This window comes from Emydura macquarii, unplaced genomic scaffold (genome assembly GCF_026122565.2).
Source record: "Emydura macquarii macquarii isolate MOO-44397 ecotype Brisbane River unplaced genomic scaffold, CSIRO-AGI_Emac_v2 contig_3692, whole genome shotgun sequence".
NCBI classification, from domain to species: Eukaryota; Metazoa; Chordata; order Testudines; family Chelidae; genus Emydura; species Emydura macquarii.
The window spans coordinates 11,860,621-11,928,593 of NW_027133829.1; the positions used below are offsets into that span (position 1 = coordinate 11,860,621).

Sequence of the window (67,973 nt, forward strand, 5' to 3'; positions counted from 1 at the left end):
GTGCGCTGGCGCGGAGATCCCAGCACGACACTGACTAATGCCTGGCTCCCGCGGCCCAGCTACAGCCACCGGAGAGCAAAAGAAATGCCAAGGAGTGAGGACAGCAGCCGTTCTCAGGCATGACGGAGGGACAGACGGTGGTTTCAGCTGGGGTGCCAGAGAGACCTGAGGGTGGTTTGATGAAGGTGTATTTGGGCCAGGGAGGGAGGGGCTAGTCTGGAGTCCAGGCTGGGGGTATGGGGCAGAGGGGCCCACGGCAGGAGAGTGAGCATCTGGGGAGCCCCTTGTGACCACAAGGCCCATTATCCAGGAGAGGCAGCGCCACCCGCCCTCCATGCGTTAGTGGTGCTGGAAGTAGCACGGGGCTGGGTCCATGTTGCCGGCTGGTCCTTCTGCAGCACAGACGCAGCAGGCCAGGCTCCCGGGGGGCCGCGGCTGTGAGCAGCTCCCAGTCCCAGGCACTGAGGTGCGAGATGCTATTGCACATTCACACCCATGTGTAAGGCCAGCCCCCAGTGCAGCACCTGCAAGGCCGTGAGCCACAGGCACTGCACAGGGGCTGACGGACCCAACACGAGGCATGGCACCAGGCTGAGCTGGGGCAGGCACGAGGGGGTGGGGGAAGGCGCTGAGACACACCAGTGATATGGGCCATGCGTACACATGGAGGGGCAGCCGGCTGGGCAGGAGGGCTTTGCACCCCTGCCTTAGTGACCGCGGCACTGGCTGACAGCGCTGCAGTGGCAGCCATCAGAAGCGACAAAGTGTAATAGTTGGACGAAGCCTAGGCGTGCCTCAGTTTCCCCATGTGCTGCAAGGTGACCCCAGTGGTGGAAAGGCTTGTGTGCTCTCTGCAGAGGCTCAGGGACACGGGCGTGAATAGGGCCGAGCTGTCTGGACCTGAGGGCTCAAACCGATGGAGCAGGAGAAGACACCAGCAAATCCAATCACCAGGACTTAGCTGCCTTAGCAACGGAAGAGCGCGACTGGCCCCACCTCTGGCCAGCAGCCAGGCCGCGTTGGCCCCGCTGGGGAGGTGCCTGCGGAGCCCCCCTTGCAGTGACACCCCACGTCTGGCCAGGCCGCTTGCCCCAGCCTTCCCACGCTGCCTGCCAGGCCTGAGCGCGGGGCTGGGCCCTGCCCGCCCGGCCTTTGCTGCTCCGGCCCGGCAGAGGAGGGCGTTCCCTGGCATGGGGCGGAGGTGTCCAGCCCGGTGCCCCTCGGGCGCTCACGGCCCCATCTCCCTCTGCAGTGGGGCTGGCCCTGCAGGACACGGGGCTGGGCCCAGGGCGGGCGGCTTCCCAGGGCCAGCCACGGGCTTTGGGGCACAGCCTCGGCCACGCCCGGGACACCCCCATACCCAGCGCCAGGCCTGCATGGCGGGCTGTGGGCCAGGCCTGTGGGGCGGAGCCGCGGGGCTGGGCCGAGCCCCTTCCCTGCTGGGCTGGGGGTCGAGGGCGGCCAGAGCCCCCGGGGCTGGGCGCTGGGCACGGACGGGGGGATGCAGCCCCGTGCCCCCCGTGCCAGGGCCCAGGCTCCGGGCGGGCAATGCCCAGGCACCCCGGGCTCTGGTGGCGCCTTCCCGGGGCGCAGGGGCTGCAGGGCCCCGCCGGGCCCGGCTCGGCACCGCTGTGTGCCCCCCCCACCCCCCCGCGGGCGGCGCAGCCCCGCCCCTGGAGACGCCAGTCACCGAGCCCGGCCGCGCGGCGCTGGGCGGGGAGACTCGCTGCGGCCGCGCCGGGGAGCAGCGCCGGGCCCCCCCCGCACCGGGCACCGAGCCCCTCCGTGCACCGAGCCCCCCCTGCACCGGCCCCCCCCCTGCACCGGGCCCCTCCGTGCACCGAGCCCCCCCCTGCACCGGGCCCCCCCCTGCACCGGGCCCCTCCTCCACCGAGCCCCCCCCTTGACCCGGCCCCTCCGTGCACCGAGCCCCCCCCGCACCGGCCCCCCTGCACCGGGCCCCTCCGTGCACCGAGCCCCCCCTGCACCGATCCCCTCCTGCACCGAGCCCCCCCTGCACCGGGCCCCCCCCCCGCACCGAGCCCCCCTGCACCGGGCCCCCCCCTGCACCGGGCTCCTCCCCTCCCCCCCGCGCGGCTCCGGCTCGCAGCGCGGCTCCGGCGCGGAGCAGCGGGTTCAGCACCGGGGACAGCGCGCGCCGCACCCGCCGGGCCGGGCAGGGCCGGGCCCCGGACCCGCCATGGCAACCGAGGTGAGCGGCGCGGGCTCCGGCCGGGGCCGGGTCCGGGTCCGGGGCGCGGCGGCTCCTGCTGCATCCGCCGCCCCGGAGCGAGTCCGGGGGTGCAGGGCCGGGCTGCCCGGAGCAGGGGGGGCGGAGGGGGGGCCAGGCCTGTTCCCTTCTTCGTGCTGAGACAGAGCGGCTCTGGGCCCGGTCCGCAGTGGGGTGCAGCCCGTTGGGGCCGGGGCCGGGGCTGCCCTCCTGCTGCCCTGCGAGCTGGGGGTCCCGAGGGAGGCGGGGTCGGTGCAGCCCCCCTTTGCCCGGGGCCCGGGCCCTGCCCGTCCCTGCGGGGTCCCGGCGCCCCCCCGTGGAATCCGCAGCGAGAGCCAGATCCCGGGGCTGCCCTCCGGCTGTGGGTCAGAGCTCAGCGAGGGGGTGTCAGTGGTGGGGCTGGTGTCAGTGGTGGGGCTGGGCGGGGCCGGGAGCAGGGCGGGGGGCGGCAGAGCTCAGAGTGGAGGGGGTGTCCCGGGAGGGGCAGGGTCGCAGGGGGGTGCTATGCCCCGGCGTTAAGCAGGCTCTGGGAGGACCCTGGCTGTGCCCCCCCCCGTGCCCCCCCAGGACGAGCCCCACGGCTTTACCGCTCCGGAGACTGGCCCTGCCGCACCCCGGAGCCGGCGGGTTTATCAGCCCCCCGGGCGCGGACAGCAGCGCCCACCGCCCCCGTGCCAGGCTCGCCCAGCGCCCCGCCTCTGCCGGCCCCCTGCCCTGCTGGGCCCCAGGCAGGGTGAGCTGAGGACAGGCCCTGGGGCGGGGTGGGGAGAAGGTCCTGGTTCAGGGCCGGGGGCCACGCCCAGCCCCTTCAGTGACCCGCTTGCCCTGAGGGCAAACGCAACCCTCCCCCCCGTACCACTGTGGCAGGGCCAGGGAGCTGGGGTTCTCCTCCCTCCCCGTGACACTGACCCCTTAGCCAGGAGCCCCCCAAATACACCCTGCAAGGTCCCTGAGCTAGGGACAGGGCCGGGCAGCCCAGGGTGCAGGGGAGCTGGGGTGGGCCCAGAGCCCTGCCTGCCGCGTGGTCTCCCTTGCGGCATGGGGGCAGCTGGCAGGCGAGGCGCGCGCACGCCCGTCGCTCTGGCGTGGAGGCCAGGCCCTGCTCCGGGACCAGCCGGGACGGTCCCACACAGCCAGGTGCCCTGGGAACGCGATGAGCACCTGCCGAGCGCCGGGCCGGGGGTGCGGGTGGGTTGGTTTGGTGACAGAGGGGAGCACGTTTGTCACGGAGCCACGGGGTCGGTGCTGCGGCCCCAGCGTTGGAACAGGCTCTGGGAGGAGCCCGTCCGTGTGCCAGGCCCCCGAGGGGGATCCCGCTCTTCCTCCAGGGGAAGCCAGGCAGCTTCACCGCCTCCTTAGGTTGGGAGGGCGCGTGGCCGAGGGGTATGGGGGATGGGTGGGCGCGTGGCCGAGGAGTACAGATGTGGGGGATGGGTGGGCGTGTGGCCGAGGGGTACAGATGTGGAGGATGGGAGGGCGCGTGCCCGGCCTGGCGTGGTTGGCCTGTGGCCTGCAGCATGACGGGGGTTCCTGCCCCACGCTCCGTGCCCCTGCCCAGCCCTTGCTGCCAGTGTTGCCCAGGCTTTGCCCCCCCAGCCTCTGCTGCAGTCCTGAGCTCTGCTCAGTGTCGGCCCCCTGTGTCCTGCCGCAGCCCCCTCTGTAACCCGCGCCCCTCTGTCCTGTCAGGCCCACAATCTGCAGGAGCTGCGGCGGAGCGCCTCCCTGGCCACCAAGGTCTTTGTGCAGCGGGACTACAGCGACGGGACCCTCTGCCAGTTCCAGACCAAGTTCCCCCCCGAGCTGGACAGCCGGGTAGGAGATGCGTGCAGGCGCTGGCTGGGTCAGAGCAGGGACATGCAGGGTCTTGGGGTGAAGCCCCATCCCCCCACCCCAGTAGCTAGTCCTGATAGCGGCCTGGAGCCCCGAGGCTCCGTGGACTTGCTATCCCTGGGCCTGGTGTGACAAAGGGAAGCTATTCATGGGGTTTTTCTGAGCAGTGTGTGTGTGCCTCAGTTTCCCCCATATGTGACTCGTATTTCGGGGGGGTGATCATTGCAGAGGCCACTGGAGGGCGGCTGGGCCTTCCCCAGACACACACACGCCCTCTGCCTTGGGTCAACCAGCTGCAGCAGGTTGCAGGCGAAGACAAGGAGGAGGCTGGGGGGGGCCGGGGGCCGGGTCTGGGGATGAGGGGTCAGAGGCCGGCGCGCCCGAGAGTGGGGCCCGGAAACGCTCCAGCTGGCCACGGCTGTAACTTCTAATTCATCTGCTAACGAAGTGTCTGCGCTGTGACCCTGAGAGATGCCCCTGGCTGGGTCCAGAGCCCTGTCCTGGGGGCGCCGGCACACACGCCAGCTGGCACCGACACTGGCGGCCCTTGGCATGGTGTCCGATGCGGGTCCACAGGCCTGATGCTCCGGAACAGCCCGGGGCAGGCCCAGTTCATGGTGTCAGACTCACTCAGGGTCTGGCTGTCACGGGGGCAAGCCCCTCAGCGCCCCGCCTCCTGGGACCAAACCGCAGAGCTGGCAGCGCCCGTGTCACGCCGGGAGCTCCCTGCAGAGAGGTATCTGAGCTGGGCCCCTGGGGGAGACCTGCACCCCCAAAGGGAGCATTGCATCCCCACCCCCCGTGCAGGGGCTCAGCCGGCGCGGTACCAGCAGGAGGTGCTAGCACAGCGCAGCCAGTCCTGGGTTAGCACCGAGCGCAGAAAGTGACAGCCTGGGCCACCCAGGTTACCCAGAGCCCCCGCCAAGCGCTGTCCACCCCATCCCGCTGTCCCTCTGTCCTGTCCACCCCATCCCGCTGTCCCTCTGTCCTGTGTTCAAATTCCCGGGCCAGGCCCACCTGCCCCTTGTGCAGCTGCTCACACCCGGCTGGCTTCCTGCAGGGGGGGGGGGGGGGGGGGTTTAGGTAGCAAATGTCTGGGGATTGGACTGGCCGTTGTTCTCATGGACCCTCCCTGGATGCCAGGCGCCGTCCCCACCTTGGGTGCAGCCGGCCTGAGACAAACCGCCTTGTCCCACCGCCTGGCTATCCATGCGGCACAGAGGGGAAACTGAGGCACCGCATTCATGCAAACCGCTTACTGAAAATCCCCAGCCCATCACATCCCCGCACGAGAGCTGCCCCCGCCTCCAGCCAGGCCCTGCATTGCCTGGATGACTGTGCACGTCCCGGTGTCTGTGTGTGTGTGTCGAGGGGGGGAGTGACGGGGGGTGCCCTGCGGGGCACTCTGCTGGCCACTCCCTGCGTCCCTGCCGGCTGGAAGGGCGCCCCTCACTCCTCCAGGCTGCACCGGTCTGTCTCATTGGGAGACAGCGAGTGTTTCAGGGCAGCAATGCCACTGGGCAGCTCATGCTCAGGGCTGGATTAACGCACAGGCTTTGGCGGCTGCAGCCCAGGGCCTTGGGATAAGGGGGGGCCCTGCAAAAAGGGTTGGCAACCTTTCGGGTGTGACGCACCAAGTCGTCCGTCCGTCGTCGTGTCCCCCCCCCCTCGGCCCCGTCCTATGTGCTGTGGGCCCAGCGTGAGTGCGAGTGCCGCTCAAACTCATCGCATGTCCCATGTTTGGCACATGCACGCCATAGGGTGCCGACCCCTGCAACGTAACTGTGACCTGTCCGTGCCCAGGGCAGCCACCCGGGAATGCCAAGATCAAAAGCAGAGCAGATTCTCCCCGCGCTGGTGGGTGACACCGAGGCCAGGCTTCCCAACCAGCCACGAACTGCTTCTGAATCCCCACAGAAGCCAGTCCACAAATGCCCACAGCCCCCTTTACTGCATTTCAGCTTCTGGCTCCCAAATCAGCACCAGGTCCAGCAAAGAGACCAGTTGTTTAAACTCTCTGCTCTTTACTAAAAAGGTTCCCTCTGACCCCAAGGGGTCAGCCACAGCACCAGAGCAATGTAAATTTGGATCTTACCTAAAATACCACGCTGCCAGCCAATCCTTCAGTAACTAAAACTAAAGGTTTATTGTAAAAAGACAGAAATAAACCAGGAGAGAAATGTTAAAGGGTTAAAGCAAATCAGATACATACAAATGATTAAGAGTCCATCTACATCAGGTTTCTGGGAGAAATGTGGAGTTGCAGACTTGTACAGTTCCTCTGGTTCACATCCAGTACCTGGATGGGTCTAAGTTCTTTGGTTCAGTTGCAAAGTGAATTGATCCAGAGGTAGGTGTGTGTCTGCAGCTGGACAGGAACAAAGACAAAATGGTTTCTGTGGTTTGATCTCATAAACCCTCTGTCCCGGGCTATGCGGCCTGCGGAAAGTCACAAGAACTAAAATGGAGTCAAGAGTCACATGGGCCAATCCTGGTGACTGTTCAGGTCTGCCTTCAGTTTCTTCCTGGGCCCTTTGCTTCTGTAAAGGTTTTGATGGGCCATTACGCAGGCTATTGTCCTGCCGCCTCCGTCTGGGGTGTGTCCCAGCCAGCCAATTTGACAGACAGGTACAGCAGATGTGTCCCTAGCTGCCAGTACAGACAGAAGACATGCAGAGAAGTGTTGTCACCTGACTTAGCCCATTATAACCGCTCTGACCGCACCTGACACGGCACAGCTCCATGAATTATCGTTCTGACACACTGATGTTAACCAATATGACAAATGCCCCCCCATCTCCCCCGCATGACACCCCCAACGCGGGAGTGGGGTAGGAGGAGTAATCGGCGCTCCTGAACACACCCCAGGGCCCCCCATTCAGACAGCGCGACAGGAACCCCAGCACGGCTTCCTGTTAACGCAGAGGCAGCGTCGCGAGCCTCCATGCCACGCTTGTGAGCGTTGACTCCTGTACGGGGGCGTTAATCCAGGCCGGCCCCTGCTGCCGGGCATGGCTGCGCGTGGCCGGGCGCGGCCCAGGAAGCTCTGGGGTGGCGCCCCGTGTCCTCACCCGGGTTTCTCTGCCCCAGCTGGAGCGGCAGCTCTTCGAGGAGACGGTGAAGACCCTCAACAGCTACTACGCGGAGGCTGAGAAGGTCGGGGGCAGCTCTTACCTGGAGGGGTGCCTGGCCTGCGCCACAGCCTACTTCATCTTCCTCTGCATGGAGACCCACTACGAGAAGGTGGGGCGGGGCCCGGGCAGCAGCCCTGGGGTGCAGGGATCCAGCTCACGTAGCGGCAGCCCGGAGTCTGGGCACGGGCAGAGCCCTCTCCACCGGCTCCCCCCGTCATGCGGGAGCCCAGGATTTCTCCTCCGCATTGCAAAACTCCACTGAACCCCAGCTCCGGCTCCGACCCTGCACTCGGCCCCGCGCCCATCAGGCGGCAGCGGGCCATGGTGCCTGGTCTAGCTAGGTGAGGGGGGGACAGGGCAGGGGCTAGCTGCACCTGGCTGGGGCACTTTTCCCAGCACAGCTCTCTAGCGGGCCTCACGCGGGCAGGGAAAGGGCCCAGCTGCGGGGTGTTGTGGCCGGGTCTCAGGGCCCTGCCTGCACCCTGGGTCTCAGCAGCTCCCCCAGCCAGCCGTGGGGCCGGCTCCAGCCCAGCGTCTCCCCACTCCCAGGGGCAGCACCTCCCGTCCTCTTGGTCCGGCTAGCATTTGACCTCTGCCCCCCCCCCTTCTCTCAGCCGCTGCCCCTCCTCTGAGCAGGGGGGCTGGGAGCCAGGACTGTGCCTGGGGGCCAGTCCTCCCCCCACCCTGTTCCCCCGTTACCCCCTTTCCCAAGGGGACCGTGCCCTGCCCCACAGGCAGCGTGTGTGTCAGGCTGTTGCTGTGGGGTGGGCGCGCTGGAGGCAGGGATTGGGTTAGCCTCAGTGAGAGCAGCACAGCCGAGGGACCCGATCCCCCGCCAGGGGCGCAAGCTGACGGCCTGGCCCCTTTCCCTTCCCAGGTGCTGAGGAAGATCTCCACGTACATCCAGGAGCAGAACGAGAAGGTCTATGCGCCGCGGGGCCTGCTGCTCACCAACCCTGTGGAGCGGGGCATGAGGGTCGTATCCTCCTGGGCTGCCTGCCCCGCCTGGGGGCTGCCAGGGAGGGGCGGGAGCAACGGGGGCAGGGGTGGGGCCCAAGGGATGGGTGTGGAGGAATGGGCACAGGGCAGGGACGGGCACGGGCGAGCAGGGGGCAGGACGGGCACGGGGCCTGGCCACCCCTGCCTGGTGCCCGACGCTCTCCCAGGCGCGCATGCGGCTGCCCCCTCGTGTGCCCTCTCTGCAGTGCTGGCTCTGCCCCACACCCGCGCCAGCCCCACACCCCGGCATGGTGGGGTTGGGGCAGCCTGGGGAGGTGGGGACCCACGGCAGACACGGGGCGCTGGGAGCCGCTGCCTCCCCGCTCCTGCTGTCCGTCAGCCCTGGTCCTGGCGTCTGTCCTTAGCCCGGGCCCAGATCGAGATCTCCATCTACGAGGACCGGTGCAGCAGCGGCAGCTCCAGCAGCTCCAGCGCCAGCAGCAGCAGCGGGGGGGGCGGGGGCGGCGGGGGGGGCCGGTGACTGGCAGGGAGTCCCTGCAGCGGGGACCTGTACTGCCGGGAGGATGGCCGCGGCCTCGCCGAGCTCCGCAGGCTGCGGTACCAGAGCACCCGCTTCTGAGCGCCCGCGGGCAGCCCCCAGGGAGGGCGCAGCAGCCCTGAGCCGAGGGCCCTGGCCCAGGCATTGCCCCCGGGCCCACGTCCTGGGCGGTGCCGCCTGGGACGCCGAGAGCTGACGGGCCTGCAGAGACCGTGCCGGCGCTGGGGGGCGGGGGCAGCGGGACGATGCCCAGGGAGCGTCCCCAGCCCGCGCTGAGCTGCCTCCCTCCGGCCGCACCACCCTGGGCCCAGCCTTGGCACCTGGCGTAGGCACTGGCAAAGCCCACGGCACCGGCCCCTCTGCATGTCGGGCCCCGCTCCAGGCCCCGAGCCTGCCCTGGGCTTGGGATGTGCATGAGCGCCGGCTCCCCGGCCGTGGCTGGTGCCGTGCCAGCACAGCACCGGGCTGCTCCCCATGGGCACCCGGCTGCAGAGCCCCCTCCCAGCGAGCGACTCCCTCCCCCCCGTGCTGGCTGCTTCGTGCCCAAGAACGTGCCTGGCAGGCGGGGCCCTGGGTGCCCAGCCCCTCCGCAGCTTGCCGGTCCTATGGCTGGGCGCGGGCACGCTGAGCCGTGGCGCAGAAAGGAGCCCACGGGGGCTCTGGGGGGCGTGCCGGGGAGAGCTGGGCTGGGCGGGGGGCAGCGACGCATGTCCCGGGGGTCACCAGCCCTGGCCAAACGCCTCCTCAGCCAAAGGGGCTGTGACTGGCCCCACGCCGCCTGCAGCCCCTACGCCCCAGCCTGCTGCCTGCTCCCCACTGCGGGAGGGGGTTTTGCACCCCGGGGAGCTGCATGGCCTGGCCCCCCCCCCACACCCCCTGCCTGTTTCCCCCTCCCCCATCCCTTCCCTGCATGTGCCCATTGCCTTCCCGCAGGGTGACCCGCCCCGGCCCAGGGTGGGCGCTGGGGCCACAGCCTGGGGGTGCTGCCTGCTTGGCTCTGTGCCCCCACCAAAGGTTAAAGTGCTGACCTGACCCAAGGGGGGGGGGGAGTGACCCATCAGCCCAGCCCCCCAGCAGCTTTCCTGCAAGGCCCCCCTCCCCTGCCCCGGTTCTTCTGCCGTCCCAGAAAGGTGCTGCTTCCTTCTGGCTCCTCCGCTCCTGTGCAGACACCCTGCAGGGTGAGCGGAGCCCAGCGGACAGGCAGCCCGCCTTGCCACGCCAGCGCCAGTGGGGGCACGGAGGAGGGTGCAGCGGAGAGAGCCAGGCCCGGCCCACGGGGCCGCGGTGCTGCAGGGAATGGGGCAGAGGTGAGGGGCGAGGCACTCTGGCTGGGCGGCCAGGCCAGATGACCTGGACGGTCCATGGATCTGGTGATACAAGGCTGCCCTATGCAGCGGGGCGGATGGGGGCTGGGCCAGGGGCAGTGCTCTGAGAGGGACCCGGGGGCACAGAACGGTGGGAACGGCCCCTGGCCTGCCCTGTACCTGGCCGGGGCGCCCCGCATGGAATCTTTCCACAATAAACCTTACGCTGCCACCCCAGCGGCCTGTGCCCCGTCCTCCTGCATCGGGAGCTGTGGGGGCACTGCTGGCAGGGAAGGGCCTCTCCTGGCATGGGGGTGCCAGCTGGGCAGTGGGTCTGGGCTGGACGCGAGGCCACAACTGCAGCCTGGGGACCCGCCCTGCTATGGAGCCACTTGTGGAACCAGCCTCTCCTGGCCAGCCGCACACTGGGGCTGCCTGGCGTGTGCCGTGGGGCTGGTACCCGGCCTGCAGGGAGGGGCTGGCTGGCCCACCGCCGCTAACAACAGGGGAGCCAGCCCCCTCCAGGCAGCAGGTGCTGGGGTCCTGCCCCCACCTGCTCCCCTTGGCTCACATGCCTCTGCTGGGGCACCCTCCGTCCTGCTCCTCCCAGGAGCCAGCTGCCCTGGCTGCAGGGACCCGCCCTGCCTGGTGATAAAAGGCGTCCAGAGGGAATAACCCCCTGCCGCGGGGGGGCCTTGGGCCCGCAGGCAGGATGCTCGGCCCAGGCCGGGGCTGGCCTGATGGGCCCGAGCCGGGGGCTGCAGAGACGACCCAGGACAGCGTCAGCCAGGAAACGCTTTATTCACCGAGCCCGGGGCCCTGCCGGTCGCTGGTGGGGAGGTGAGGCTGGCTGGGGGAAAGAGCCAGGGTCGCATGGCCCCTGAGATGGGGGCTCCTGTCTGCGGCAGGGCAGGGGCTGGGCTAGGGGGGCAGGCAGCGCCGCTGGTCCAGGTCCAGGGAGAAGCCGGGGCGGCAGTGGCAGCGGAAGGAGCCCGGCTCGTTGTGGCAGACGTGGTCGCACAGGCCCGGCTGCTCCTGGCACTCGTCCACGTCTGAAAGAGAAGGGGCGGGCATCACCCCGCAGGGACCACGGTGGGCCCTGGGCTCTCCCCACCCGCAGCCCAGCACGTGGGCCCAGAGCCGGGCCGTGGAGGAGCACCGGGCGGGGCCAGCAGACGCCTTGCATGTGGCAGTCTAGGCCAGACGTGGGCTCCCCAGGCACCTCGTCCGCGTGGCAGCCCACGTTAACCCCTGTGCTGCTGCAGCCTCCTGCCTCCAGGCTGGGCCGAAGAGGGGCTGCCTGTCCGCACAGCCGGGGCAGCGCATACAGAGGGCCCAGCTGCCTGCTGAGACCCCCCCCTTGGCCCAGCTCCCCTTCTCTGTGCTGGCGCTCCCCCCTGCCCTGCCCCGCCCCCACACTGTGCACCCCAGGGCCCTGCACCCTGCCCCGGGTACTCACCCAGGCACTGGCTGGCAGCGTGCGTGGCGGGGTGGAAGCCCGGGTGGCAGCGGCAGGCGAAGCCCCCCTGGGTGTTGGTGCAGAGCTGGCTGCAGCCGTGCAGCCCCCGGGCACATTCATCAACGTCTGGGTGGCACAGGGAGAGAGCGGGGGGGGTTACCGGCAGGGCTCCAGCCTGCTGCCAGCCCCAGCCCCTGCACCGCACACTTGCCGCCCCCACTCCCCCCCCGGTTACCCGCTGGCGTCCAGCCCGGCCTTCACAACTGAGCTGCTCCATTGCGGGCACCAAACGCCCATTGGCTGAGGCAGGGTCACAGGACAGAGCCGCGGGAGAGCCGGGGTGGGGGGGCGTTAACCATGCCTTGTACCGGCCCCCTTCATTGCCCTACACCCCAGCCCCCTGACCTCCCATGGCAGGGTGCTGGCTCGCTCACACGCTCCGGTGGGGCAGGAATGCTGGCTGTGCCTGAGCCCTCCCTAGACCTCTGCTCGCCCCCCCCGGTCCCAGAGCCGATGAGCCACGGCCAATGGGTCCCGGATAGCTCCAGCCGCCCCCTAACGGCCCCACTGTTCCATAACTGCCCCCTTGAGGCCGTGGGCCAGGAGGGCCAGTGCTGGCTCCCGCCTATTCCTGCACTGCTGCCTGTCAGCCGGGCGTGCGGCCGAGCGGAGTGGCTTGGGCCGGCCAGCAGAAGCTCCTGGGGGCGTAGCCGGCGTGTGGGCACCTAGCCCACATGCTTGCCCGGCCACAGCCACTGCCTCGGGAATCACGCTGGCCCCTCGTGCGCTGTGCATGGCACAGGTGTGCTCCCCGTGCGTGCACGCTCACGGCTGGCCCGTGCAGGCTGGGGCTGGCACAGCCGGGTCTGACGCCCCCCCGTCCTGAATTCTCGGCCCCTGTGCCCCAGCTGCCCCCTGAGCATGTGCAGATCCAGGGGCCCAGGCCCCAAGCCAGCCGGGTGCAGGACTGCCAGGCGGCAGTGGAGAAAGAGCCAGTCGGCCCCCGGGAGCGGCAATCACGGCCCTGACCTGCGTGAGCAATGCCAGAGCAGCGAGGGCGCCCGCCCCTGCGTGGGTGGGGGTATGAGCTCCTGGCACGAGGGCAGGGCAGGGGGGAGCGCGGGGGCGGCGTTCTCACGCGCTGCCCGGGCCAGCACCCCTGCAGCCCCACGCCACAGCCAGGGTCCCCTTGCCCCGGGCCATGAGCACCAGGCAGCTGGTAGCAGCACTGGGCACCTTCCGGCCATGCTTGGAAGCCCCTGGACACCCGAGTCAGGGCATCGCCCCCACAGCAACTCAGCAGGCAGGTGCTAATAGACAGTAGAGAGTTTATTGGGTCGCTTCTCCGGGGCGGGGCTGGAAGACTGAGCAGGGTCCGACGTCGCATGGTGGGGTCAATGCACCAGAAAACGCACCTGGGGGCGTCCCCCCCCCAGCGATCGGGACATCCTCCAGTGCAGGCCAACCCAGCAGGCACATGAGACGGCAGCGGTTCGAGTGAGCGAGCGAGCGAGGAGTCGCTGGCCTTGCTAAGGGCCAGCTCCCGCGCGGGGCACTGCCAGGGCGCCTCCCTGGCTGTTCTCTCAGAAAACATGCGGGGGACGGACACGCGGCTCTGCGGCTGGCACGCCCGGGCCGCTCCGTGCCCTTCTCCCAGATGGCTGCGGCCAGCCAGCGCTTCCAGGGGCAGCTGCAGGATGGGTGGGGAGAGGGGGCAGAGAGACAGGAGGACAGAGAGGCAGAGAGGACAGAGGGACAGCCCAGTCCCTACCGCAAGGCTGGTCTGGCTCGTCGCGGGCCAAGGCTAAAGTGCATAGAAGTGAAGGCAGAGTCCGAGGCCCAGAGGGAGGAGGGGACCCGGGGGGCGCCAGGCCCAGAGCCGGCTCCCAGCAGAGAAGTAGCCACCGAAAAAAGCCCCTTGAGCTGCACAGAGAATGAGAGGGAGAGAGCGGGTCAGTGGTGGCCAGCGGGGGCCGAGGTGGCAGGCGGGTCAGGGCGAGAGCCGTGGGGCCGGGAGGGGCTGGGAGACAGACCCGGCTCCAGAAGCACAGGCCGGTGCACACGGGCCGGGAACCAGGCCTGGCCTGCGGGGGGCGCCGAACCACCTTTAACGGGCCCAGGCCCACTGGGCTCGCAGGGACGCCCTGCCCCTTGGCCGAGGCGGGGCGCGCGGCCTGGTTCCCCCTGCCCCTCACTCACCCACGCAGGCCGTGCTGTCCTCGCTGGGCTCGAAGCCCCGGCTGCAGCGCCGCTTGCTGCGGCACCGGAACCCGCCGTACGTGTTGATGCAGACGGGCTTCTCCCGGGGGCAGGCGAAGGGGGACTCGGCGCACTCGTCCGTGTCTGGAAGCGGAGAGGGCGCGGCGTGAGCCTGGCGCGGGGACGGGGGCTCTGGCTCCCTGCCCGCTGACACACGACAGCCACCACGGCTGGGGTGCCCCCCCCGGCAAGTCACCAGCCCGGGAATGCCATAGCACGGCCCCTGCCCCCAGAATGCTGCAGCCAGCCTGCCATACCCCCACCCCCTAGCCAGGCGCCGCCTCGCACCCACGGCATAGCCGGAGCCAGCCCGCAGCCGCCCCACAGGCTCCCCCCCGGCCCTGCCCTCCCGGGCAGCAACTCACCCACGCAGCGTCCGTTCTCGTGCTGGGAGAATCCCTGGCCGCACTGCATCCAGGGGAGAAGCAGAGACCCCGGGGGGCTGGCATTAGTCTGGGGAGGGGCTGCCCCAGGCACCCCAGCACCCCCCACCGGGCACAGGGCCTCCGGCCGGGCACAGTCAGTGAGGTGCAGTCTCAGAGCACCCCATGCCCCGGCACTCAGGGGCATCGAACAGCCACCGTGCGGGCTGGGCACCGACTCTCCAGTGCTCTGGGGCCCGCACACCACGCCAGGGACGGCACCACGGGGCAGGGGAGCTGGCAGGGTGGCCAGGCCTTGACGCCTGGGTGAGGCCAGAGGCACCATATCCCACGACGCGTGGGGAATAGCCTTGGCCTGTCCCGTCCAAGCGGGGGGTGTCTGCAGGCTGCTTCCAAACTGCTAGGTCCCCCTCCCCGCCCGCTGGGAGCGTCCCCGGACCCAGCCCCGCTGCATGGCGCTCACCTCCAGCGAGGCGAGCGGGAGCTGCCCCCCAGCATCCTGGGGGTAGGGGATCTCCAGCACCGAGTTGGTCTCGCTGCTTGCCACGGCGCGGGCCACGACCCTGCCATCCGGCCACGTCACCTCCAGGCTGCTGGCGTGGTCCCGACCTGCAGGGGAGCAGCCCGTCAGACGGGGGGTAGGACTAGAGGGGCAAATCAAGCCCCCTCCCCCATCTCAGCCCAGTGGGCCGCTGTCTCCCCCCCAGGGATGCAGGCTGCGCCGGGGACCCTCTCCCTGCTGAGAGCAGCAGCTTGGGGGGCCGAGGGGAAGGGGGCAGGGAGAGGGCCCAGGGCAAGACGCTATTTGTGCTGGTTCCCGAGGGCTCGGCTGCCCTGCTCCCAGGCACAGCTTCACCCCGCAGGCCCGGCCGGCTGGGCTGCACCGGGACTGGGGGCTGGGGGGTTAATGGAAACGCCAGCCTCTCGCTGCAGAGGGGCAGCAGATCGCTCAGCTCCCGCTCCCGGCCCAGGCAGCAGCCGCCTAATTGCAGCCACCGTTTTGAACCCCAGAGGATGAGACCCCACCCAGCCCCCCATCTCCCTCAGCCACCAACGCCCAGGGCTCTGAGCACCCGGGCCAGCGAACAGCCCCTCCATGGGGCTGTGGGGAGGCCAGGGCTGGGCCAGCGGGGGGCTGCGGGTCGGGAGGGAGGGGCAGTGGCAGAGCTGGGGGTGGGGAACCTAGGGCAGGAGTCTGATGCTGCCCTTGCTCCACGTCAGCGCCGTCCAGGAGCCGCAGACGGATGCCCAGGGCTGCCTGGTGGCCGTGGCCAGAGCCGGAGGGGCCGGGGGGCTTCTCTCCAGCCAGGGGCCAGGCTGCCGGCGACTCACCCAGGCCAAAGTGCGCCACGGGCTCCATCTCGCACAGGTAACCCGAGCCGCCGTCGATGATGCGCAGGTGCGCCCCGCTGCGCCGGGTGAAGAGCACCACCCTGGCCCCCCGCGCAAAGGCCCCGAAGCGGGTGCGGGGGATGACGCGGAGCCAGTTATTGCCAGCACCCTGCGGGGGACAGATGGGTCAGACGGGCGCGGCCGGCCATGGGGGGGGGACGTGAGGGAGGGGGCATTTTCTGGAAATACCGTCACTAGGAGGGTGGTGAAGCACTGGAATGGGTTACCTGGGAGGTGGGGGAATCTCCATCCTTAGAGGTGTTTAAGGCTCGGCTTGACAAAGCCCTGTCTGGGATGATTTAGTCGGGCTTGGTCCTGCTCTGAGCAAGGGGTTGGACTAGACACCTCCTGGGGTCCCTGCCAACCCTCATCTTCTGTGTGTCTATGATGCCCATTCGGCAGGGACCCTAAACCCCAAACTGCTGCCCTAGATTGGGGGCTGGGGGAGGACACTGAAGCCTGCCTCACTGCTTTGGAGAGGGTTTGTGGTTTGTGCCAGGCTGACCCTGCAGAGTGGCTCGGCTGTCCCACCCCGTCCTCGTCCCGGAGCCCTGGAGTGCACCGCCGGGTGGAGGGTGGAGAGTGGGGACTGAACCCTTCCAACAGGCTCCACTGCTTCGGTGTGAATTGAGCCCGAGGCTGGTGGACAAGTTTCGGGGCCTGCAGAGGACCCGGGTGTGGCCTACATGACAGCCAGCACCTGCTGGGCCAATCTCTCCAGCGGTGAGGCCGGGGTGCCGGTGGCACCGCGCTGCAGGAGACGTAGAAGCTGGCTGGGCTGGAGCAGCTCTGTGGGATCCGTCCCCTCGGGCTGAGAACGTGGCTCGTGGCAGGAGCCGCAGGGGCTGCTCAGCGCAGGCCGGCCGCCAGGTGAGTTTGTTTGTATGGAGAGACCAGGGTGGAGCGGCCCGGGTCAGGGACCCAAAGAGAGGGTCACCCCAGAAGTGGGACTCGGGCAGGGACAGCGCACGCCGACAGACCCCTCCCAGCAATCTCACAGGCCTGAGCTGTAATTTCTAGAGGTAAAACGCCCCTGTGGCCAAGAAGCCGCGCACAATTAACTCGGCGGCTGCCCGGCGGGGCCGTGTGTCTGCGGCTTGGGACCCTGCTGGGGGGCAAATTTCAGGCCCCGCTGAGATCAATTTACAGAGTGGGCAGGGAAACCCTTGGGAGCAGTCGCTTTCTTGTGCCCACCCCCCGAGGGTGGGAAACGTCCCGGGGCCGAGGTGGCGCTGGTATGGCCCGAGGTGGTGGGTCCGGATCCGTCAGTGCCCTGTGAGTCTCTCACCCTGCCGGGGTGTTTGGAAATACCTGAGACAGGGGCCAAGGAGGGGCCTGTGGAACTGGGCTGCAGGATCAGCTCCCCGCAGAGGGGGAATGAGGACGTCTGGCCAGACGATGCCCTGCTTCGTACCCAGCCAGAGCCAATGCGCCCCTGAACTCCAGCCCTGGGTCGCAGACTGCCCAGCCGGGGGTCAGGAGCCTCTGGCTGGAGGGAGACATGCTCCAGGGACAGGGTTGAATGAGGTTGAGACTTTGTCTCAGGGGGAAACTGAGGCACACCCAGCACTCGTACCACATATGTACAGAAAAGCCCCGCCCTGGCCCCCAGGGCGAGCGGCTGGGCCCCCAACGCACCTGGGCACCCCTGAAGACGGAGAGCGGCTGCGCCATGGACTCGCCGTGGGACAGGATCAGATCCAGCAGCCCGTCGCCATCAAAGTCAGTCACCACGCCGCCTGCAATGAGAGCGGTCAGGGCTGGGGGGTCATCCCCCATCGCTGCCCCCCACGTCCCTGCCCCACAGGGCTGGGGGCAGCTCTGCCTGGCTCTCATGCCCAGCCCCCCAGCTGTGGCTCAGCCTGTGCCTGGCAAAGGGCTCAGGTGGCCATGCCCCTCCCCTGCCCCCCGCAGCCCAGCAGGACAGACAGCGCCAGGCGCTGGGGGCTGTTTCTTGCCAAAGATGGAAGAGAGCGAGCCAGGGACAGAACCCAGGAGTCCTGGCTCCCCCTGTCCTGCTCTAGCCCCACAGACCCCACTCCCTCCCAGCGCTGGGGGTGGACCCCAGGAGTCCTGGCTCCCAGCCCCCTGCACTGACCACTAGATCACGCTGCCTGTCTTCAGGTTCTTCAGCTTTCCTGCAGCGCCAGCCCCAGCGTTTGGGGTTGCACCAGCAGCCAGCTGGATGCACACTGCTGATGCCACACGCAGCTCCCTGTGGCCCCGCATTGAGGGGCAGCACCCTGCCCCCCCCCAGGGAACTGACGGGAGTCAGCAGGCAGCGTAGGGGGCGGCAGGGCCAGGCCAGGCCCCGCCGTCCTGTGGCAGGGAGGGGAGAAGACAGAGCTGTGGATCCAGCCACCCACATCCCAGCCAGCCCGACTCGCCCGCTCACTGCCCCCACTGCACAGTGGCTGCAGCCCCCCACCCCTGCCGGCTGCCCACACAAGAACCGGCTGGGGATGACTCCCTCCCAGCTCTGTCTCCTGCTGACCCCCCGGGTGTCACTAGCAGGGGTCCCCAGCCAGCACCAGCCTGGGGTGGCTCAGCCCTTCAGGCTCCGGGTGTCTGGGGAGTGGGGGACTCACCTGTGCCCCGGCCTTCAGGTTCCATGGCGTCTCCTGGGTTGAGCTCCTCGATGACGGGGTCCGAGTGCTCCCTGTGCACGACCCTGCAGAGCCGGGCAGGGATGAGGGTGAGAGCCGGGCCCCAGGGCCCCTGACCCCACCGGCTCCCCAAGCCCTCTGCCCTCCCCGCTCCAGGCCCACTGGCCACACGAGCCGTAATAGGACCCACGCCACACTGTGCCTCTGGCTCCAGCAGCTCCACATGCCAGGCAGGGCCCCTGAGCTGCCAGGCATGGCTGGCAAAGGGCTCCCGGGGATGGCCGTGGGCAGCCGCATGGGGTGAGAGCCCTGCCTGGCGCACTGGCCGGGGCACACGGCACCAGGCGGCCCCCACTGGAGAGACTGCGCCAGTATCCACCAGAGCCGGAGGGGGTCTTAGTGCTGGGCCAATGGCCGGGGCCTGCTGGGGCCGCAGGGTGGCTGGCGGCGCAGTGGCCTGGCCATGCTCTGGCTTGGCAGGCTCTGTTCCATCCCTGCCTCGGTTTCCCTCCTGTGACATGGGACTCACCCTCCGTGACCACGGGGGGATATTCTGGGGGTTTTCTCTGAGTGCTGTGTGCGGTGCCTCAGTTTCCCCCATATGCTACTCATGTATGTCGGTGCTGGGACCCGGGTATGTGACCATTGCAGAGGGCACTAGCGGGAGGATGGGCCCTCCCCAGCCACAGGTACCCAGACCTGGCCCGGACCCGCCCTGGGTCACCAGCTGCGACAGGCTGGAGGGGGGGACACCTTGTCTGGGAAAGAGACACAGGACTGGGGAGGGCCAGGGGCCGGCTCTGGGTGTGGCGGGCTGGAAGAGGCCAGTCCCCTGTGAGGGGTCGGGGCCATAGGGCCCGAGAGTGGGGCTCTGCGGCGCCATAGCTGCTGGCTGCTGTAACTCCTCATTCACTGCTAACGAAGGGCCTGCTCTCTGCGCTGTGACCCTGAGACCCAATAACACTCCCACTGCCCCGCGGGCTGGGCATCGCGGCTGGCTGCCAGGCGGGTGCGTGTAGGACTCCCCAGGGTCCTGGCCAGGGGAGTTTGGGCGGAGCAGGGGGGCTGAAAGCTGCGAGTCAGTCAGGAGGGGGTTGCAGGGGTGGGTGGAGACCCTGAAGGGGACCAGGGGGGCCAGACTCCGAGCACTGGAGACCGGACGGCCTGCACGGCACCTGGGGGACTCTGGAACGCATCCTCACCAGCTCCCAGGGGCTGAGCTCCTGACTGCTTTGTCTGGGCAGCACCCACAGCTCCCAGCCAGGCTGCAGGACTGGGCCCTGCCCCGCCAGACACAGGCCCCAACCCTGCAGCGGGATCTGCGGGGGCCTGGCCCTCCAGGCCCTTCCACCCACAGACACATGGCAGGATCAGGCCCCAGCGGAGAGCTGCTGCTGGGAGCGGGTGCGGGGCATTGGGGGTGCTGGGGCCATGGCCAGGGATGGGGAACCAGCATGGGGGGGCTCGGAGAAATAATCCAGCCTGGGGGCAGGGTAGGATATAAGGGAGGATGTGGGGCCCAGCAGGCAGAGCCAGCACCCCGAGGGGAAGTCCACAGGCTGGGTTAACCCTTTCCCTGGCCACTGCCGAGCTGGGCAGAGCTGCTCCTCCAGCTGCTGGGGAGATACAGCACAGGACAGACATACCGGGGCAGCCCTGGGCATCCTACCACCAGGAGAGAGGGGACGGGAAAGGCCTGCAGTGTGTGTGGGGGGGCAATGCCTGGGGCGCTAGTGCTGCCCATGGTGCACAAGCCCTGCAGCGGGCACCATCCCCGCACGCAGAGCCGTGGCCCCGTATGGGATGCGCCATCCCCGCACAGCCAGCGGGCGAGCGCCAGGCGGGTGGTGTGTGCCCGCTGCGCTGCTACTACGCACCCAGCACAAACGAGCGGCTTGGTGCTAACGAGCTGTCCCTCCCCCCATGACCAAGGGGCTGTTAATTAGCCATGCGGAGCCCCGGGGGGTCAGAGCAGCACTAAGGCGCTCATAACAGCATTGCAAAGGCCTGAGTCACAGCGCCCACCTCCCACCCACCACAGCCGGCGCCCACAGGCTCTCGTGCAAAGCTGGGCATGTCCCCTGCCCCCGGGCACCCAGTACAGCTCCAATCCACGGGCCCTGCACTCTGGGCTGGGCAGTGCACCTGCCCGTCCTTCCTCCTGGGCACACGGCCCTGGCCCTCCCCGGCATGGCCTGCCATCCCCTGGGTGGGCAGGCAGGTAGCTTCCCCCTCCCCCTCCCCCCATCCCCTGCACCCCCCCCATCTCCCCCCACTGGCCCCACCGGAAGAGGCGGTTGGCGGAGGAGCCCCGGTAGGCGATGTTGTTGAAGAACACCTCCAGCTCCTGGTCGTTGTCCAAGTCGGCAGCAAGGACAGTGCGGACGGGGGACGGCATGGAGAACTTGGGCGTGGCGATATCCTGCAGGAGAGGCGGGTTAGGGGCGCCGCGTGGTGCAAAGTGAGCAGTGGGACGGTGGAAGGGTGGGCTGTTCACGGGGGGGAGGGGTAGCGCCAAGGGGGGGGCCGCGCTCGTGGTTGCTGGCACAAGTGATTTCTGACTCGGGCGGAAGCCCCTGAGCTGCCACGAGGAGCGAGGCCAAGGGAGCTGGATCTGGAGATTGGGGTGAGTCCCAGTGCAGTTCTGTACATCAGCAAACGAGCCCCCCGCCCCCAGCATGTCCCCTGCGTCAGCGGAGGGCTGGGGGAGTGGGATGGGGGGTGTGAGACCCTGGGCAGGCAGGCTGGGGACAGGGAGAGCTGGGAGACCAAGCCCCTGGGGAGGGCAGGTGGGTGGAGTGATGAAGTGGGAATATATAATAAGTCCTGTGTGCCTCAGTTTCCCCTGTGCCGTGCTGTTACCCAGTGGGTGGGAAAGGCCTGTTTGCTCTCAGGGCAGGCAGACAATGGTTTGGGGGGGGGGGGGGGTGTTGCCTGGCTATCTGGGCCTGGCCCCCACATCAGAGACAATGGCAAATCCAACCCTGCGACACTGACACAGAGCACACAGCACCCCGGGGACAGGGACCCCAACCTCTCTACAGGGACGCACACAGCTACAGACTGGGGACCAACAGGCTAGGCAGCAGCTCTGCAGAAAAGGACCTGGGGGTAACAGTGGACAAGAAGCTGGATAGGAGTCAGCAGTGTGCCCTGGTTGTCAAGAAGGCTAATAGCATATTGGGCTACATTAGTAGGAGCATTGCCAGCAGGTCACGGGAAGTGATTATTCCCCTCTATTCAGCATTGGTGAGGCCGCATTTGGAGTATTGTGTCCAGTTTTGGGCCCCTCACTAGAGAAAGGATGTGGACAAATTGGAGAGAGTCCAGCGGAGGGCAACAAAAATGATTAGGGAGCTGGAGCACAAGACTTATGAGGAGAGGCTGAGGGAACTCGGCTTGTTCAGTCTGCAGAAGAGAAGAATGAGGGGGATTTGATAGCAGCCTTCAACTACCTGAAAGGGGGTTCCAGGGAGGATGGGGCTAGGCTGTTCTCAGTGGTGGCAGGTGACAGAACAAGGAGCAATGGTCTCAAGTTGCAGTGGGGGAGGTTGAGGTTGGATATTAGGAAAACCCTAGGAGGGTGGTGAAGCACTGGAATGGGTTACCTGGGGAGGTGGTGGAATCTCCATCCTTAGAGGTTTTTAAGGCCTGGCTTGACCAAGCCCTGACTGGGTTGGTTTAGTTGGGGTTAGTCCTGCTGTGAGCAGGGGGTGGGACTAGACACCTCCTGAGTGACCCCTGGGGCAGGCAGGAGGGGGCTGGCGGGGGACCATGGGTCCCGGTCCCTTTGGCAGGGTGTGGGCCGCCTGCTCACCCGGAAGCGGACCCGCCCGCCGGCACTCGTCTGCAGGTAGAGGCGGTGAGGCCCGTTCCAGTTGCCGTAGACTATGTCCACTTTGCCGTCGCGGTTGAAGTCGGCCAGGGCCACGCCGCGGCCATGCTGGTAGGGGTCATCCACGCCTGCAGGGCAGCAGGGGACATGGGTCGGGAGTGGGGCCAAGCCCTGGCGACACCCCCAGCCCCACTGCAGAGGCAGCTCCACCTCCGGCTGGGCCGGGCGCTGGATGAGCTGCAGCAGCCCAGCTCCTTTGTCCCCCCAGCGTGGGGGGAGCCTGGGGCAGCTGCGGGGTGGAGGGTGCCAGGCTGGCTCCTGTTCAGTCAGTGCCATCCCCTCCCCATCAGCCCCGTTCTGCTGGCACCCCCCGCTGTCTCCTTAATCCCCTGCAATCAGCAGCCCATTGCACTGCCGGACCGTGGGGCTGCCCCCCATCAGTCGCAGAGTGGAGCCAGCCAGGGAACAGACCTGGCAATGTGCTTGGGGTCCCCGGCACAGCCCTAGCCCACTCTGGGCCCCACCATGCCGGGGCTGGCTCCAGGCCTGGGCCCAGCCACCCCCTGCCCGCGCTCACTCACCGACGCTGGCGGCCGTGTCGACGAAGCTGCCGTCCCCCTGGTTGTGGAAGAGGAAGTTGGGCCCATTCTCGTTATCGCAGAATATGTCCGAGGCGTTGGCACTCAGGATGGGGCCCACGGCCACCCCCCGGCCGCCTGGGGACGGCAGGGCACAGCTCAGGGCTCCTGGAGCGTGCGCGCAGCCACGTGGCCCTCCCACCCCTTCCCTCTCAGCCCCTCACACTCCCTTAGCCCCCGCATCCCCTCCTGCTCGCAAGCCCAGGTGCTCGGACGTGACCATGCAGCTCGTCCACACCGGCCATAGCACCCCCAGGGCTGCCGGGAGGGGATGGCTGGGGCCAGGCCTGGGCTACTCTGTGCCGGCTCCCCCCTGGGGGCAGGGACGGCCCTTGCGGGGGTGACTCCCCCATCGCTGCCCTGCAGCGCCTGGCATGGGACCCAGGTTCGAACCCCCTAGGGAACCTCTCCGTGGCATGTGGGGTGAGTGCCCCCCCTCAGCAGGGGCCAGCCTCAGGGACTTTCTGCGCTGTGCCCAGACGCCTACTAAGCCTCCTGCTGTGACGGTGCCGGCCGAGTCCCTGCAGAGCGAGGGGTGCACGTCTCCCGGCGTGACCCGGGGGTGCTGAGGGGCTGAGCCCAGCGAGTGGGGCCCTGAAGGAGCTGATGCACGGCCGGGGCGTCCCCGGGGCTGTTCCAGAGCCTGGCGGGGTCACACCCTGCGGCGAGCGTGCGAAGGGCCGGCCAGGCCTGAGTCTCATCAGGGGCTAATGGGCCTGGCCGCTGCTTGTGTCACTTCCACCCTCAGCACTACCATCACCATGGAAACGGCACTCCAATTACAGACAGCTGACCACCACACAAAGCACAGCCCATCACCCGATTCCCACAGCCCCCCCGGTGTCCTCCCAGCACCCCAGGTGCTCAACGCCACGGTGACGGGCCACAGAGATCTCCTGCTCTGCCCCACTCAGACCCCGCCCCAGCGGCCCGGGGGGTGCCCCAGCCGGGGAGGCCCAGAGGGCAGCGGCATTCCCAGGGCAGAGCCTGGCCGCGAGCCGCCCCGGCCCCGCCGGCAGCCGCAGCCTGGGGGAGAACGTGGGCAGCCTTCAGCCTCCCTGGGACGCGTGAGGCTGCTCCACCGCTCCGGCCCCAGCCGCCGAGCTCCCTGGAGTGGAAAGCTCTGCTCCGCTGGGGCTGCCCGCCCGGCCAAAGCAGCCTTCGCTACGGCAAAGGCTCGTCCTGCACCCGACGCCCTTGCAGGCGCATGCGGCGCTGTGGAGCATGGAAGGAGAGCGGCCCTGCTGTGCTGTGCCGTGCCGCCTGCCCCATGCCGCGCCCTCCCCTCCCGTACCCGTGTACTTGTTGACCCCAGCCTCAGCGGCGACATCAACCAGCACCACGATGCCACGGGCGGGGTCGCTGGCGGCCACGTCCATCTCCAGCAGCGCGTGGGGGCCCAGGCTGCCGCTGGCGTAGTTGGCGATGTAGATGGAGTAGCGGCCGGAGCCCTGCGGGCAAGGGGCAAGCGGGTGAGGGCACAGCCAGGCCGGCAGCGGCGCTCCGGGGCGGACGCTGGGACAGGCTGGCTGCTGCCGTAAGCCACGCTCTGAAAGCTGCCCCCGCTGCTCAGGGCAGAGGCCTCCAGGACAGAGACGCCTGAGCCAGGGGCAGGATCCTGCAGGCAGCTCTCCTCCTCGGTGGCGGTGCTGGAGCCCGCAGGCTCCAGCCAGCTCCGAAGCAGACTGGAGACCCCTCCTCCGGCAGGGCAGGGAGTCGGCCTTGGGGCTCCGGGCTGCTCTTGCTGCCAGGGGAGGCTGGGGGTGGTGAGCCGGGGTTTAGTGTCTGCGGCTCCCCGCCCTGCACTGGCAACGCTCCTGCTGTCCCCGCTTTCCTTGCACCCGGATCTTAGTCCTGCTCCCCTCCCCCCCCACGGCTCAGCCCTGCTCCCCCTTACCCGACCCCCACTCCCCGCCACCTGCCCCACTGCTCCCACCCCATAGCTTGAGCCTGCCCCGCACCCCACTGCTGGGTCCTACTCCCCCCCCCCCCCACCAGCATTGTTCCCATGCAGCAGCTGGGCCCTGATTTAGTGATAATCGTTTGAAAACAAGCTGCAGCGGGAGGAGGAAGAAGAGCGAGCAGGTGACAGGAGCATAAATCACCCTGACAGGCACTTCATCAGCCAGCAGTACCTGGGCCCTGACACCCGACAGCCACGGGCACTCGGGGGCAGAGCGCCCAGGCCTGACGTGCTAACATCCCGCCAGCCCACCAAGCCACCGCCCTGGGGGCAAGCAGGGGGCAGTTTGGCGAATGCAGCCCACCCTGGGGGTAACCAGCTGCCCCTCCCATGTGGCCCCGCCGTGCCCACGGCCCCAGCCCCGAGCGCCAGCGGCTGGGCCGGCTTCCCACTCACCGTCCTGTCCACGCAGGCCACCGAGCGCCCGGCAAAGCGGCTGGCCACGGCCCGGTTCACCTCGTCGCTCAGGACGTCCTCCCAGCGCCCGTGCCGGAACTTGAACAGCTTGTCTGGGTAGGTGGCCAGGCCTGGGGGGGGGACGGGGTGAGGGGCTCAGGTGAGGGCAGCAGCCAGGCCTGGGGGGCAGTGAGGGGCCAGGCCCACGACTCGCTCTGGGGCGGGCCAGAGGAAGGGGCTCCCCCCACATGCAGCAGGACAGCCCCCCACAGGCTCATTCATTCTCGGCTCCTAAATCCAGGCCCCGCAGCAGGAGGAAGACGGGGTGAGCGGCTCTGCGGGGACCTGCCCGGGCAGGGGCCGTGTGTGGGGGGCTGCTACGCCCGGCACAGCTGCTGCGGTGAGGGAGGGCAGCTGGGGCGGCCCCCCGAGAGGAGCACAGCCCCCAGCCCCTATTCCCCAGCCCTCCCCCCAGCTCTGCCGGTGCCCTTCAGCCCCGCCCCCCCTCCCGTATCCCAGGGGGCAGGTGTCCAGTGGGCCTGGGGCAGGAGCACAGCGCATGCAGCCCACGCCCGGGAAGGGCTGCTCAGGAGAACAAACTCATTAAGGTGAGCTGTGCGGAGCCTGTAGCTCATCAACGGGCGGGGGGAAATCGATGGCAGGGGCTGCAGGCCGGGAGCCGCGCGGCAGCCGACAGGAGCAATCGCAGTGCTTGATTTAGGGACAGGGAACGCGCTGGCAGCTGCAACCGGAGTAATTAGGTGTGTCAGGAAGACGGATCCACATGGAGGAGTTCAGGAGGACGGCCACACGGCCCCCGCCCCTCGGCACAGCGGCTCCCCCCCCTCGGCCCAGCCCCACTCCGCATGGGCCCAAGCCAGCCCTACCGCCACTTGGCACAGGCCCCTGTGCCAGGGAAAACAAGGGGGATCCCCTAAAGACGGGGGCTGTGCCCTGCCCCAGGAGCTGGTGGGACCCACAGTGTGACCAGAGCTGGGTGCCCCGGGCTTCCCCCTCGGGCTGCAGCGAGAAAGGCTGGCACGTGCCCTGGGTGGGAGGCATCAGGGCCAGGGGTTCAGAGGCGATTCCAGGGCACCCCGACTCTGCTGGCGGGCGCCAGGCTGTTAGCAGCAGAGGAACGGGTGCCAGGCCTTTGGGGAGCCATGGGACCCGGCCAGTTGGTGTGGCTGCATGCAGCTGAGGGCAGCACCAGGCCCCGCCACCCTGGGCATGGTCACACCACCCCTCCTCTCCCAGGCAGGGCCCCCAGCGCCGTCCCGGCAATGCAGGGCGCAGGCTGTGGCCAGGGGCGCAGGGAGCAGCGGGCAGACTCCTGCCACGGCCGTGCCCGTGTGGGGCCAGCTGGGCCGGGGCAGCCAGGGCTGGTGTCTGTGGCAGGTGCAGAGGGGAGTGCCGGGCGTAAGGGGCATCTGCCCTGGCCTTGTGCGAGGGGTGGCAGAGGGGCAGGAGATGGGGCATGCGAGGGGTTACGGGACAGCCCCCCGCCCGGCCCAACCCTGGGTGACGTGGGGATGGAGAATTGCCAGACCAGCCCTGGCTGGAGAGCTGGGGCACAGCCAGGGCAGGCCAGGCAGCTCCCAGCAGCACCGTGCCCGCTAGTGCCTGGCAGGGGGTGTTGAGACGCGCACCTGCTTGTGAATATGCCAGGATCAGCTCTTTCCCGATTGACCCCAGTCCCATGGCTTTGGGGGGAGGCCCCCTGCCCTTAGGGCCTGTGCAGGGGCCTCCCCACAGCACCCCGGGGCCAGGGGCCCCTGTCCCGGGGGTGCCGCGCTGGCTGCCTGGCCGTAGGCCCACGGCGCAGTGGGAGGGCTGGGGCAGCTGGCCCTGCTGACTCAGCGGCTGCGCCGGCTCCGCGTCCCGGCCATGAATCAATGGAGTCACTCGACTGAGAAATTAACTCCAGGCTGCACACATCCCTCCTGCACCGAAGGTCACGGCAGTGCCGCGCCGCGGGGAACCCCCCCACGGCAGGCCCGGCACAGGCACTCTGTGCCCCATGCCCAGGGGGCCACCCCCAGGGGGCTCCCCCACACCACTCATCTCCCCCTGCTCCCCTGCCCCAGGAACTCACCCCCAGCACCCCGAGAATTCCCAGCCCAGAGCTCTTGGGGTCCCCAGGCGGGAGCAACCACGCTGGACCCCTGGCACAGGGACCCCCACCCTGTCCACCACATTGGAAGGTGTTTGGTGGGGGACTAGGGGTCAGCTGGGGCTGGACAGAGGGACCATGGTGGGGGGTGGCCCATGGGTGCCGTGGGGGAGAGGGGAGTAAGCAGAGGAGGGGGTGTGGGGCAGGAGGTGCAGGTCCATAGCGGGGGGGGGGGGGGAAGGGGTGGCCAAGGACTTGGAGGTTCCATGGCACGGAGTGGGGCCGTGGGGTCCATGGGTGCCAGAGCAGGGGATGGGCTGGGGGCAGGCACTGTGGCGGGTGGGGGGACGGGTGGCGGGTGGGGGCTGGACTGGGCAGTGGGCACCGCGGCGGGGGGACGGGCGGTGGGCGGGTGGCGGGCACCGCGGCGGGCAGCTCACCGGAGAAGGCGTTGTTGGTGTTGAGGAAGTAGATCTCTTCGCGCCCGTCCCCGTCCACGTCGCAGGCCGTCACCCCGATGGCGTTGCCCGGCCGGTCGCGCAGCGCGTAGTACGGGGAGCCCCGCTCGTCCTGCGCCAGGTTGACCAGCCGCTGCCGTGCCCGCTCGTACTTCAGCACCAGGTTGGGCCCGTTGTACCTGGGTGCGGGGAGAGGTGAGCCCCACGCTCACCGGCAGGGGAGGATCCTGCTGGCCACAGCCAGACCACCTGCCCCACAGCAGCGCCAGGGCCCGAGGTCCCAGCCGGGGGGCGGGCAGCCCACTGTGACGGGCAGGGCTGCGGGCAGGGCTGGGGCAGACACTCCACAGCCCCCCCCCAGCTCCTGGGGGGCACGTGGCCAGTCACCCAGGGTCTTTGCTGCAGGCCCTTCCCGGACCCCACCCTCATCAGGTGGCTCCTAAGAGTGGGGGGCCACTGCCCCTCCTCCACCCCACAGGGCCAGGCCTGGCGGTGTGAATGCAGGGGGTGCTGGGTGGCAGGGGCAGGAGGCCTGCTGCTCCTCCGACAGATGCCACTTACGTTCCACCAGCACTTGGGGGGGTGACGGAGCATAGCTGGCCCTGCCCCGCCCTGCCCTAGGGGTGACACTCCAGCGTGCCGAGGGGCCTGACCCCCCGAGCAGCCTGCGGGGAAGCTGTGGGGCTGGCTGGAGGGAGGGGGTGGTCGCAGGCAAGGCTCAGTGCCCCCAGGCCCCCCCACGCTCAGGGAGGAGCAGCAGGGGTGCGCAGAGGGGCAAGGGCGAACGTCGGTGCATCGCAGCCTCGTGCAGAGCAAAGGGGCCGGCCTCGAGCCGCACCGTGTGGGGACGGGCCCCTGGAGGGACACGTGTGGGGCCAGCCCCCAGGTGAGGGGGAGGCACTGCAGCCCTTGGGCAGGAGAAGCCTGTCTGGGCCCTGCCAGCAGCTGGATCTTTGGGGAGAGAGCACGGGTGGGCCCTCGCCTCAGCAGCTGCCTCCAGGGGCTCACCCTGCCAGCAGGTGGCCCAGAGCCAGGACAGAGCCCAGCATCTGCAGGATCTGGGCCTGGGCAGCCCCAGAGCAGGCAGGAATCCATGGCAGGGCGGGGCCCCTGGGCACAGCCCCAACCCGGCCGGGCCCTGCCCTGCCCAGGGCTCCGTAAACACGTTACACAAGCGCAGCAGCAGCTGCTTACACAACTGGCGCAGCAGCTGGTTACACAACCCTCCTTCCAGCTGTTGCTGATTCTGCTCCACTGGCCCAGGCAGGCCGGACCAGCTCCCCGCATGGAGGGGAGGGGCAGAACAGCAGCCTGCCCACCACCCTGGCCCCCCACTGCAGGCCGACTCCCCTCCACCCGCCCCATGCTGAGGTCTTGATGCAGCAGTCCCTGGGAGACGGTGCTGGTGCATGTCCCTGGGCCGAGCCACAGAGCATGGCATAGGGGGGCAGTGGAGGGGGCGCATGCCCGGTGCTGCCTGGGCCTCTCTTCTTCAGGGGACACAGGCCTGGGCCACAGCAGTGCAGCCCCCCCATGCCAGGAGACAGGCCTGCCCCATGGGGGGCAGGAAGGCCCCCACTCCCCCCCCCACTGGACCGTGGCACGTGGCACTGCCCATGCGGGAGCAGTCAGCCCTGCCCGTGCCCCACAGCTGAGCCCACGTGCTGCACTAGCGCGGGCGAGAGCCCCCCTTCCCCTCCGCTCTCAGGAACCGGCTCACAGCAGCAGGGAGGCTGCATGAGGCAGAGCACGGGAAGCAGCTGCCACGGGGCGGGGGGATGCCCAGCCCCTGGCCTCACCTGGAGACCCCACCCAGGGGTGCTGCACGCAGGGGGACAGCTGCCCTCTGCCCAGGGAATCCTGCCTCCGGGGCAGCACGGCCGGAGGAGCAGCCCGGCCGGGGCACCCCCTGGGCTGGGTGAGGAGGGGCGTTTACATGGGCAGGTTTTACCCAGCCAGGCCTCAGGCAGGGGCAGCGCCAGAACCCGAGCTCCCTTCCCCCCCCGCCCCCCACTGCAGCAGGCCAGGCCGTTCGCCATCCAGCCGGGCACACCAGGCCAGCTCCCAGGCGCCAGGGCCCCAGGCAGGCTGTCCCAAGGCGGGGCGCAGGGATTGCTAACCCTGCCAGGGCCGCAGCCGCCAGCTGGGGGGGCAGGGCCCTGTGGGGTGCACCGCTAACACAAGGATGGCCAGAGGGGGTCAGAGCAATGGGCCATCTAGGCCCGGGGCCTGTCTCTGACGGGCCAAGGCCGGGGGCCGAGGGAAGGGACAGGCCAGGCAATCAGCGAGGGAGGCTCCCCTTGGCCAGTCCCAGCGGGAAGCCAGAGCCTGCGGCAGGGAGCACAGCAGAGATGGAGCCTCCCTGCCCAGTTGCCTGCCGAGCCCCCAGCCAGACCCACGGGCCAGGGGAGACCCTGGACGTGCTGCTGGTTCCTGCAGCAACAGGGCCCAGAACCCACCCCTGAGCAGCTGCAGGAGCATGGCCCCATGGGCCCAGACAGGCGGGGCAGGGGGGCCTCAGGCCGGCTAAGGGACTCAGCCCAGTGCAGTGGGTGTCGAGGGGGCTTTAAACCCAGTGCCAAGGGTGGGTCATGCTGGGGCTCTGGGGGATACCCCATCTCCCAGGCCCCCGGAGGAGCTGCACACAGCAGCTGGGGGCCCAGGCAACCCCGCCCCACTTCCAGAGAATCCTGCCCAGACACCGGGGGGAGGAGGGGGAAGGGGGAGGGGCTGTCCCCACAGTGCTGGGCTGGTAGGCATGGGGGACAGGCCAGGGGAAGCGAGCCCGACAGACCCAGCTCGTTATGGGCGCAGACGCCCCAGGGTCGCTCTACCCCGCTGCGACGCCGGCCGGGTGGTCCCGGGGCGCTGCCAGAGGACGGGTGCACAGGGAACATGCAGCTGGCATGCGTGCGCCCATCCGCCCCGCCCCGCCGAACAGGGCCCGCAGAACAGGCTATCCCGAAATCCCCAGCCCCTGGGCAGCATCACAGGCGAGGGCCCAGCCGGGCCCTGTGGGGGGACATGACACCACCCTGCAGAGGGGACCTGGCGCCGGGGCTGTCGCCTGCCTGCGCTGCTGCTGCCTCCCCTAGCGACGGGGGCCCCCGGACATGGCTGAAGCTCCAAGACAATGGGACTCTCCTGGGTGGGTGGCAGCCTGCTAGGAGCTGGGCACAGGAGCCGGCAGGGATGGCCCGGCCCCGGTTCATTTTAGGACAAGGGACATGCAGGAGCAGGCTCCCCTTCCGTCACAGCCCCACGCCACCGGCTGCCAGTGCCTTCCCCTCCCCAGCAGGCACTGCCCTTCAGCCCCGAGCACCCCCTCCAGCTAGACGCGCCCCAGCCCAGAGGCAGGGCTAAGAGCTCCCCCCCCGTGCCCAGGAGCTGGGCAGCGTGCAGGCGAGATGGCCAGCGCTCGGCAACGCAGCACGGGGGCTGGCGCCGGTGCTCCGGGGCAGGACAGACGGCACCCGGACGAGCAAAGGGACACAGGGCTTTGGGTGCCAGGGTCACCCCCCAGGGCAGTGAGAGCTGGGAGAGCTGGGATGCTGGCCTGCCCCCAATACCCACCCTGCCACCACGAGCTCGAAGTCCCCGTCGTTGTCCACGTCCGTGACGGCCACGCCGTAGTTGAGCTGCGTGGGGTTGCTGTCGTAGTCTGGCGGGAGGACGCGGCTGGTGATGGCCGTGAACATGGGCTCGCCGCGCTGGGAGCCCTCGCCAGGCCGGACCAGCGCCAGCAGCCACAGCAGCAGCATCTTGGGCACCTGGAACCAAACCCACACGGGGCTCAGCCTGGGAGACAGGGGAGCGGCTGCCCCATGGCCTGGGGCGCTGGGCCAGGGGAGCCCCCCGGCCTATCACTCCCCCGACACCTGCCAGAGGCAGAGCCGCCTCGCCCCTTGTCCACCATCCCGGCGCTGCCCATCCTGCCTGGCTTCCCGGCCCCTCCGGCTCAGCCTCCCCCAGTCCAGCCCCTCAAAGACCCCCGTGCTGCCTCCCTGAGACCAGGTCCTTGCTGCAGGCAGCACCATGTCCACACATGGCCCGTGCCCCCAGGCAGGGCTTGTCCCCGCGAGCGGCAGGGCAGCGGCTGGCCCAGGGCAGTCCCTCGGGGCAGCACCTGCTGACAGCCGAGCTGCTAGACCAGGCGGTGCAGCTGGCTCTGCAGAGCACCCGGGTGCCTGCTAGTGTGAAGCTCCCAGCCCCTCCGTGGCACTGCCCCCCCAGCCGGGCTGCCGTCTCAGCCGCGTCCAGAGCGCCCGACCAGCACAGCCCCGCCAGCGGACATGGCAGCGCCCCGGCCTCCTGGCTTCACAGACCAGGCCAGCAGGGAGCAGGAGCCATGAACACGGCTTGGCTGGATCTTCCCGGGCCTTGGACCCGATCCCTCCAAGGCAGCTGCAGGCAGTGGGGCAGTTCTCATGGCGGAAGGCAAACAGCAAGTTTGCACAGCTGCCCCCGCCGGGCTTTGCAAACTGACTCCAGAACCTGGCCCCAAGCCAGCCTGGGGGAGCTGTGTGGGGCAGCACGGCTTGGAGCCCCAGGGGCCGTCGTCTGGGTAGGATGGCAGGGTCAGGAGGCCCAGCGGGGATTGGGCCGTGGCGCTAGGTGCTGGACAAACGGGGCAGATCTGGCCTCACTCGCAGAGCTCCCAGGGTGAGGTGGGGGAGGGCACGGGCCCCAGCCGGGGGCTGGATCGTTGCAGCCAGGCTGGGGTTTGGTGTAGAAACGTCACAAGCTGCAGAGAGAACAGAGAAGAGGAGCCCCGGCCATCCCAGATCCCCAGGAAGGGCAGGCCAGGCCCAGCTGGGCAGCACGTGGCTCCCAGGCCTGCCGGGGCATTGCCCCGTTGCTGCCCCACAGCCGGCAGCTGGCCCGAGACCACACTGAGACACCAGCGGGGCCACCCCTCTCCGGGCTGGGAGCCAGGCCCTCCGCTGATGGGAACTGGGGCCGCTGGTGGCATGCCAAGGGGCCCTGAGCTCGGAGGCTGCGCTAGGCCTCAGAGGAGGCGCGGCTGCACCGTGGGAATGGCCTGGCCTGTTCTTGGGGAATCGGTTGGGCTGGGCTGGGCCTACGGAGCTGGGGGCTGGAAAAACACCTGGCAAGGGCGGTTCTGGGACCATCCCATCCTGTTGCTCTGCCAGCTGTCACTCAGCCTGACCCCTGGCCTGGCCCCCCAGCTCAGTCCGCTCCCGACCCTCCCCACTGCCCAGGGTGGGCTCGCTGCCCTGCCAGGGTCCAGCCCCCATGAACCAGCTTCTGGCTCTGGGCATGTCTCGCCTTCCCACCGTGCCAGCTGCGCGTGGCTGCATGTCTCCTTCAGGCGCCTCTGCCCACCTGCCCCCCAGCCGTCCCATCTGGGCTAACCTGAGGGACCCTGCGCCTCTCAACACCCCACCCCCCCGTACAACCCGCTCTGCCCGCGGCTGGGAGCAGAATCCAGCCCTGCCCATCTGGGGAGGTGCCCAGCCTGTGCTGTGAGGCCATTGGTAACAGGTGGACAGACAGACAGTCCTTCCCCAGACCCGGTCACCTGCATTTGCCCTGGGGCGTCACTCTTGGGCCCCGGACTCGGCTCCCAGCCAACCCGGAGACCCACCTGCCATCGCACGAGACAGGAGGATGCGATGGGCAGGGCGCACGGTGACGGCTCATTGCGCACACCGCGCTCGGATCTGGCTAATTAAACCAATACGTCAGAGTGCCCCTTGCTGAGACTGGGAGGGAACAGCCCATTAATTAGCAAAACCTGCCTCGCTAACACCCCCCCCCGTGTCCCCTGCCCTCCGCCTGCCCTGGGGAGGGGGCGCTGCAGGAGGCAGGGCAGAGCCTGGCCCCCACGGAGACGCTGGCACCCCCATGCCCCGGGCTCTCACTCTCCCTGCAGGTCCTGCTCCCCCCAGTTTGGCTTGAGCCCCCAGCCAGCTGCAGCTGAAATCCTCCAGGACTGGATGGAGCCTTTCCAAAGGGAACAATGCTCCTGATTGGAGACAAAAAGCCTCCCTAGGGATCCGGTCCTTAGCGAGGAATGGGGATGTGGGGGGGGGCAGTGATGCCTGGAGCCAGCGCTCTATGGGGCAGCACAGGGCCCAGGGCTGGGAGCAGGGGAGCAGCCAGGCCTGGCCGTGGGGAACTGGTGAGGTCGGGGGCCCAGCACCCACAGTTTTGCAGCCAGGCTCAGACCCACGGCTCCCCTCACAAACACGCCTCCTGGCAGCCTCTTGACTGGATGCGGCATGCCAGGGCCTGCAGCTCCCACTGACCCCGCCGGCCCCGCCCTGGGGCGCTTGCTGCAGGAGACGCGGCAGGATGAGGCCGAGCCACCACCAGAGACGTGTCAGGCAGCCCCCGGGCTGGGTCCCAGCACTGTGCGGCTCTGTGCGGAGCAGCGGCAAGGTCACAGCGCGCAAGGACGGGGCCGGCCTCCCCCGCACGGCGCGGTGACGGCACCGCCTGGCTCAGCAGCGCCAAGGGCAGGGACTTGGCACCGGCCGCTTGGCCAAGTTGTCCGTCCGTCCGTCCACACCAATCCCAGCAGGGAGCTGGCAGGGCTGGGGCCTGCTATCAGCAGGTTGTGGGGGGGGAAGGTCTGCGATACCAGGACCCCGCTGGGTCCAGGGCCAGGATTTGCAACTGCCCCTTTGGCCCAGGACGGAAGTGTGCGGGAGGAGGGGCCTCAGACCTCACATGGGATAAACCCAGAGCCAGACAAGGAGGGGCAGGGCAGGGAGGGGGTGGGGCAGCCAGGGAGCCTGCACCCCCAGCATGCCTGGGGCAGCAAAGCAGCGGGACACTAGCCCCCTGGGCTCCCACCTCCACCCAGCCCCCCTCAGCTCTCACGTCACATTGCCAGGCCAGGGAATGCAGCCCCCACTCTCCTCCCCAGTGGGGCAGAGACCCACAGGGCCAGACCTGGGACTCAGCACCTCAGGGCAGCCTTCAGGGATGGGATGGGCGTGGGGGAGAGGGTGCTAGCCCCGTTCGAGAGCCCACAAGCAGCCATGGGGCAAAGGGAGTAGGGGGCTGCCCCCAGGGAAGACAGCGTGCTGGCTCGGCCCGGCCCATGGGGTCCGATCCTGCAGGGATGCTGGAGGCAGAGATCCCATACAGCAGCCTTCAAGAGGGGACACAGGGGAGCGTGTGGTGACATCCCAGCCCCCCGGGCTCAGGGCAGACGGGCACCGAGCTGCAGGCTCCCCTCTGGCTGCCAGAAGCGGAAGGTCGCTCGCCCATCGCCCTGTTCTGTTCACGCCCCCTGGCCGCTGCCAGGTGCTTTGGAGGCAGGGGGCTGGGCTGGGCGGACCGTGGCTGAGCCAGCAGGGCCGCTCTCCTGGCCACCCAGCCTCTCCTCCAAGCAGGGAGAGGAGCCCTAAGGGCAGAGGGGGCAGCCCCAGTCGCTGTTGGCAGGGGTGTTTTAACCAGCCTGTCTCCTCGCCCCGCGCCTGGCAGACCAGGACTCCATGGTTCCCTCCAGTGGAGCCGCCCAGGCCCCAGATAGCCCCGACCTCTCCTCCCCCTCCAGAGCCTGCCCCTGCGGGACGGGTCTCTGCTGCATTCAAGGGGACATGGCGCACAGGCCAGGCCAGGACAGGCCGCCCCCATCCACGCCATGCAGACTGCACCACCCCAGCCCTCGCGCCTCAGCCATGGCGGCAGCCGAGCCCCCCTCACAGCCCCCGGGCGAGGTCACAACCCCGCACGCTGCCACCCCGGCCCAGCGATGCCAGAGTGCCAGCTGAGTGACATCACAGGGCCTGGCACGACCCCATGCCATGACATCACCACAGCCCGGCGCGGTCACGGCGCCCCCCCGCTGGCAGCGCTGGGACAAGGCGCCCTGAATGGCAGGTGGGGGCTGGCCCATCACCTGGGTCTCCCCACAGCCACCCAAAGCTCCTGCTGCAGCACCAGAGCGGGTCACCCCCAGGCACCAACCAGTGCCAAAACCCAGCCGCGCTCCGGTGCCCCAGGCCGTGCTGCTCTCCCCAGTAACCCACCGGGACCGGGACCGGCCTGCACGGACGCTGCTCCAGGGAAGGTCTGCGAGCAGCAGGGTCACTCCTGCCGCCACAGCTGTAGGGACCCAGCACCTGCACCTCGGAGTCAGCGCCAGCGCCCAGCCCGGCGACTCTGAGCCGGGCAGCACGGCCCAGCCCAGCGCTGCACAGGGCACCGGGGCTCTGACGGGCCGCACTGGCAGAACCGGATGGCGGGCTCGCCCACCCCCCCCAGTTCTGCACCTCGTCCACTCTGGTGCCATTCAGCCCCCCCGGGGCCAGACGCTGGGCCAGACCTGGGCTCTGGGGCTCAGCCAACAGCTGCTAGGGCAGGTGGCACTGAGCCGTCACCTTAGCATCCCAGCGTCAGCCCGAAGGGACCTGCTCATCGGAGCAGAGCTGCCACCTCCACCCACGGGCTGCCAGCCGGACCGGACCGGACCGGCCCTTCCTGGGGGGCCCAGCCCGGCCCCTCTGCCCCAGCAGGAGTCTGCGAACAGAGACCCCCAGCTCCCAGCACCTCCCCCCAGCCTGCAGCACCTCCCCCCACCCCAGCTCCTGCGCCCCATAGCCCGCCCAACACCCCTCCCTGCCCCGCTGCCCCCCACGCCACGGCAGCCCCGACCCGGCCACTCTGCACCGTGCCCCCAGTGCCCCTCGGCCGGCTGCGCCCCGCTGCCCCGCGCCCATCCCCGTCGCCTCCGACCCGGCCCCGCTCCGCTCCGCCTCCCGCGGCTACTCACGGGGCCCCGCGCGGCGCGGCTCGGCACAGCCGCTCCCTGCCGCCCGCCCCGCGCTCTGCCCGGCTGCCCCGGCTGCTGGAGCCGGCCCGGCCCGCGCGCCCCTTATAGGGGAACCGGCTGCGGCCAGGCGGCCAATGGGCTGGGGAGCGGCGCCGCCAGCGGCCAATGGGGAGCGGGGGGCGGGGCCGGCGGGCTGATTTATTGCCCGGCACGGCACGGCCCGGCCCGGCTCGGCTCCGGGTGCCCCAGCGAGCCTCGCCCCGGTGCCCGGGTCGGTCCTGCTCTGCTGGCCCGGCAGTCCCCGCCTGCCCTCCTGGGGCGCTGCCCCTGCCTCGCCCTCAGCCCGCGGGCTCTGCACAGCCCGGGCCGGGCGCCCAGCCGCTCTCGGCGCTGCCCGGGTGAGCCCGGCGCTGGTCCGGCTCCCGGCGGCCTTGGGAGCCAGGCAGAGGCTGGCAGGGGTCTCGCCCGGCTGCACAGGGTGCAGTGGCTCCGGGAGAAGCCAGCTCCCACCCGAGGCCAAGGGGGAGTGGGGCCGGGGCCAGGAGCTGCATCCCAAGTCCCGGTGCAAAGCCCTAGCCCCAGCCGGCAGTCGGCCCCACCTGCCCCACACAGCCGGGCTGCGATCCTGCCCGGCTCCTGGCCCCGCTGGCGGGTGGGAATCTGGGTCCATCCCACCGGCAGAGCCAGGCTTGCCGAGGAAAGGCTGGAAACCTGCCCTGTGGGGCTGGGTGGCAGCCCCCGGCCAGAGGGCGAGGCCGTGGGGCTGCTTGTGGGCTTTGAAGGCCTCTAGGTGGGGGAGGGGCAGGCTGCAGCACTTCCCAAGCACTGGGGGCTGGAGGGGCACTCGCTGGGCAGGGCCGGGTTCCAGCACCGCAGTTCTGGGCACAGGGCTTACGGCCAGAAGGGCCCATCAGCTCACCCCGTGGGAGCCGCACAGCACAGGCCGGCACGTTCCCCCAGCTGCCCGCACGAGCCCAGAGCCGGGGTTCGGCCAAAGCGTCTCCCAGAGAGGCTCCGGAGCCGGGTCTCAACCAGGGAGAGGGAGAATCCCCCCTTCCCTGGGAGCTTGGTCCAGCAGCTCCCTGGTCTCCCTGCTAATGTAACTGGCCCTGGCCTGGCTCGGCCCCTGCTCTGCCTGGCTCTGCGAGATCCGCCTGCGAGCCCTCGGCCCCGGGACTAGCTCCCCAGAAGGCTCCATGCTGGCACTGCCAGTCTCTCGCCCTCAGGCCCTGCCTCCAGCCTGGCAGTTGTGTCTGTGGCCCTTCTCAGGGCGGGGGTCCTGCAGCCCGTGCCCTCGCTGCACCCCATGCTCAGGGCTGGAGAGGGGGAGGCGTCCCTGCCGGGCTGGAGCTAAGGCAGTTGAGGGACTCTGGCTCTGTCTCTCCTGGGGTGACCCCCTCAGCCCTGACGCAGGGGGGAGGTGGGTGAAGTGTCAGGCAGAGGCTCATGGCACCTACCTTTGACCAGCTGCCTCTTGGTGTCCAGGGGAGCCTGGCGTTGCTTTGCCTTACACAGGCCACGATGGCAACCAGCCTCTGCCACTGGGATTGCTCCAAGAAGCTGGGGTGCGCGGGGGGTTCTTGGCCCGGGCTGTGCGCCACCTCCCCCTTGTCTGGCCGGAGCCCGGAGCGGGTGACGGTGAGGACGTGCTGCAAGAGGCACCTGAGCTGGGTGGGGAGCTGCAGGCAGAGGAGGGGGCCCGGCCGTGGGGAGAGTCTGGAGGATGTGGGGGGCTGAGGCAGCCCCGACACGGCTGTTTGCCACGTGTTCTGAACAGTCAAAGAAGGCCCAGGGGCTCAGCGGCTGGGATGAGCGACACGCAGCTACACGCCTAGCACGGGGGCTCTCGCACGCCTACTTGTGCACATCTGTGTGTGTGCGCACGCACACACGTGTGCACACGGCCTGCCTTGGGGACCCAGAAAGAGGGGCTGCGCTGGTCACGCACCCACTCCGAGCGGCATGGCCCCTGCTCTGTGCCCACCAGGCAGTGCTGTGCCCAAGCGCCCATCCTGCTCTTTAAGGCTCTGGCACTGCCCAGGCAATCCTGCCCTGCTGAGCCGCTAGCAGCCGCAGCTGGATGTCTCACCCCAGATTTAGCAAGCGGCGCGGCATCACCAGCTCCGAGTCTGTCTAACCCTCTCCCCCACCCGCCCCACGGCGGCCCGGTGCAGAAACAAGCCGGCAGGAAGCCGGGCCGAGCATGCCCAGACTGCGAATGGAGCTGGGCTCCCTGGGGCCGCTCACCAGGCTCATTATGGCACTGGGGATGCAACATGCGCCATCCTCCTGCGTGAGCATCCGAGCATGTCCGCATCCCCCCGTGCGCACACGCTGCACTGTCCATCACGGACTCCACACTCAGCGCCTGGTGTCCGCCCACGCCTCACACGCCTCTTCCCAGCCACTTCCCGGACCCACGCCGCTGCCTTCCCTGCAGCCCTCTCCTGCTGCGGCCGCTGCCAGGCCGGGGCACACAGGGAGTCGGCCCCTGGGTTATTTCCGCCCCGGGACACGGGGCTTGGTTTTATCCATCTCTCCATTACCCTGGTACCCGAGTGCCCACAACCCCCGTGTGCACCTCGCCCCAGTGGCTGGCAGGGCGAGCGTGGCCAGACACATGGGGGAGACTCAGAGACACTGAGGGACTCGCCCAGGGCCACCTAGGAAGTCTATGGCCGAGCAGGACTGCAGAGCCCCAGGCCAGGGTCGCCCTTCCTCTGCCCCTGCCCTGTGACCTTCCCTTCTGGCGACCCCGTTTCAGAAAGGACGCACCAGACGGGGGGCTCCGAGCTGCACCGCGGGGGAGTGGCTGGTGCAGGGATGGGGCAGACACAAGGGCACAGGTTGCAGGGCACTGGGAGCTTCTCCCCCCCGCCTCAAACACAGGACCAGGTGAGAAAGGCGCCTTCCAGCGGATCAAAGGAGATGCCCTTAACCCAAGGGACAGTTAGCCTGGGGAACTCACAGCTGCAGGAAGCCACGCAGGCCACGAGCGGAGCAGGATCCAGACCAGGACGGGGCATTTCTCTGGTGAATGAGAACAGCCAGAGTGACATTCGATGGGACAGAACCCTCCACCTCCTGGTGACCTCCTGCCGCCTGCCCCCAAACAGCCCATCTCCCTTCCCGGTGTGCTACGCCCGGCTTTAAACAGTCCCTTGGAGGAACCCGTCAGCGGGCCAGCCCCCCTGGGGTCCCACCCTTCCTTCAGGGCAGGCTTTGGCCTCACCACCTTGGAGACTGAGCCTCCGGGCTCCAGCCCCAGCTTCACCCCGCGAGCCCTGCCCCCCGCATCCAGCTGAGGCAGATGCGGGGAGAGGCGCGTCCGCTCTGCAAGGCCCGATGCACCAGTCAGGGTGTGGTCTGGTCAGCCCTTCTAACCCCTGCCTTCTTTGGGAAACCTCCAGCAACGGTCAATTGTTCCTGTCCTCGAGCGCCAGCCCCACTGTCTGACTGGCTCCTCCCATCCGAGGGGCTGGGTTCAGCCAGTCCTTTAACAACCCAGCATCCGCCCCAGACCTGACGTGACCCAACACTTCGAGTCTCCACTCTGCACCCGCTGGGCAGCAATGCAAAGTACAGAGGGAAACTGAGGCACACATCGGAATCATAAAAATATTACCAAAAATTCACACTTCATCACATCCCCCCAGGCTAGCACACTTCCCTACCCACACCTTGCACACTCCCCTCACATGCCCCCCCCCAAGTACACAGCTCCTCCCCCTCCTCCTAGCACACAGCCCCTCCCCCTCCTCCTAGCACACGGCCCCTCCTGGAGGGGGCTTGCCCCAGCCCCTTGGGCTGGCTGGAGCTGGAGCGGCTGCTCTACCAGTCCTGCTGCGCTGTCTCCAGCAGCTCACTGAGGTCACTGGGCCCCCGGCTGTGAAAGGGCCCCATGGGCTGCGAGGGGGCAGGCGGTGAGTGACAGCGGGGGCCGGGGAAAGGAGCAGTTTATGGCGAATCCGGGCGGGCGGGCGCAGTGCAGGGCCGAGCGCGGGGCTGGGAGCACGGACAATGGACAGGAAATTAGAGAGGAGCTGGCAGCGAGATAGGGCTGCGGGCAGAGCACACACAGGCAGCGCCGCGGGGGGGGCATCTGTGCAGCTGGGCGCGGGCATAGGCAGAGCTGCCGAGTGCCACACGCAGCATCCACAGCCAGGCCCCCCGCACGCTTGGCATGGCCGTTCCCAGGGGGAGCTGGGAATCAGGGTCACGGGGTGGGCTGAGAACTGGGGGCTGCTCCTCATCTGGCCCAGAGAACAGAGACCCCCCCCGAGCCTCACTCCCCCATGGCACCCCCAGCCCACCACATGTCCCACACGGCACCCCCACATCACCGTTCCTGCCCTCCGGGGCACAGCCGAGGTGCCAGCCTCCCTCAGTTCCCAGCGGCACCTCCCCATCCCTGGGGGGGTGGAATGCCCAGTGCCCCCCTGCGCCTGCCCCACTGCCGCATAGGTCACAGCCACACCCAGACTCAGCCCCACCCTCACTGCACGGAGCATCTGGTTCCCGTTCGACAGGCCAGGCACTCTGGGAGCAGCTGGGTCCGCGGCTCTCCCTGCAGCTGGGGCTGGGGAGATGGATGCGGAGATGGACGCGGCCGGGCGCAGGGAAGGCTGAGGGCTGAGTGTGCACCTTGACCGTTTATTTCAGAGCCTCTGTGCTCCCGTGGGAGCCGTGAGCAGTGACCTGCCTGCCGCGGCTGGAGGTGCTCAGAGGATGAGACCCTGTCGAACTCCTGTGTGGAAGAAGGCTTAGCTCCTGGACTCACGGAGGGAGCACCCCACCCAGGCTCCTGCGTTGCCCCTGCCAGACGATCTGCCCAGGCGCGATGGCTGTGACTACACGATCCCGTCGGGCAGGCGTCTCCTACGCGGACAGCAGGGCTTGTCCGTCCGTGCAGGGAACCCCGGGGAGGCCACAGCCAGCTTGGCAGGAGAATTCTTCCGTTGCCTTTGCTGCGTCCACATGGGGGGTCAGGTCGACGTGACCACATTGCACCGGGCGTAGACCAGGCCGTGTGTGTCCACACGGGGCCCTGCAGTGTCTGTCTAAATCCAGTTCAAATCCCCCAGCCTCGCGTCACGGGGCAGCTTTAACAGACCAGGCTCCACGCCTGCACGGCTGTGCGTGAGCCTTGGGACCCCCTGCCCTGCTCAGACGTGGGGCCACGCACGCTCCGCCCGCCTGCCCCTGGAGCCGGGGGGCAGGGATCCCAGAGCATCTCTTGGACACTGTTCAACTGCAGCAGGGCTCTTCAGGCTGCTCAAGTCAAACGGGCACCACAACAGGCCGTGCCCCCGCCATGCCCGTCGTCGTCCTGGCGCCAGGCGGGCGCTCAGGCAGCTGGTGATGGCGTAGCTGCCCAGCCCGGGGCAGCCCGGCTCGCACCAGCGTCTAGACACAGCGCTGTGCACAGCTTCGCAGCTGCGGCGTGAAGGGCCCCGTGCTGCACGTCCCCGGCCCAGCAACGCGCTGGGGTCTGTGGTCGGCTCGCTGGTCTGCAGTGCCCAGCGCTCCACGCTGTCCCGCGGGTGCCTGAGCTGCCAGGGCTGGCCGGTACTTTGCAGGGGAGGGGCGAGCTGGGGGCACGCCTGCTGCTCTGGTCCTGTCCCATCTTCTCCCTCGGGCTCCTTTCTCCTTCTCCCCTGGCTGACCGGCCGCAAGGAGGGGCCCTGGTGGGGGCCGCATGCTCTGGTCTGCGGGTGGCAGCTCCCACCCACTACGCTCAGTCTCTGGGGAGTTTCCCTTGGTCCCGTTCTGCAGCGATGAAAAGGAAAGTGCAAGCCCTGCGTGCCCCTGCCCTCCCAGCCTGCTGGGTCCCACCCATGGCCCCCCAGCCACAGCCGCGTCCCTGCCCTGCCTGCCTGTCTTACTGCGCCAACCTCGTCCTCACCCACAAGGCAGAATCGTGGCCCTTGGCATCGCTCCGCCGCATGTGCCACCCAGCACCCGGGCAGCCTCCCTGCGCCGCCTTCGCTGCCCGTCCCAGCCGGCAGGCCAGGCGGGGCTCCCGTTCCGGGCATGGCGGCGCCGGAGAGATGACATATCAGTGATGCACCCCAACCCCCCCGGCATCACCCCCGGTCACCTCCTCCTGCCCCCAGGCCCACCCCACCCCCGCCGACATGCCCATCCCCCAGGCCCGGGCGCCAGCCCCTGGCCGCCCTGCAGGCTGCCCTGCTCCCAGGCAGTGCCGTGTCCCTGTCCCCACGAGCCGCGGCCCCGGGCCCCGCTCACGCTTCCTGTCGCTGAGATGCCATTAGAAATGTTAATTATTCATTGTCACTAAAAGCCCTTTGCTGCAGGCGTGCTCCAGCTCTGCCTCGCCTGCCTGTAACCAGATCCCCGCACCTGGCCCTGCCTCGCAGGCCCTGCGCTGCGCCGCCTGCTCCGGGGCAGGGCGGGGGCGCCAGGCCGGACGTGCTGACACAGCCCCTGCCAGCCTCCCCCGCGGAGGAGCTGCACCGCGCCCGCAGCAAAGCAGCCTCCGCTCAGGGCCTCTCCCAACCCCGGGCAGCTCCGAGCGCTGCCACGGGTGGGGATGGAGGAGACGCACTGGCCACGGCTTGTCCCAGCAGACAGGCTTGCCTGGGCCGTGTGCACTGAGAGGGGCCGGCCGTGGCCCACCGGAGGCCAGGGACCCTCCAGCCAGTGGGGCCAGGCTGTGCCCTCCCGACTAACCCCACAGGGGAGAGGGAAGGGAGCCTGGGCCACCTCCAGTGCTCAGTCCAGCAGAGGAGGAGGAGGAAGAACCGGGACCAGGGTCCCCCTGGGAGGCAGAGCAGGACTGGTGACGCTGGGACGGGGAGTCCAGAGGGGAGTGGCTGGGAGATGCCCTCCAGTGGCATAGCTACAGCCAGACCAGCTCTGGCTGGGACCCTGCAGGCTCACCAGCTGTGAACGTGGGCCGGTGTCTCACAGGCTGGGCTCGGCGCCCCTGGGGGTGCCCCATGGTGCCTGTGGTGCGTCTGTCCCCGCACTCATGAGCCGCCTGCCATGGCTGACGCACGGTGCGTGGTGGCAGGTGGGTGACCCTGGCCCTGGCGGGAGGGGTTTTCTCCGGTGCCCAGTGCTCCGGGATCTCGTTGTGCTGCCCAGCCGGTGGCTGGGGTGTCCCTGGGCCCGGGGCTGGGGGGAGAGGCTGACTGGCGGCTTCGCACCCGGAGCGCTGTTACAGAAGGGGCGAGCACCGCTCGTCCTCCGTGCCAGGCTCCCACCAGCCAGTGAAATCAGTCGGGGGCTGAGGGACCCTCCAGGGTGCGAGGCCCCAGGGGGCTGCAGACAGGGCTGGCACCCACAGGCCACTCCAGAGCGGGGCAACATGGGCTGGGGCAGCCCCTTGCACAGCAGCCGGGGTGGAAGGAGCCGTGGAGCCTGGGGGAGCGCGCCCAGAACAGGGGGGCGCACCCGGCCCGGCCCAGCCCAGCCCAGCCTGACCCAGACTCCTCCTGTTACCCATGCACACTAGGACACCCACCTTTACCCCGATCCATAGGGCTCAAGGCATAACCTGATTCAGGCACCCACCTGGTCCCCGGCCGTGGGGCTCTGGGGGAAAGGCACCGACCCATCCCCAAGTCACACTCTAGGGCTCAGGGGCACCCGGTCCCCGGCTGTGGGGCTCTGAGTGTAACCCAGTTCATGGGGCTCCAGGAGTGATCTTCTGCGGGTTGCGGGGTCTTTTACCCGTGAAGGAGCCGTACCCAGTGATATCCTTAACCTCCATCTATTAGCCGTCACCAAGCCAGCACACACGCGCTGAGCATCCAGTGCACCCCTGCCAAGGTCTCCTGGTGCAGTCAGGGTTAGATGGTTTGGGGACGCCGGTTCCTGTGGCTGGCCGGGTACCGAGTCTGGCAGCTCCGACTGGGCCGTGTCCTGCAGGCAGGTTCCAAAGCCCGTCCTTTCGGAGCCAGTTCTGCAGCTAAAACGTGGGCCTGCTTCGCTCCAGCGGAACCAGGCGGTTTACACTGAAGTGCTACAAACACCAGTCCCAGCTCTGCACCCAATCCCATCCCCCGCCGGCGCTGACTGACACGTGGCACCCACAGTGATGGGACAGCCAGACCCAGCAGAGCAGCCAGAGTCCTGCAGAGCAGCAGCAGCAGCGAGAGGCGGGGCGGGGCGGAGTGGGGGGACCCCACAGAGCAAACAAGGAGCCCTGTGGATTTCACAGCCCGGCTGCTGGGCAGCGGGTCCTGGCCAGACCGAGCCCTGGACCCGGCGTTCCCTTCAGCCGTCCTGAGCCGTGGCGCTGCTGGCGGCAGGCCGGGCAGCGGTGGGGCAGCAGCACCTGCCTGGCAGCAACAGTACCGTGTGCTGCACTGGAGAGCGGCCTGCAGACGTGCCACCGGCGGCTTCGCTCCTGCCTGCTCCTCCTGCTGCAGCTGCTCAGCAAAGGACAGGACCTCGGCCCTCGCTCTGCACCAGGCTCGTCAGAGATTTATCCCCGCCCGGCATCCCGCTGATGAATCGGTTCAAATCGCCGTGTCCCCCGACCCCGCGGCCCCCCTCCCCTGGGCGCGATAAATCCTGGGCCGTTTCTGGCTCCTGGCCTGACTCCCTGAACTCTGCTGGAAAGAGCCCCCACTGCCCTGGGACAGCGCTCTCCTCCCCGGGGCTGGGGGCATGGCCCAGGGCCAACAGGGGCGTGGGGAGCCCGGGGCCTGGGCTTCTCAGCCACACAGCGAGAGCCTGGCCCAGCCCATCCGAGCCAGCCTCCCTCCATGCCTCCCCCACCCCCAGGGCAGCTGCTGCAGCCCCAGGCAGGGCCCCGGGTGCCAGGTACCGGTGGGGAGCCCCGCAGCAGGGATGTCGCCCCACGGCAGCTGCCCTGCCCTGCCTCACCTGAGCCCGCATGCTGCCCTGGAGGGGCCGTTATTGGAGACGCCTCCGCCCCTGCCCCCACCTGGACACCCCAGGAATGTGCGAGCCCCGCTCTGTGCTGCAGGGAGGTCCCGGGCCGGCCCTGGGGGTGCCCAGTGCAGCTCACAGATCCACATCCACCCACCGCGCTCAGCAGCCTGCCCTTTACACCGTCAGCCGGCGGGCGCATCGGAGGAGGAAGCTGCACAGTGCAGCCGCCCCGTGGGGGGCTCCCTGGGCACCGGCCCATGGGGGGCACCCGGCTTCCTGCTGCCGGACCCAGGCTGGTGACTTTGTCCAGGAATGAGACGTTTAAACTGCAGGCCCCTGCATCCGAGGTGCCCCAGGCAGTTACCACCCGTCCCCAGCACCACCGCGAACCCGGAGCGCCGCAGATGGAATGCGGGCTGCCCGCGAGAGGGGCTGGAAACGCCCCAGGCTGGGATGATGGCTCAGGCCCCTGAGTTCAGGGCGTGGACGATCCACCTGCTCCCAAACCAGGCTGCTCCCAGCGGTGGGTTCCCTGCCGTTGCCGCTTGGCACCGTGGCTAGTGAAGGGAGAGACCCTGCACGACGCCCAGCTGGCTTTGGATACCCCAGAACTCAGGCACTGGGCTCCGGAGGGCTGAGCCCTGACCCACTGGGCCCCCCACAGCCACGGGGGTTCACCCAGGGCCCGGCTGTAGGACGGGGGCCTCACTTTGGCCCATCCTGTTACCCCCGTTCTCCAGCCCCAGGCCCTGGGTCCATACAGCAGCCACGGACTCGGGCTGTAATTCTCTCCCGCCGAGGAGCCAGCTCCACGGGGGCCGCGCTCCATGGTCTGACCCACCCGGGGACTGGCAGGACTCCCCCAAGCTCTGCTCACTACAGACGACCCCCAGCAGCACGCGATGAGGTGGGCGGGGGTCCTGCGGTGGGGAGACAGCATGGCTCAGCCCCCTGGTCTGGCCAATGGCTGGGACCGGGACCAGCTCCAGCCCCGCGGCCCTGTTCACACTCCACAGGCTCCGGGCCTGCCCAGGGGTGTTGGGGTGCGGTGGCCAAGCTGGGGTGCAGTGTCGGGGTGCAGTGGCTCACTTGACATGAGCCGCCCTAATTGCTGCCCCCTCCGGGCAGGGCCCTACGTCAGAGGGCGGCTCAGGCACATCGAGTCTCTGCCAGCTGGTGAGCGTCCGGGGCTGGCCAGTCGGGGTTCGAGCATGGGGCCAGAGTACACAAGCCCCAGGCAAGCACCGCCGGGGAGCAGGGGAGGGGGCGAAGGAGCACCCGTCTGCAGCTGGGCAGCAGGGCTGGGCTGCTGCGGGCCGGGCGGGCACTGGCCCCTCCCTGCGACTGGCTGGGCATCCTGGGAGAGGGCTTGGCAAGAGCCCCCCAGCCTGCCACATCAGCCCTTCCGCCAGCAAGGCCCCCACCCCCAGAGCGCTGCCTGCAGCCAGCCAGGAGAGGGGCGGAGGAGAGCAGCCGGGGGCCGGGGCACTCTCCTCTGCCTCTTCCGGAGCTGGGGGGCAGTTCTGGGGATGAGCCCTGGGCCCCACGCCTGGCCTGCCACGCCTAGCCCTCTGCTGGGGCTGGCACCGAGCCGTGGAGACCCAGATCCTGCGTCCCACCCGGGCCAGCGCGGGCAGGGGTCCGGGACGCTGCCGGGGTCAGCGGTGGGACCCCTCGTGTGCCGTGCAAGGGCAGGGGCGCGCTGGGCTGATCCCGCCACCTTGGCACCGGGCCTGGCCCCAGGACCACGAGCCGAAGGGGCCCAGGGCTGTGAGGCCTGGTGCCAGCCTGACGTCCCAGGGAATCTCGCCCAAAGAGGCGGCGAGGGGTGGGGTGCAGCTGCTGCCCCTGCTCCCCAAGGCCCAGCACAAGCAGCCCGGGGGCATCTGGGCAGGGCGCAGGGCAACTCCCCACCCACCCCCCCAGCGTGCTGCCCGAGGCAGGGGCAGGGAGGAGCAGCCCCACCCGCGTGGCCGCCTTCGATACAGTCTGGATGGGGGTGAAACATGGACGTGTGGGGGAGAGGACAGACCTGGGCAGATAAAGGGAACTGGCCGAGGGGGTGGGCAGCTGCTCAGGCAGGGCAGGTTGGGGCGGGCGGCTGGCAGCGTGGGGCTGGGTGGGGGACGGCGGCGGGGCTGGGTGGGGAGTGACGTGCCAGATGATTCCAGCCCTGCGCTGCCAGGGGCTGCGCTGCCCGGCCTCCCGCCGGCATAAATCATTTTCTAATTTCTACCATGAATAATTGATCCTGCCGCCGTAGCTGGCGATAAATCTGCTGCGTGCACACGCATAAGAAAATACTAATAATGAAGGGGATCAGGATCTGCCGCCATCGATTAGCCACTTTCCTGCAATTCATGCCTCTCGCTTCCCGGGCAGGGATCCCGCTGGGCGAGCGGGCGGAGGGGCTGGGCTGCCCCCATGCTCAGCCGTGGACAGAGGCGAGCCCAGGGAGGCCCCTCTCTGGGCCGCTGCGGGGAATGGGGCCAGCCTGGGGCTCCGGGCTGCCCTGGCTCCTGGGCGTGGGTCCCTGTTTGCAGCGGGGTACGGAGGGACTGACTTTTGACAAGGACCCCGGGACCCATCTGGCGGTCGTGCCGGGGGCTGGGACAGTGGGCGCTGGAGCAGAGCCAGCCTTTCTCCAGGCGCTCGTCAGGCCTTGACGTGCTGCAGTTCTGCAGGCAGGGCCCTGCCCCCGGCCCCAGCCCCTCGCCAGCGCGGCCACACCATTGGCCGGGGGCGCCCTGGCCCCACACTGCACTGCAGATCCCAGCAGGTCTCCTGGGGCACATGGGGCCGGGGGGTGGCAGTACAGGCGGGGGGCTCCTCACACTTGTCCTGAGGGGTGAGCGCCGGCCGGAGGGGCCAGTCACCGCAAAGGGGGACGTGCTGGCGGAGCAGACGGGGGTCTGTAAGCCCAGGGAACTGGCAGTGGAGAGGGGGTCGGGGGGGTCACTCCCGGGGGTGAGGGCGAGGCGGGGTTTGGTGTCTTGCGGCCCCGGGGGAAAGGGTTTGGGAGCAGGGGGAAGGCCAGCCCGGGACAGGCCAGGTAGGATTTGGGGTTGCCCGGAGCCTGGCTGCTGGAGACTGAGCCGGGGCTGGAGCCCAGAGAGGGCAGGCCTGGCTTCCCCGGCCAGCCCCGCAGCGAGTGGCCCAGGCTGGGCAGTGACCTGGGACCAGGCGTTGCAGCCACGGAGGGCGTGGGCCATCGGGACAGGGGACGTAAGGCCAGCCTGGGACGGCGAGGGAGACGCCGACGTTACCCCAGACGGGGAAGCCCCACGGTGACCTGGCCGAGGGCCGCATCGGGAAAAGGAAGGTGCAGCTCCTGGCGCACGCGGGGGCGGGGGAGCGTGGCCTGAGAGAGCGAGACAACGGGCCGAGGAGCCGCGCTGGCAGGGCGAATCCCCAGAGCGCGAGTCCGGGCCCCTGGGACGGGGTGGGGGTGGCGGTGGGGGCGGCAGGGTGGGGGTGGCGGTACAGGGAGGGCAGAGATAAAAGGGCTGCAGGGCGGCCGGCAGGGAGGAGCAGGCCGGGCAGAGGGGAAGGGGCGGCAGAAAGCGGTGCCAGCGCCTTCATCCCTGGTCCTGTTGCAGTGCAGGGGGGCAGGCCTGGCTTCCACACCTAAGCCCAGCAAGGGGGCGCTCGGGCCGCGGAGAAGCGGCCGGACTGCGAGAGGCCAGGGCCCGTGCCGGACTGCCGACTGGCCGAGGGGCAGGACCGTCAGCGCCCTGTGGGGAGGCCGGGGCATGACAAAGAACCTGCCACAGGTCCGCAGGATTGGGGCTATGCCCCTGCTTTTAAACAGTCCGTCAGAGGATCCCTCCCGTGGGCCAGCCCCCAGGAGTCCCACCCTACGTGGCCACCGAGACTCCAGGCCTTCGGCTTCACTCCGCGAGCCCTGCCCCGCGCGTCGCGCTGAGACAGACGCCGGGAGAGGCGCGTCCGCTCTGCAGGGCCCGATGCAGCAGCCAGGATGTGGGGCAGCGCCCGGCAGCCCTCTCGAAACAGAGCGGGGAGCTCAGTCACCCGGACGCAGCGTCAGACGTCCGTAGGTCGCCCAGAGGAAACACGCCCAGCCGGCAAGCTGCTCCGGCTCCCGGAGCCCTGCCTCTCTCCAGCAGGTAGTGCTCAGCCCCCAGCCTGACGCATGTTCCTGTGCTGTTGTTCTGGGGCCTTGGCGCTGCTTCCTGGGAGCCGGGTGTGGGGTAAACCCCCTTCGCTGGGTCACTGACTGCTAGGGCACGGGCGGCAGGATGCCTTTTGTCTTTCCAGATCCTCTGTAGATAGGGGCCATTTTCAGCCGGTTCTTTAACAGCTCCGCTTTCTGGGAGTGAGGCGCACCCGTGTCTCCTGCCCTGCCCCAGGGGCAGACTTAGCCCCACTGGGTAGCAATGCACAGTACGGAGGGAAACTGAGGCACACCTAGGCGTCATAAAAATATCACACAAAATTCCCACTTCCCTGAAGAGCCAAAACGGGCTAGACAGAGACTGGCCAAAGAAGGAGGGAAACTGAGGCAGAGTTGCCGTATTACCCAGCTGTGCCACAAGGGGGTGGCTGAGGGTCCAAAGCGACCTGCCGCAGTGGGTGGGTGGGTGATAAAAGTGGTATGCAGGTGGGGTGGGAGCTGGCGCGGAGGCCCGGCCTGGGGGGGAGGGGAGTGCAATGCCGGCCGGCCGGGTTATGAGGAGGAGCTGCCGTATCTCGGTGGCAGGCGTCAGCAGCAGCTGTTATTACATCCTCTCTGCGGCAGCCAGACGGGCCTTATCGCTCCATCAGCAAAACCTTCCTCCTGCTGAAATGAAAGCTGAAAGCGAGGTGGGGCCGGGGCCCGGGCTCTGCTCCGGTGCCAGCCTCGACCCTGCCTCCAGGACACAAGCCCCGGGGACACCTAGCGCTATGGGGCCCGGGGGACGGTTTCCCACCTGCTGGCACTGGACACACACCGTCCAGTGCGCTGACTCCAGGCCTCCGGAGCCGAGCCAAGCGTGCGGACAGGGGCTGCCCCGCCCCACGAGGCCCAGCGGGAGCCCAGCATGCAGGGCCCGGTGGGATGAGACTCCGGCCTGGCTCTGCGGTGGGACTGTCACTGGCCGTGCACGTTCCCAGCATCGTTTGTGGCGGCGGTGTGAGCTGCGCTGCGCCCTGGGGCTGATGGCATGGGCTGGGGGTGCCAGCGCACGGCACATGGGGTGGGAACGGACCCCCCGGTTCTTCCGCCCACGGCCACCGACCCGCGCTTCAGCCTGCTGCACCTGGGCCCAGAGTGGCACGCGGGGGCTGGGCTGTAGCCAGCCCACAGGCCCAGCCGCTGTGCTGGCTGGGAGTGCGGCAGGACTGACAGACAGACAGACAGAGAGACAGACGGGGCCTCGGTATCTCAGGGGGCGTCGCCGCCCCGAGCGCAACACAGCAAACTGCAGCCCTGGCGACGGGGGCATGGGACCGGGCTGTGGGCCCCTAGCGCTGCCTGCCTCTGCCGGCCCCCGGGCCCAGCAGATCCCCCCAGACCCCCTGCAGCGCAGCTCTCCGGCAGCCCCACCCGGACGTTCAGAGGGGGCTGGGCTGCATCCCCGGGCGCGGGGATCATGACCCACATCAGCCCATACGGTGTGTGGGGCAGGCAGCCCTCTGTTCAGGGTGAACGCTGGCCCCCCCACACCCAGGGGTCTGTGCACTCTGCAGGCTGGGGGAGGGGTTCTGCGCATCGGTTCTCCTGGCTGATGGGATGATGTCGTAGACCCGAACCTCCAGCCTTCATCTTCTTGTCCCATTTCATAGGGAAAGGACCCCATGTCAGTCTATGGGTTTTGCATTGTCATGCTGCAACTGCATTCTTGGTGTGATTCTCAATCACCCACATTGTTGCAAGCCTGATCAGATTTTGTCCTTTGAAATGGGCTGGCTCCAAAGTTATCAGGGTGGGCTCCTCTTCGGCCATTTGATCATCTTCGCTCCTTTCTTCTTCCCTCAAGCGTTTTAGGTGAGGCTGGTGTTTTCTTCATGTCTGTTTCGATATCCCTCACTCAGACCAATTCTTCAATCACTCTCCCTGTCTACACCCAACTCAGTTGCTCGGCCATTCACACTTCAATCACTCAGGGCCAACTCCTAGCTGAAGAACTTACATATTATTTTTAGAGCAAACTTTATTTCATTGTTGCCAGCGTCTTTTACAATTAGGTAGGTGTATTGAAAGTGGGTAAATAGTAAAATTAACAGATAAAATGGTCTTAAAGCAGCTAGACGTATAGCAAGTAAGTGAACATTTCAAAGGGTAGAACAATAAGAGTCAGCTGAGGTTTTAACTTTTGGTTAAAGTTACCATGTGTCAGGCTGAAGTGCCTTTTGGTAGGGTGTGGGGGTGTTTGTGGCTCTGTTCTTTCATGTCTTTTTCAAAAACAAGATTTTGGCCAGCAGTACCAGGCAGGCAGAAGGAAGGGGGCTGTGAGAGAGAGCTGAGCAGTGCAGCTCAGCGAGCAGGCCAATGGCTCCAGGGCTCTGTATAGGCCACACTCGCTGGCCTGGATTCCCCCAGCAGGTCTGAGTTAGTGCGGGGCCCGGGCTACTTGCCGCTTGGCACCATCTCTTATACCAGTGCGGGAATGGCAGACCTGGTCAATACACACGTCCGTTCTGTGTCTGGGAAAAGAAGAGGTGACGTAGTCATACCATAGGAGTACACGCTTTCCACTCCACTAGCATCTCACCAGGATGTTAAACAGCAGCTACCAAAGTCAGAGAGGTCCAGGTAACTTACACCTAAGGGTTTGAAAAGAGCTGGCCGAGGAGCTTGCTGGCCCATTCATGCTGATTTTCAATAAGTCCTGGAGCCTTGGGGAAGTCCCAGGAGACTGGAAGAAAGCAAATGTGGTACCAATATTTAAAATGGGTGAACAGGACGACCTAGGGAAAGTATAGGCCTGTCAGTCTGATATTGATCCCAGGCAAGATAATGGAGCAGCTGATATGGGACTCAGTTAATAAAAAATGAAAGGAAGGTAATGTAATTACAGCTAATCAGCATGGATTTACGGAAAGTCCTGTCAGACTAACTGGCTATCATTTTTGGTGATAGCACAAGTTTGGCTGATAAAAGCAATATTGTTGCTGTAATATTCTTAGACTTCGGTAAGCCTTTGGCTCAGTACAGTGCTGTGCGATACAAACTGAACATGGCACACATTCAATGGAATAAAAACTGGCTAACTGCTAGGTCTCAAAATGTAACTGTCACTGGGGAATCATCTTCGAGTGGGTCTGTTTCCGTTGGGATCCGACAGGGCTTGGTTCTTGGCCCTACACTATCTAACATGCTTATCAATCACCTGGAAGAAAATATCAACTCAGCGCTGCTAAAGTTTGCAGATGACACAAAATCGGGGAGTGGTAAATAATGAAGAGGACAGTCACTGCTACAGAGTGACCTGGGTCTCTTGGTAATCGGAGCACAAGCAAAGAGCGGCATTTTAATGTAAATGTAGATCTGGGAACAAAGAACGCAGGCCATGCGTACAGGGTAGGGGACTCTATCCTGGGAAGCAGTGACTCTGAAAAAGGTTTGAGGGTCGTGGTGGATAATTGGCTGCACATGAGTTCCCAGGGTGACGCCGTGCTGCAAACAGCTAATGTGATCCTGGGATGCATAAACAGGGGACCCTTGAGTAGGAGCAGAGAGATCATTTGACCTCTGTAGCTGGCATGGCTGCGGCCGCTGCTGGGATCCTGTGTCACAATTCAAGAAGGATGTCGATAAACTGGAGAGGGGTCAGAGAAAAGCCTTGACAATAATGAAAGGATTAGAAAACCTGCCTTACAGCGACAGACTGAAGGAGCTCCCTCTGTTTAGTGTACCATAGAGGAGGTGCAGGCGTGACTTGATCACAGTCTGTAAGTATCTACGTGGGGAACAAATATTTCACAATGGGCTCTTCAGAGCAGAGGAAGAGCTAGCAAGATCCAGGGACTGAAAGCTGATGGTGAATACGTTCAGGCTGCAAACAAGGCGTACGTTTTTAGCAGCGGGGGTAATTAACCACGGCGACAATACACTAAGGGCCATGGTGGATTCTCCATCATGGGATGTTTTAAAATCAAGGTTGGGTGTTTTCTCAGATCTGCTCCAGGAGTAATCCTGGGGCAGTTGTCTGGCCTGTGCCGTACAGGAGCTCAGACCAGACGAGACTAGCAGAGGAAAGGAGGTGGCTAGAGGTAAAAAGGCATCTTGTAAAAAGTGGAAGCCAAATCCCAGTGAGGAAAACAGAAAGGAGCATAAACCCTGGCAAGGCAAGTGTCGAAGTATAACGAGGCAGGCCAAGAAAGAATTGGAAGAGCAACTAGCAAAAGACAAAAACTAACAGCAAAAATATTTTTAAATCCATCAGAAGCAGGAAAGCTGCCAAACAGTCAGTGGGGCCACTGGACAGCCGAGGTGATAAAAGAGCAACTCCAGGCAGACAAGGCCATTGCAGAGAAGCTAAATGAATTCTTTGCATCGGTCTTCACTGCAGAGGATGTGGGACAATTTCCCACAGCTGAGCCATTCTTTTTAAGTGACAAATCTGAGGAACTGACCCAGACTGAGGCGTCAATAGAGGAGGTTTTGGAGCAAACTGATAAATTAAACGGTAGTAAGTCATCAGGACCAGATGGCATTCACCCAAGAGTTCTGAAAGAACTCAGATGTGAACTTGCAGAACAGCTAACTGTGCTCTGTAACCTGTTGCTTAGGTTAGCCTCTGTCCCAGATGACTGGAGGATAGCTAATGCGACGCCAATTTTTAAGAAAGGTTCTAGAGGCGATCCCAGCAATACAGGCTGGTAAGTCTAACTTCTGTACCAGGCAAATTGGTCAAAGTATAGTAAAGCAGAGATTTGTCAGACACACAGATGAACACGATTTGTTGGGGAAGAGTCGACATGGTTTTTGTAAAGGAAAATCATTCCTCACCAATCTACTAACATTTTTGAGGGAGTCAACAAACAGGTGGACATGAGTGATCCCATGGACAGAGTGTACTTGGATTTTCAGAAAACCTTTGACAAGGTCCCTCACCAAAGGCTCGTAAGCAAAGTAGGCTTTCCTGGGATAGAGGGAAGGTCCGCTCCTGGGTCAGTGACTGGTTAAAAGTCAGGAGACCAAGGGTAGGAATAAATGGTCAGTTTTTACAGTGGACAGAGGTAAATAGCCGTGTCCCCCAGAGGTCTGGACTGGGACCAGCGCTGTTCAACATACTGATAAATGATCTGGAAAAAGGGGTAAACAGTGAAGTGGCCAAGTTTGCAGACAATATTAAATTACTGAAGACAGTTAAGTTCAAAGCAGACTACGAAGAGTTACAAAAGGATCTCGCAAACCTGGGTGACTGGGCAACAAAATAGCAGCTGAAATTCAATGTTGATAAATGCGAAGTAATGCACATTGGAAAACATCATCCCAATTATTCATAGAAAATGCTGGGGTCTAAATGAGCTGTTCCCACTCAAGCAAGAGATCTTAGAGTCATTGTGGATAGTTGTCTAAAAACATCTGCTCAATGTGCAGCAGCAGCCAAAACAGCTAACGGCGTGTAAGGAACCATTAGCAAAGGGATAGATAATGAGACAGAAAATATCCTATTGGTGCTATATAAAGCCAGCGCACACCCCCACCGGGAATACTGGGTGCAGCTCCGGTCGCCCCATCTCAGAGAAGATACATTAGAATTGAAAAAGACACAGAGAAGGGCAACAAAAATGATAGAGAGACAGAACAGCTTCTATCTGAGGAGAGATTAAAAAGATGGGGACTGTTCAGTTTATAGAGGTCTATAAAATCATGACTCGTGTGGAGAAAGTGAATAAGAAAGTGTCATTTACCCCTTCACAGGACACAAGTGGAGTCAGCACCCACAAGGCCGGGTTCAGTACCTGGGTTCCCTTTGACAATACAGAATGGAACTGAGACGAGCCCCGTCCAGTAACCTGGGACATGACGCACCAGCCCTGGGCGCCCGTAAGTGGCAATGCTTCCTCTCTCGCAAGCACTGAGTCTGTGTACGGAAAAGAAAACTTTTACTAGCACGGGGAAGGAGCTCCACGTTAAATTGGGAAAACACCACACGCATGATTTGAAAACGTGACCGTGAGCAAAACCCCGCCCCAGAGTACGCTGGGCAGCGTCTTTTGCCTCAGGTTCTTAAGTCCAACAACCCAAAGTTCCTTTAACGTGCCCCTCCCTTCCCCTCCGCTGCCCCCCACTCGCAGTTGTTGTCCTGGGTCAGCGACGATCCCGCCTGTGCAAGCCTCAGCTGCTGCCGCTGTGCCGTTCTGCTGCTGTCGGCGACTCCGCCCTCCCTCACTTGGCTGCTGGCGGCTCCGCCGTCGCCCCTCCACCATTCCACCGTTCACTCCGCCACCGGCTGCTCGGTCAGCATTCACTCCGCCCCTGCCCTCTCGACCGCCGCCTCGGGGACGTCCTGAGTTCCCACCACTTACCACCGCACCCAGGGATTTCAGCTGTTAGCAGGGGAGGCTGGGCAGGCTTTTCACCAGAGACACGGCCCTACCGCAGGTTGACTCTTTAGACCAGGTTATCAGTGATTTCTGCTCTAGTGCTCCACAGCTCTGCCACTGCACGGTGGAGAGGAGCAGGGTCAAATGGTGTCTACAGCCCGTAGGCAGGGCCCACACCACTCCGTACAAACACCCGTCCCCACCCTCACACATTCCCACTGGGTCTGGCACCCCTACCCCTACCTGCTTAGCGAGCGCAGTTCAGTTCAGGCTGAACCCCTCAATCAGGGCATGCCAAGCACAGCTCTGCTCCCCTTGATTCACACAACAACAGCAACCCTTTATTACCCCTGCACCCCGCACCCAAAGTGATCATCTGGGCAAGCAGCTCCATCACACTGCGCACCTAAGCGGGGTGGGCGTGTCTGTGCAAACAAAGCAGGTTCCTGAGGTCTTTCCCCCCAGCTCATCACTAGATGTCGGGGAGAGCTCATTCAGACCCTGCTCACACACCAACCAGGGGTCACCCAATGAAATGACTAGGCAGCGGGTTTAAAACACACAAAAGGAAGAGCTGCACCACACAGCGGACAGTCACCCTGTGGAACTCGTAGCCAGGGGATGTTGTGAAGGCCAAAACTATAACAGTGTTAAAACAAGCACTAGATACGTTCATGGAGGACAGGTCCATCAAGGGCCATTAGCCTGGATGGGCAGGGACACAACCCCAGTCTCTGGGTGTCCCTTACCTCTGACTGCCAGAAGCTAGGACTGGATGACAGGGAATAATCACTCCGAATTGCCCTGGTCTGTTCATTCCCCTGAAGCACCTGGCAGTGGCATTGTCGGAGGACAGGATATTGAACTGGATGGACCATTGGTCTGACGGACCATCTGGCCGTTCTTATGATCACAATGGCCCCTTCTGGCCTTGGAATCTGTGAATCTTTGGAAAAAAACTCTACAGGTGGCCAGCTGCGGACCCACCAGCAAAGCTCATGGCCAAAGGATTAAAGTCCCTTTGCTAGTGCTGGGAATTTCTCACTCTGTCTCTGGACCTGTCTCTGTTACAGAGCAGCAGAGGGAGCAGGTCTGGCATGCAGCCCAGCCCGCTGTGTCCTTAACCTTTTCAGAGCCTCCCTGGCGCTGGGCTAGTGGCTGACCAATGTCTGGGATGGACGCAGGACAGAACAGGCTTCCCGGATATATGATCCTTGAAATCTGCATTTGAAGTTGAGTGGACAGGGAACCAAGCTGAGTGGTGGTGCCAGACATACAGGGTGGGGAGTGGTATGATCAGTGGGCACTGGGAGAACAGGGAGCTGGGCCAGGGAGTAAGTGCAGGGAGGACGGGGGGTCTGGGCTGAGCAGTGGGCATGGGAGGATGGGGAGGCGGTGCCAGGTGTTGGCTGTAGGAGGACAGGAGGTCCGGGCTGAGCAGTGGGTGCTGGATGATGGGGAGGCTGGGCCAGGTGGTGGGCACTGGAAGGACAGGGGCTGTCGGCTGAGTGGTGGGATAGGATGGATGGGGAGGCTGGGCTGGGTGGTAGGTATTGGGGGGGGCGGAGGGGGCGGGATGCAGGCTGAGTGGTGGGTGCTGGATGATGGGGAGGCTGGGCCGGGTGTTGGCTGCAGGAGGACAGAGTCACGCTGGGAAGTGATAATCAGATCTTTCATGGCCTCCAAGCGGAATCAATTGAAGCACAATGAAGTTTTCCTCTCCCAGGGGAACAAACACGTGCCCTGTCCTGGGCTGCGCTCCACTCTGGAGCTCATTGCGGCTTCCCCAGCCCAACAAAGCCTGAGCCGGACAATCCGGCACCAGAGTGTAGGAGAGTTGCTGGGGGGCAGAGCTGGTGTAGCACCTCCCGACCCCACTGCTGGCATGGGGGCACGGCTGGGTCTTGCTACACTCCCAGAATGGCCCCGTGGAGCCCTGGCACAGCTGCTCTAGCACGGGGACTGGCGCGGCACAGATCAGCCTGACATCCCTGCTTAGCTCTCCAGCCATCCCGTGGCCAGGGCAAGGGCTGGCCTTTTCTTCCCTGCTGGATGGAAAGGACGGGCGCTCACTGCCCCCGCCCTGCAGCAGCGGAGTTCACACCGAGCGGCTGGCAAGGATGGACAGCGGGTAGCCTGAGCCTGCTGGGGTGCCCCAGGAAGGAGTGGGGCTTGGGGGACAGAGGGGGTGACACAGGGGATGTGTGCAGCCAGGCCGTTCCCTGGAGTGCCAGCAAGGTGGGCTGGGCGACCCAGTACGTGTGTGCTCAGGCACTGGCAGCCCCACGACAGGCTGTGTTCACAGGGGAAGCTCTCGGTGACCCCGTGTTGCTCTCAGCCAGGGGCTCGGCCAGCACTGGGGCCCGCGCTAGCCAGGCTGAGCTGCTGCTGGTCGCAGGCTCCCCCGGCTTTAACTCCAGGGCAGCCAGGGAGCGTGGCCATGCGGGGAGCCAAGGGGTACAGCCGAGGGAGGGGATTTGCTCCCTAGGAGACTCAGCTGGGCCAGGCCCCTCCACCTGCCCCGGGGGCTGGTTTGACATCAGCTCTTGCGCACAAGGAGGCTGGGCCAGGCTCGAGGGCCGTCATCGCCTTCTCATTTGTAGCCCAGCTGCTCGCCGACCCCAGAGGGATTCCTGGGCGCGAGCTGTGCTGCATGCCAACCAGCGCGCGGCACGCGGCGAGCGGGAGCGCGCGGGGACAACAGCAGCAAATCCAGCCCCGGCACTTAGCTGGGTTTCCCGGCTCTCGTTTGCCGGGGCGGCTCCGGGGCAGCCCCCTGGCTGGCGCTGTGGGAGGGCAGATCAGAGGAACAGGGCCCCTTCGGCTTTGAACCCTCTGCACTTGGAGCACTGGCGGGGGGAAGATGGGGCTGGAGCAACTGGGGCCTTCAGGCAGGGAGGTGTGAGCGGCTCCCTCCCCAGTGCAGGGGCCTCACCGCACCGGCCCAGGGACTCGGGGACAGGCCTGGGGGGGGCTGCTCCGGCGGTGGCCTTGGCCCAGTCGCGCACAGGAGGAGATGCCGGCTACGGGCGAAAGGGGAGTGGGCAGAGACTCACGTCTGCCTGGCAGGAAGGGGCCTGGGGTCCCCCCAGACACTCTGAACACGGAGCCCTTCCGCTGGGTGCTCTCGGCCGGCCCCGCTCTCCCCGTCCCCACCTGCCCCCTCCCCGCCCAGCGCTCTGCCCTCACTGGGCTCCCTGGGAGGCAGCCGGCTCGGACCCAAGGGCAGAGCCAGGGGCCGTGGCTGGGCTGCGGGTCCAGGCCTGGGCAGGATGTGCCGCCCCGGCATGGCCCGGCATGGCCAGCGCTGCAGGTCCGGGGGGCTGCGGAGACAGCGATGGGGCCATCTGTGCGCACCCCCGGCCCCCCACGCCCGGCTGGGGTTTGTCCAAATCTTCGTCACACGCGAAGCTGGGATGTGCCGAGCCGGGTGCCCGGGCAGCGCCGGGCAGGGCGGGGGGCAGCAGCACCCCGAACTCTGCTCCCGCAGGAGCCCCCTCAGCTCAGCCTGCCCTGGGCCCCGTGGGACATGGGGGTCTCCGGGGCGGGGGAACGAGCCCGGGGCAGCACGGGAGGGGCCGGGGTGCCCCCGGTTCCCCACAGACCCCTCCTGGGCACAGAGCCCCCCCGAGTCCCCCTGCGCCCCGCCCCCCCGGGGCTCCCCACGGCCTCGCTCCCGGCCACCCTCTCGCGGTGGGGCTGGGCCCGCCGAGCCCCCCGAGCCCCCCGAGCCCCGCCCCGAGCGGCGGTGAGGAGCCCGAGCGGGGCCACGGGGATGGGGGGGGGGGTCTCCTCGCGTGGGGGAGGGGCGGGTCACCCCAGTCGGGGGTGGGGGAGGGGCGCACACTACATTTCCCATCGCCCCCCGCGCGGCGGAAGCTCGCAGGACGCTCACGCAGCAGCGGCGGCCCCGGCCCGCGGCCCCGTCACCCGGTAACCGCCCCCCCAACCCCCCCGCGGGGCCCCCCCCCGGTTACCCCCCCCGAAACCCCTGTTCTGCCCCCAGCTCCCCCACGCCAGCCCCTGCCCCCCCAGCGCCCCCCGCCCCGCCCCATAGTTACCCCTGCCCCCCCGTTACCCCGCCCTGCCCCCAGTGCCCCCCGGCCCCAGAGCCCTCAGCCCCCTGCCCTGCCCCCCCAGTTACCCGGCCCCCCCGCCCCTGTCTGAGCTGCCCCCCCCCCGCCGGCTGGGTGGCTCCGCCCCGCCCCGTCCCGTGCGGGTGGGGGGGTCTCGGGCTATCCGCACGAGGAGGCTGGGGGCCGGTGCTCAGGTGTGGGGCAGGGGCTGACTCGACCCCCCCGTTCCCATGGAGGTGCCAGGGCAGCCCCTCACTGCGCCCCCGTTCGGATGGGGTGGGGGAGGCGCTCTGCTCTGCTCTGCTCTGCTCTAGGGCTGGTCATGCCATGGGGTGAGATGGGGCGGCTGGGCCATGCTGGGGCATGCACGGGAGCGGTGCTGTGCCCCTCTGCCCACCCCTCTGCCCCCGATCCGCAGAGACCCTGCAGGCCGCTGAGCCGTCCCGCGTCGCTCTGGGTCAGGGTCGTGGGGCGGGCAGCCCGCCTGTGCCCCTGGGGACTCAGGACTCCTGCTCCAGCAGGGACAGGTGGACTTTAGGGTCACCGCTGAGAGCGCCCTGGGGAAAGGGGCGGGGGGTGCCCTCCCCATGGCAGGGGGATGCCAGCCGGCCAGCCCAGACGCCCCTTCCCCCCGTGCGGTGGCCTGGTGGCGTGAGCAGCGCCGGAGTGGCTGTGCTAATGAGCCGGCAGGATGGATGAAGCCCTGTAACTTCTGAGAGCTTATTGAATTACAGAGAGATTCCAGTTGTCAGAGCCCTCGACAGAAGGAAGTTATATGGCGTCCCTCAGCAGCGCTGTGCCTCCCTTCCCGCAGACAGCTCCCGGCTCCCTCTCCCTCATAAAACATGTGCCTGTCGGTGCCGGCCGCCAGGGGCTGGTTTTCACTGTCTCCTGCCAGCCCTTGGAGTATCCTCTATTCTCCACCCCGGCCTGGGTTCTCCTAGGAACTGTCCCTTCCTCCGCTTTTGTTCTCAAAGGGGTCAGGGCTCCGGCCCATTGGCAGACGAGCCGTGGGGTGGACTGGGTGATGCACTGAAATCACAGCAGCAGTCTGACGGCTGAGCCAGAATGTCTGGGGAAGAGGGCAGAGCCAGGCCCCCCTAGTCTGGGGGGTGTGAGGCAGAATGGGGGGCAGTGCAGGCAGACCCTGGTGTGTGTGTGGGGTGGGTGGTGCAGGCAGCCTCTGGTGTGGGGGAGTGAACCGAGGCCCACGGGCTGAGGGCAGCCAGCGCCTGCGTTGGGGGAGCAGCTCAGAGCCGTGCCGGCAGCCCGGGAGGTGTGTGAAGCGTGCGTGGTACAAGGTCTGTCGCTTGGCAGAGCTCCTGTATGGTAATGATCCTCTGCCCTTCTGGAGCCCCTTTCATCTGCACAGCTCGAAGGCTTTAATGATGTTTTATGAAGACACCCCCTCCCGGGATGTGCTGGGGATCACTCACCCCACTGAGCTGTGCCCTTGCGGAGGGGCTGAGCAGCTGTTCAGCAGTGCGTGGCAGCCCCTCGGCGCTGAGGAGAGGATGAGCACTGCGGGGTCAGTTAGGGAGGCAGACGGGCATTCCCCAAGCTGGACGGTGCCAGTCCTGCGCCTGGAATGGTGCTGTGGGCTCTCTGCTGGCCACACGCAGACACATCTCGTGTGAGGAAGGGGACTTGGCGGCTGCAATCGTGGTGGAGCGTGGACTGAGTCCTGACCCAGAGGGAATTGTGTCACTTCCTGCAGCCTCTTGGGGCTTGTCCCCTGCCTGGCTGGTGGTGAGATCTGGCAGGGACCGGGGCGGGTGGCTGCTGAGTTGTCAGTTGCAAGTTATACAGATTTTGCTCTTTTAAACTTCTCATTCTCACAGCACCCAAACCGTGCCTGGGACCTCCCAGCCCATGTGGTGCCTGGCTCCAGCCCCAAAGCGCTTACAGCAAGGGGCGGATGGGTGAAGGCTGACAGAAGGGCTCCCAGCAAAGACCAGTGGCTCTGGAAGCTAAGCTCCCACTGGCTGCAGTGGGGCAGAAGCAGGCTGTATGGCAGGGTGCGCCTTGGTGGCTCTCTAGGTCTTGGTTAATTCCCCCCCTCCAGTTGTGTGCAGCTGGGCTCAGGAACTCTGGGATCTTACTGTTGCTTTCAGACTCCCTCCTCTCCCCTGCTGTTTGTCACACTCCCGGGTCGTGTTTTCAGTGAGTTTGCCGGTTCTTTACCCAGCTCCTCCCCTCTGACTGGCCCAGGATAGGGGTGATCAGGGCCTTCTGCAATCAGCAGACAGGAGTGAAGGAGCAGACAGCAGGGCTCTGGGTGTGGTGAGGCAAGTGCTTTGGTCTGCAGGCGCTAGGAGCCTGGTGCGGGCTGAAGGGGCCGCAGGGAATCATTTGTGAGGGGAGGAGGTGAAGGAGGCATGGAGCTGGTGTCAGTGCCGGGGGTGATGGGGGCAGAGCCGAACAACGAACAGGTCAGAGATGTGGGCAGAGGCTGCGTGGTGCGCGACCTGAGATACAGGGGCGGGATTCACAGATTGCAAGGCCAGAAGGGCCCATTGTGGGCGTCTGGTCTGACCCGGCTGACGCAGGCCGGAGAACTGCCCTGAATTAATTCCTGTTTGAGCTAGAGCAGAACTTTGAGAAGAACGTCCCATCTTGATTTGAAAATTGCCAGTGATGGAGAATCCACCCCGACCCTTGGTGAGTTGTTCCAGGGGTTATTTACACTTTGTTAAAAATGCACAGTGCCTCTCATTTCCAGTCTGAATTTGTCTAGCTTCAACTTCCAACCACTGGATCTCCTTAGACCTTTGTCTGCTGGGTGAGGAGCCTCTACTATCCGGGTGGGGGCGGGGTTGGAGATGGCTGAGGCCTGGTGTGCGGGTGAGGAGGAGTTTGGATGGGGTGGAGAGAGGGGAGATTGTTTTCATGAGCTTCCTCCTGCAGCCTCTCCTTGGGCCTCCTCCCTCCAGCCGCTTTCCTCCTCTCTGTTGCTTCTCTCTGACCCCCTGTCAGAACGTGTTGGTACTGACGGGCCTGGAGGGATTGCAGCATTCAAGGTGCTGGGCAGAGATTGCCTGGCCCCTCCTTGCTGGGCCTTGGTGCTCTGCATCCTGAAATAACACACAGGCTGTCAGCACGGCCGGCTCTTTCCAGGTTGCTGTCACCCTGTGTATCTCTCAGCTGTCCCTGCTTTCCACACTTCTCCTTCCCACGGAATGTCTGCTTTGGGCTGTTTTCCCCAGCTGTATTAACTACCCTTTTCCAGGCGGAATCTCATTTTGTTTCCTGCCTGTATTTCTAACCTCTCTAGTTCCTTTGAATTATTTATCTGCTCTTTCTGGTGCTTGCAACACCTCTCTGTCCAGGATCATCTGCAAATTTAATTATAATTCATTATTCAAGTCAAATTTTGCGAGTCTGTGTAAAATGATACCCTGACGGTCAGTTTAGTTGTGTCTGCCATCCTTATCCAAATGCTTGGTACAGTAGTTCTATTTCAATAGCTCAACAGACAAACTTGTCTTCTGTGTAACCGCCATTGCTGCGTATTGGGCATGAGGCTGTCACTTTCTGGATGTTTGCAGACCGGCTCTTCGGTATTTGTTCCGTTCTTTCACTAGGGATTGAGGTTGGATTTGCCATACGATAGGGGCAGGATTTATTGTTCTTTCTCATAGAAAATCAGTACCTCATTTACGTTTCTCACTCCTCTCCAGAGTACCATGATTCTTTTAACAGTATTGTCTGTGATTCGGTAGGTTAGTTAGCTTATTCCACGATGCCCTACAGTGCGTGGCATCCTGACGAGCTGATTTTATATCGAGATACCTTCTATTTTCTTTTACCAACAGCTGTTTTCACAAGTCCTTATTTGTGTTGTTAAAGACATTTACATAATCTCAGCCTTTTTTGAGTCATCGTTAATTTTATCTCCCTCCTTATATATTAATAGACCTACTTTCTCTCTAGTGCTAATTGTGTCCCTGATATATTTGTAAAATCCCTCCGTGTTCCCCTTCACCCTTCATGTCATTAACTCATTCCGCTTTTTGGTGCCTTTTCTTTTCCCTGCAGCTTTAAAGGGACAGTATCAACTTACAGATCACAGTCCTGTCTGAAAATGTTTCCCTTCTATTGTTGCAGGTATCTCTTAAGAGCGTCAGAGGGAAAAGGCTTGATTGAAATCTCTCTGTTTTCCAGTGAGGTTCCTGTGTGCCTTTGACAGCACTCCCGGTTTCACTGTCTTCTCTGTACAGGCAGGGTTTTCCCCTGCTGTTTGAGTGGATCTTTCGCACAGCAGCAGGGGAGAGAGACATTTAAAACCACAGCAGTTGGCAGGGGTCTCAGGGCAGGAGTAGGCTGGGAAGCTACTCTCCAGGCTGCTTTGAAACTGGACTAGCTTTCTGCTTTGTTCTGTGTTTGGCTTCAGTTTCCCCATTTCTCCATTGCCAACCCAGGTTCTCTATTGCCCTCAGTGCTGTCCCTTGCAGCTACCTAAGTACACTTGTGTCCCCATCACCCAAGTGTCTGAGCTAGTCCCTTATGGAGCTGCCTGCATGAGAGCCCCGGCTCTCGCTGGAGAGTGCACTGCCTGTGCTTGCCTCTGAGGCCTGGGCTGGGTGAGGCGAGTGGCAGGAGCTGCTCACAGCAACATTGCGTTCCCAAAGGCTGCCCTTTGGTCTTTCCCCTGGCCGTGGCTCTGCCTGCAAAGGGTACTGCTATCCCTTGAGCCTGAATCCCTTTGGGAGCCTTTGACAAGGTGACAGGGCTGGGTCCTAAGTGACCAGAGGAGCTAAGAAATGGGAGTTTTGCGAGGGAGTTTAGAGAGAACATGAGAGCCAGATACAGCTAACAAACAGGCCCTGAACTTAGGCCAATAACACCCCTCTCCCTCCAAAACCCCACCAGACAAACAAGTGAAACCGCTGCAAGAGTAAAAATAATGCAAAGAATGCAGGCAGCCGTCCAGCAGCAGAGCGGGGGCTATCCGTTTATGGCACTGCATGCAGCTGTAGGCAGGTGGTGTACGTATGCATTCGGTGCAAGCAGCTCCTAGCCTTCAGAGACCAAGTACGGGCACTGGAGCCCAGAGCGCCTGAACTGGAGGAGCGAAGGGAGACAGAGAAGGACACAGAGGAGACTTTCCGGGACACAGCAGAACAGTCCCACTCCCCATCTGACAGCCTCTGTGCCGCTGTGGAGGATGAAAGTCTCAGGGAAGGAGAACACCGAGCTGGAGTGGAGGGAAATAATCCCATAGTTGGGTCTCTCCTTCCAGGTGTTGTCATGGGATCCTCTCGCACTGAGGACCCCTCAGTTATTAGGAAGAGACAGGCAGTAGTATTGGGGCATTTGTTTATTACAAATGTAGATAGTTGGGTTTGTGATGACTGGAGAACCGACTGGTGAATTGTGGACCTCTCACATCGCCTAGACAGACTTATGTGCAGTACTGGGGAAGAGCTGGTGGTCATAGCACATGTATGTACCAATGACATAGGGAAAAGCAGGAAAGGGGTCCTGGAAGCCATATTCTCTCTGAAATGCTTCCAGTTCCCCATGCAAGGCCAGTTAGACAGGCAGAATGGCAGGGTGTCCATGTGTGGATGAGCTGATGGTTTTGGGAGGAAGGATTTAGGTTTATTGGGAATGTGGGACTATTTTTGGAAAGGAGAAGCTATGTAGGAAAGATGGGCTCCACCTAAACAAAGCGGAACCAGATTGCTGGCCTGTACAATTCAAAAGGTTGTAGGGGAGTTTTTAAACTGATGGCTGGGGAAGCTGAGGAGCCCACGATCGGACAGAGACATCCCTTGGGGAGGATCTCTGAATGGGGACACTCTATATCCTAGAAAAGAGGAGACAAGACCTAAGGGTCTCACTTTGCCTCCAGCATAAGCCATGCTTTACCCCCTCCTTAAATTGAACCATTGGTCCTTCAGCCCCCTGCTTCCCACCAAGAGCTCCCTTCAGCGAGTCCCACTGAGGCAGACCCTGAGGGAGACTTGTACAGTCTTAGGGAGCAACTCGCCCTCCGCCAGCACCTGCAGGGACACGTAGCCCGCGCGGGCAGACAGACAGACGAGGTTATTAGTCCACAGGCACACAGCATAGGAAGTCCTTGGTGAGCACAGCGCAAAGAAAGAGACAGCCTTGTCCACCCTGCTCTGCACAGAGCCCAGCCCTGCCCCTCTGCGCTGACTTCTCTTTGTCCCAGTTCAGGTGCCCCAACTGCTTCCTGTAGCCAACACTTAATTTCCACCTCGCCCTGTCCTCTGTCCCCGAGCTGAGCAAACATGACTTGGCTTTCTGCTGAGAAACGGGCCACCAATGGTCGTTGGTTGCTAGGTAGCAAAGGCCCAGTGATTGGGTTTTGAGAATCAGAGAATCATAGGGCTGGAAGGGAGCTCAGGAGGTCATCTAGTCCCACCCCCTGCTCAAAGCAAGACCAACCCCAACTAAATAATCTCAGCCAGGGCTTTGTCAAGCCAGGCCTTAAAAACCTCTAAGGATGGAGATTCCACCACCTCCCCAGGTAACCCATTCCAGTGCTTCACCACCCTCCTAGTGACAAAGATTTTCCTAATATCCAACCTAGACCTCCCCCACTGCAACTTGAGACCGTTGCTCCCCTGTCACCACTGAAAGCCGCCTAGCTCCATCCTTCCCGGAACCCCCTTTCAGGTAGTTGAAGGCTGCTATCAAATCCCCCCTCACTCTTCTCTTCTGCAGACTAAACAAGCCCAGTTCTCTCAGCCTCTCCTCATAAGTCATGTGCTCCAGCCCCCTCATCATTTTTGTTGCTTCCGCTGGACTCTCTCCCATTTGTCCACATCCTTTTTGTAGAGGGGGGCCCAAAACTGGACACACTATTCTAAATGCGGCCTCACCAGTGCTGAATAGAAGGGAATAATCCTTCTCTCGATCTGCTGGCAATGCTCCTACTAATGCAGCCCAATATGTTGTTAGCCTTCTTGGCAATGAGGGCATACAACAGCGTCTTGTCCACTGTAACCCCCAGGTCCTTTTCTGCAGAACTGCTGCCTAGTCAGTTGGTCCCCAGTCTGTAGCTGTGCATGGGATTCTTCCATCCTAAGTGCAGGACTCCGCACTTGTCCTTGTTGAACCTCATCAGATTTCTTTTGGCCCAATCCTCCAATTTGTCTAGGTCACTCTGTATCCCATCCCTACCCTCCAGTGTATCTATCACTCCCCCAGCTTAGTGTCATCTGCAAACTTGCTCAGGGTGCAATCCACCCCATCCTCCTGATCATTACTGAAGATGTTGAACAAAACTGGCCCCAGGACTGAGCCCTGGGCACTCTGCTTGTTATCGGCTGCCAACTAGACATCGAGCCGTTGATCACTATCCATTGATCCTGCTGATCTAGTTAGCTTTCCATCCACCTTATAGTTCATTCATCCAACCCATACTTCTTTAACTTGCTGATAAGAATACTGTGGGAGACCATATGAAAAGCTTTGCTAAAGTCGAGGTATATCACATCCACCGCCTTCCCTACATCCACAGAGCCAGTCATTTCATCATAGAAGGCAATCAGATTGGTCAGGCATGACTTGCTCTTGGGAAATCCATGCTGAGTGTTCCTTCCTCTCTTCCAAGTGCTTCAAAATGGATTCCTTGAGGACCTGCTCCATTATTTTCCTTAATAGAGGCTCAGTGGGATCCCCTGGGTGAAGGAAATGTCCCCAGAAAAGTGAATGAACCAAAATCTTGTTGGCCAATGGTACCCACACTGCTGGGCCTGCACCCATTTAGAAATGGCGCAGTTACGGATGCGATAAGGTGGGTGCTTCCTTCAATGCGGAGTGGTCTTCTGGCTACTAGCTGCAGAAGGCCTACACCAATCTTCTTGACCTTCATCTTGCCATTGGCGTTCTATAGTCCCTGCTGAGAGAGGGGGAGGGCCTGTGGCAATCCCTTCCTTCTCTGTTTTGCCTAGGCGTACACATTGAAGGTCTGTGCTTGATGGTTGCTCGTCTGGTGGGTTAGGACCCAGGCATCGGCAGCGACTCAGATGTTCAAGCAGCCCTATTTAGGGGTGGCCTGCTTGCCCCAATTCAGGGAAGGCCCTAGAAAAAGTCGGCTGAAAAAGCTCCCACCTTTATTTCTTGGTTCTAAATTAATCATTGCTTGTTGGAATAGTCATACTGTGTTAGCCAGACTTGAACTGAAAGACCGTGAACTTCGGACAACAGTCATAACTGATAGAGAACTACATCAACTGGACGTTGATATTGCAGTCCTTAGTGAGACAAGACTTTCAGAAATTGGATCACTAGATGAAGTGTAAATA

General features: G+C 65.5%; 2 protein-coding genes across 2 annotated transcripts; one reads left to right on the forward strand and one right to left on the reverse strand.

Moving 5' to 3' along the window:
- Positions 1–2,100: 2,100 nt before the first annotated feature.
- On the forward strand, positions 2,101–8,808 carry GOLGA7B (golgin A7 family member B). The gene is made up of 5 exons (XM_067537125.1): positions 2,101–2,212; positions 3,917–4,042; positions 7,151–7,303; positions 8,072–8,173; positions 8,570–8,808. Exons 1-5 carry the CDS (start codon positions 2,201–2,203, stop codon positions 8,672–8,674), a joined length of 498 nt encoding a protein of 165 aa, XP_067393226.1. The 5' UTR covers positions 2,101–2,200; the 3' UTR covers positions 8,675–8,808.
- Positions 8,809–10,892: 2,084 nt separating this feature from the next.
- On the reverse strand, positions 10,893–36,309 carry CRTAC1 (cartilage acidic protein 1). Its single transcript, XM_067537126.1, has 16 exons — positions 36,248–36,309; positions 31,072–31,268; positions 27,481–27,677; positions 24,928–25,058; positions 23,863–24,019; positions 22,512–22,646; positions 21,913–22,058; positions 20,381–20,517; positions 18,078–18,160; positions 17,128–17,228; positions 15,430–15,598; positions 14,561–14,706; positions 14,080–14,122; positions 13,655–13,798; positions 11,456–11,581; positions 10,893–11,048 (listed from the first exon to the last, which is right to left on the reverse strand). The coding sequence occupies exons 2-16, from the start codon at positions 31,257–31,259 to the stop codon at positions 10,918–10,920; spliced, it is 2,034 nt and encodes a 677-aa protein (XP_067393227.1). The 5' UTR covers positions 31,260–31,268; positions 36,248–36,309; the 3' UTR covers positions 10,893–10,917.
- Positions 36,310–67,973: the final 31,664 nt, after the last annotated feature.

Excerpts from the sequence above, each read along its gene's own strand:
- CRTAC1 (XM_067537126.1), bottom strand. The coding sequence starts at position 31,259 with ATGCTGCTGCTGTGGCTGCTGGCGCTGGTCCGGCCTGGCGAGGGCTCC. Across the intron at positions 17,229-18,077 it reads ACCTGAAGGCCGGGGCACAG|GCGGCGTGGTGACTGACTTT; the intron begins GTGAGTCCCCCA and ends CTCTCATTGCAG. Across the intron at positions 11,049-11,455 it reads CGCTGCCAGCCAGTGCCTGG|ACGTGGACGAGTGCCAGGAG; the intron begins GTGAGTACCCGG and ends CTTCTCTTTCAG.
- GOLGA7B (XM_067537125.1), top strand. Across the intron at positions 4,043-7,150 it reads CCCCCGAGCTGGACAGCCGG|CTGGAGCGGCAGCTCTTCGA; the intron begins GTAGGAGATGCG and ends TCTCTGCCCCAG. Across the intron at positions 8,174-8,569 it reads TGGAGCGGGGCATGAGGGTC|ATCGAGATCTCCATCTACGA; the intron begins GTATCCTCCTGG and ends GCCCGGGCCCAG.